This window comes from Eutrigla gurnardus (genome assembly GCF_963514095.1).
Source record: "Eutrigla gurnardus genome assembly, chromosome: 9".
Classification (NCBI taxonomy): Eukaryota; Metazoa; Chordata; class Actinopteri; order Perciformes; family Triglidae; genus Eutrigla; species Eutrigla gurnardus.
The window spans coordinates 18,786,545-18,847,492 of NC_139923.1; the positions used below are offsets into that span (position 1 = coordinate 18,786,545).

At 42.0% G+C, this 60,948-nt stretch overlaps 2 protein-coding genes across 2 annotated transcripts; one reads left to right on the top strand and one right to left on the bottom strand.

Moving 5' to 3' along the window:
- Window positions 1–11,572: 11,572 nt before the first annotated feature.
- LOC311018616 (ras-related and estrogen-regulated growth inhibitor-like protein) lies at window positions 11,573–12,753 on the bottom strand. Its single transcript, XM_084017650.1, has 4 exons — window positions 12,658–12,753; window positions 12,502–12,555; window positions 12,355–12,422; window positions 11,573–12,002 (listed from the first exon to the last, which is right to left on the bottom strand). Exons 1-4 carry the CDS (start codon window positions 12,740–12,742, stop codon window positions 11,577–11,579), a joined length of 633 nt encoding a protein of 210 aa, XP_083873776.1. The 5' UTR covers window positions 12,743–12,753; the 3' UTR covers window positions 11,573–11,576.
- Window positions 12,754–28,015: 15,262 nt separating this feature from the next.
- slco3a1a (solute carrier organic anion transporter family member 3A1a) lies at window positions 28,016–58,758 on the top strand. Its single transcript, XM_084016580.1, has 10 exons — window positions 28,016–28,590; window positions 33,449–33,905; window positions 51,770–51,868; window positions 51,957–52,229; window positions 52,743–52,907; window positions 52,995–53,193; window positions 55,170–55,338; window positions 55,759–55,931; window positions 56,118–56,182; window positions 56,825–58,758. The coding sequence occupies exons 1-10, from the start codon at window positions 28,432–28,434 to the stop codon at window positions 57,175–57,177; spliced, it is 2,112 nt and encodes a 703-aa protein (XP_083872706.1). The 5' UTR covers window positions 28,016–28,431; the 3' UTR covers window positions 57,178–58,758.
- The last annotated feature ends 2,190 nt before the right edge of the window (window positions 58,759–60,948 follow it).

Sequence of the window (60,948 nt, forward strand, 5' to 3'; positions counted from 1 at the left end):
ACGTTTGGCGTTCACCAATGTCAGTAGCCCAAGGGCTTCAACTAATGCTAAGGCGCCTCTGCATGCATTAAAATAAAAAAGTGGTGCGAACACAAAGTAGCCAATTGCGCTGAAAGATAATTAGAAAAGGAAATGTGGGAAGACTAACCCTTCTGAAGCAGCCGTTTGAAAGGTTTTTTTTAAGTCATTTTGAGCAGGCAAATTAACGGTAACCTACTTTGCTGAGATCCATCCACGCCCAGCAGAGCACATGTGCACTTTGAAAGAAATGTGTTTCACTTTTGTATGGCACTTTGTAGGCAGATGTTTTACTGATGTTCTTCAATGATGTGAGGCGAACCTCTGCTGCTGTGCACTGGCTCTTAAATAGAAGTGACTTGGTGCAGGCAGGAGGAGGACCCAAAGAAACAAAAGCTGTTGCATTTAAATATATATGTTTTAAAAAAGGTATACGAACTGAGAATCCAAGATGCAGGCAGGTGACAGGCAAACAAGCCTCCATGCAGCAACGATGACCGGACAAAGAACGATGAAGTGTGCTGGTATGTGCAGTGGATAACTGATTGGAGATGTGAGATTGGTTAACGAGGGAAGTGAATCAGGTCAAAGATCCACAGCAATCACACGCACAAAGGCTGGATAGGTAATAGTGATCTCAACGAGTGGAGAGGTGGGAAACAACACAGGAAGCTAATCAGTCTGTCTTCGGAATTTCATCTGATTTTGTCACCTAATCAGTTAATTGATTTAATGTTAATAGTGTTGTGTTTGCCCACAGCAGGCAGCTCTAAAAACCCATTTACTCACCGAGTGAACACCAAACAGCAGACACACAAAGTTAGTGGCTGAATATGGTCAAAGCATTGAGCTGTTTTGTGTCAGTAGCTGGGTAGAAACCACACACTGAATATATTCATCAGGTTGACACAAACATGACTCCAAATGAATGCTAATGTTGTTCCACAGCTGCTGGATGTATACTTACTGTTTGCTAATCTTAAAAGATGATGATGCTCATCGTCACAATATGATTCTGTTGAAAGTTGACGAGCGCCGTCCGTAGATGATCAAACGCAGAAGCCCTCCAGAATGAAGGCCCAAGTCTGCTCATCCTTTGTCACATTTAGTAAGTAGGTAATGCATCAAGGGCCACCAGAGAGCCACCAGAGCCCCGCCGTCAGCGTGTCATATGGCGTATTTACTGCTAACACCCACCTAGCAACCCAAATGTAGAATGACAGCAACGGAGCTAAAGGCCACATTATATATAGCAATCTAAATCATCTTTCTTTGTGTTGCAGCACACACGATATTAAAATGAATGGGCGGGAATGCATGTGATGACATACACCTCTCCAGCTCTCCTCTTCTGGGGGTCTTAACTACAGAAAACCATCTGTTATCATGAGACCAAAGCTGTAATTCAGCGTGCGTTATTGTGTTTGCAGCCTTATTAACAGAGGAGGGAGCCTCGATGGAGCAGGAATTATTCCTACTTATCAGGGTCACCTCGGTGGTTACCTTCATTATCTCAAACAAGAAATCCCGGTCAGAGTTTATCACGTTTCCCCCGTTTTCTCCACAAATAAAAGACAAATATGCGATGAACAAAATAATGGAAACACCAAAACCAGACTCTCTGAACATACAAGTCCTCGACTGTGAAGCCAGATACGAACCACCTTTTTTGCATGTGTTTATCACCGTCATCCTGGGATATAATGTGGGGTCGTCTTCATCATGCCTCTATTTTATATGTTTGCACCACAGGAAGGCAACAGCACCTATGTAATATATTCATTGGGTGTTGCGTAACCAGGCAGGATGACTACCATACGCTTACCTGCCCACACTCGTATGGATCCCTCGCATGGCAACTAATGCTGTGGGTTGAAGGTGCCATTTGGCTTCAGAGAAATGTAAACACTTCTGTGATGTTGGGAAACAGAATGCATCCTTATACATGGGCACCAACCCAGACCACTGCAGCCCAGGGAATTGGACTCTGCGTTCTGTTCACCAGGTTACGGATCTTTGTTTGTTTTTTCAGTGAAATTCAGTTACTATCATATGAAGTGTCTGGGAGAGGTCATCCATGTTTTGATCTTAGTTCTGTTGTACGTGGTTGGAGTACACGTAATGTAATGTGTTTGGTTAAAGGCTCTGAAAACCTTCCTGGTCTTTAAAACAGAATTGATTTAAAGACCAGTGCGGTCTATTGGTGATTACATAAGTCTCAATTCAAGTTAAAGGTAAGAAAATTGCAGATATTTTTTAGTTTGTCATCAGGGCGACGTGGGTGTAGTTTAATCAGATTTGATTGACAACGCAAGGTTGCAACCAAACAACAACTTCCCGCCCACTTCAAGCCAGTGAGAAAAGTGATGTTCACGGTTTCAAGGCCTTTAAGCTTCTGATGGAAGCAGCTGTTTTTCTGCGCTGATGCAGACTCAACATAAACTTTCATCATTTTAAGAGCCCGTAGTGTTTCCCTTCAATTATTAATGACGAGTTGCTGTGTATTTATGTTATAATGTTGGGTTCTTTCATACCAGAAGGACGGTTCTCATTGGATGTTTTTTGTTTTTTTTTCTAATTAATACATTTCTTGCTGAAGGGTGTATTATATAATTTGCTGTGTAATTCAGTGAAATACATATTACACTGGAGTGCAATTCCTCCGAGACATTGTTTTGTAATTTATTAAAACATTGGTCTCTTTTTCAAAGAGGAGAGGTTATTTATTAAAGGAACTGCTTCATGTAGCTTCCCTTTATCTTTTACAAATAAGTGCAAAGAGACAGCCACAACAATAATTAAAGAACCCAAGAGCCTTTGCCTGTTTATTTCAGATTCATAACCCCTGTCAGAGCCGGGCTCCTTCTGTGTGGAGTTTGCATGTTCTCCCCGTGTAAGCGTGGGTTCTCTCCGGGTTCTCCGGCTTCCTCCCACAGTCCAAAGACATGTAGGATGGGGACAGGTTGATTGGTGACTCTAAATTGCCCGTAGGTGTGAATGTGAGTGTGAATGGTTGTCTGTCTCTACATGTCGGCCCTGTGATAGACTGGCGACCTGTCCAGGGTGTACCCTGCCTTCACCCAATGACAGCTGGGATCGGCTCCAGCCCCCCCGCGACCCTGAGTACAGGATAAGCGGTAGACGATGGATGGATGGATGGAATTACTGTCTCGATTACATCACAGAACCACTTTTGAAAAGACACAATGCTCAATTCGATTTTCTTCTTAATCCCCTCCTGTATAATTATTTCATTTTGAAAGTGTAACCGATGGGCTGCATTCGTCATTCTTCAATGCATTCAATATAAAAAAATACATATTTTCACACATTCATTAAATGTTGAATATTCTGTGACTTTCCTTTTAGATCAGATAGAAATCTCTCAAAGAAATTTTGAAATGCTGTCTTGTGCTCGTCTCCCGTACCAGTGAGACATTTCATGTTTTATTGATTAGAAATGGTGCTGTATTGCTATCCATACAGATTTTGAGAAACCAGACGATCTTATTTGTCCTCATGAATGAAAGCTTATCCTGTATTCAGGGTCGTGGGGGGGCGATCCCAGCTGACATTGGGTGAAGGCGGGGTACACCCTGGACAGGTCGTCAGTCTATCACAGGGCTGACATGTAGAGACAGACAACCATTCATGCTCATATTCACACCTACGGGCAATTTAGAGTCATCAATGAACCTATCCCCATCCTACATGTCTTTAGACTGTGGGAGGAAGCCGGAGAACCCGGAGAGAACCCACACTAACACGTGGAGAACATGCAAACTCCACACAGAAGGAACCCGAAACGGGACCCTCTCGCTGTGAGGCGACAGTGCTACCCACTACCCCACCGTGCAGCCCTGAATGAAAGTAAATACACCTTCAATACATCAAAATAAGCCTAAAACACAAAGTGCGTTGTCCCAGAAGCTCTCTCCAGCTCTCAACGGGTAATGATACATGTTCATCTCCGGTAATGGTTAATGGTGAGAGAGCTTATTACAGCATGAACACCGCAGCACAATACATCATAGTCATATTTATTAACCCTCAGGGATGTGCAACAGATAAGAAGAAATGGATTTCACACTAGTATAGCTCCATTAGGGTGCAGTGTTTGGGCCACAAGCCACACCGGTACTTAAGTGTCTGTGAGAGAAAATACAATAAATGGGGTTTGTTGCGAACCAGAAGTAATTTTTTAATTGGAGTAGAAGTGAAGAGGGACTCATCGCCTCCTCATTGTTGGCCAGCAAAGTAAACAAGACATGGCCAATATAAATTAGTGCAAGGTTTAAAGGATTCACTTCGGGAGCCTGACTCATTTACAGGTGTCTGAGATGCATCACTTAGCTGCAAAGTCAAGTTCAAATGTGTCTAAAGGAAAAGTTATTTTCAATATTAAAATAACCAAGAAGTTTCTTTTAAGCTTCAGAACGTCTAGGCTCCACATTTTTTCCCTTTGCCTCTAATTGCAGTTATCAATGTGGCAGGACAATGAGAGGGAGGAAACATAAAATTTAATTGTCAAACCATAAGAGACAGGTCTGACCGACGAGGTGCAGAGGCATTCCTCAAAAAAAAGCAAGCAAGCAATTGAAATGTGACAGAGAGAGAAACTGTATTTGGCATTTTAATATCCCAGTCTGTCAGTAGGAATGCCCTTCTGTTACCACCAGCTCTCTCAAGACACTGAGAGCTGGTGGTAACAGACTGTGACTGAGTGTGACTGATCTTTGAATGCTGATCTTTGTGAATTGAACAAGGTTTTGCAATGAGGCTCATTTGCATAGAAAGCGGACAGTTTTTGCATCATATGTACGGATATTTCTATTTAAATAGGGACAAATAGCACAGCGCTGAGCCGCTGTTTGCTTGGCATCGCAGTAGGGGTGCAGATTGTGGGTCTTGTTTATGCAAAAGCAGCACAATCCTTTTGGGAATTTGCTGACGTTGAGGAGAATGTCATGAGTTTTGCACATATTTGGTCATAAGCCAAAGTATTGAGCAACCTGATGAAAAGAGAAGCCATCACCAGAGTCATTGGGATTCATCCTGAGGGGGGCATGCATGTGTGTATCAGATTTTTTATTGTTGTTGAGACATTTCACATTCATTTCACTTAAAAACAGAGCCTTTTGTGAACATTATCACAAAAGGATCACAACATGGTTCATCCTCCGGAGACCATAAATGTCATATTATGACAATCCATCCTGCGGTGGTTGGGATATTTCAGTTTCGGACACACAGGGGACCAACCTTCCAACCAACTGGCCAACATTGCCATCTAGAGCCGCACAGTTAGCATGGCTGGGAAAGCCAATGGCATGGAGGCCCAGGCTGGTGGCGTCAAAAGCAGACTTTTTTCAAGATTGTTCCATGCTTTCAGCGGACCTGCCCTTTGTAATGTAAATTGTCATGACCATATAGGCAAATAGAAATGTAAACAGTAGAACAACAATCAAGTTTGATTGCACAAAGAAAATTAAAATAAATAAATCTAAATTTAAAAATGAAGAAGACAGTACATTACATAATATGAAAACATGAGAGAAAGTTGTAACTTTTACATGTCTTAATCTTATTTTTTATTTTTTTTCTGACTCAACAGCACCTTGTGTGAGAATAATGGGCAACTTTTATTTAGAATGCTCACTGAAATTACTCACAGACCTTTAGCACGTTTTCAAATCACCTTATTTGTATTTATTATTTTTATTATAAGACTGAATCTGTATGTATCAGTGTAAACATGAACATCAAAATGAGTTAATCTGTTGTGTAATCCTGAGGTTATTATTCGATACCCCGTCTTATTAATGCACATCCTCTAATCAAGTGTGATGATGGGATGTAGATTGTCAGACATGCCCCACGTCGGATTTTCCTGTCCAACAGTTGAGTGCTCTCCTTCCAAACATCAGATGCTGGCGGGTGAACAGGAGTCTGTGTTGCTGGCTCGCTGCCCGGATCCAGAAGACTTTGGACTCTGGACAGCACTTTGGTCAGTGAGGCTTACAATCAGATGGCTATGAGATTGTAAACACACTAAATTGAATGGAGGGAGGAGGTATTATACCTGTGCCATGAGACAGCATCATTCTGTTGAACATGAATACCTCAGTTAAAGGAACGGTTAGATACTTTGGGAAATATGCATTTGCATATCTGCCTTCTTGCTCAGAGTTAGTTAGGATAGCTGATATACCAATACCATATCTAGGTGCTGACTCTCAACAAGAAAGCAAATATGTGCATTTCCCAAAATATCAAACTATTCTATTAATTACATCTTTGCAAAGCAGAATCTGAATCATCATATTCCTAAATCATATTCCTTCTTCTGTTCTGTGGAGTTTGAGGACAATTAAATCCATCGATAGGATGCCAGTGTTTAACTTAAAAAAGCATCTATTTGAATAATTTGATTAAAAATTTAAATTTCATTACTTTGGCTGATAGCCAAGACCTAAATTGCCCATCTTGCCAACAATTTGATTTATTTACAGCTGTTTTTCTGAACAAATTCCAAAAAATGTGATTAATCATTTCCATGATTCATTCCTCATTTCCACCAGAAGCAGAGGTGACTGGTATTTCCCCAAATCTGTTGGCTCTCTTCCACTTTTGACATTGTTGATCGCGTTCCGCTCATTCGCTCAGAAAATTGTTTTTCGCTCGCTGATAACATCCTGAATGGTATTTAATTGCATCTTACAGGTGTGAATGAAGGTCCATTTAACCTCAGCATGGTGTCCCCGTCGGATCACTCTTGGGTCATGAGTCACCATAAGTCAGTGGTTATCTCCGTTTCAGGGTGGTGGGTTGGAAATCCCAACATATTCTCCTCAATCCTGTCAGTATGTGGGCTTCCTTCAGCTGCTCTGCTTTTCCAAAGATATGCAGCATATCCACTGAAGGATTCATTACATGTGAACACATATATATGGACCTTACTATTGCTATTACAGAATACTTGACCCACCACCCACCACTGGGCGTCCTGCTGTGTGACCCTGGCCTGGATGTAGCTCTCAGAGAAATGCTTGTCAAATGTGAGCAACGGCATTCTTCACATTCAGTTCACATTCCCTTCAACCCCCCTTTACTCAGCGTAACTCGGAGGATGGACATCAGACAAAGGAGCCGATACAAACAAGCTAAAACAACATTTACATTCTGCATGTCATTAATCTGACTTCAGGAAGAGACTCAACCATGTTCATTTCCATCAAATTAACACCAATATGAATCTGTTTGAAAATGATAATTGCTTATCATCAGAGAAACACATGAAATGTTTTTCCCTCTACCTTTGATGTGTAATTATTTTTTTAAATGCCCTGAAAACCTTTTATCAGAGTGGGAAATGTGGTCCTTCATGATCACGGCATTTTCTGTTGCATGCTCAGAGTTTAGCAACACCTGAATTATAATTGAAGGACAGTTATTTCTGTCACAGTCACTCTGATCTGATTAAACCTGGTCAACCTCCAAACAGCCATTACAGTGAGATGAGCCACTCATCACCCCCGCCTGATTTAATTTACTGGCTCACGTGTGAAACTCACACATTGCCCCTCCATGTGAACCTCTGATGTGAGATTAAACCTTTCCCCAACTCAATCGCCCGTCTTATATCAGATCACCAGAGCGTTATCAGCTCTGCCCTCCAGACGTGACCAACCGGCACTCAGTGGTGCGTCCGGTTATTAAAAGCTCCAACAATCTCTATGTCTGCCGGATCATCTTAGTTATGATGCATACAAATAATATACAAATTGCTCATTTTATCATTCATTTGTCGTTGATGGAAAAATAATTCTATTCAATCATGTGTGAATGAAAAGCCTTGTAGCTGGAGGGTGGTGATCCCACGACGGAAACAGTCTGACAAGTGTCTGTATGATAAATGTCTGAACTGCTTTCTGCAATATTCACACATTAACATTCAGACAGATACAGTTTCTCTCCATGTTCTTCACAATGTGTCAAAATAATCATCACCCTTGCTGCCCCTTTGAAAGAGAAATAGAATATGGAAGAATGGAAAAAATGGATGGATCTGGCACCAGTTTGCATGAGGTATACATAAGGTGTTTGAGTTCAAAAGGTTTTAGACCTCCCTGCTGTACGAAGCACAGAAAATAGGATAAGTCATTAAAAGTACCAAGCGCTACTGACCTTTGAACCTTCACAACTTTCTGTGCCGGGAGTTGAATCATGGTGACTGTGTGTGTGTGTGTGTGTGTGTGTGTGTGTGTGTGTGTGTGTACACTAGGACCTTATTTGGAAAACTGTTGAGCTGTGGAGCGCTGCAGGGGGTCCTTAAGTCTTTGCAGGGGAGCTTAACGAAAGGTAAAAGGGCATAAGCAAAGGGATACTTGGCATTCTTGAACAGTTAACACGTTTCTCATTAAATATGGTGAACAAAAAGGCTCATAGAGGACCTTAGTTTGTTTTACAGTCCGCACATTCCAGACACCCGATGTAAATCCCCTATTAGGAAATTGAAAGTCATTGCCAGGTTGACAAAGCCTGTAAAGAGTCCAGGTGTGAGTCTGCCTTTAAACACATTCCACGGTGTTTGTTGTATGACGACGTTCTGAGCATCCAGTAGCTAAAACACGGTAACTACATATTGTTCAAACTTGAGTTTAGTTTAGACTCTGTCAAGTGGTTTACTTAAAGGAATATGCTTAATTGCTTTCTTGCCAATAATAATAATAATAATTAATAAATAAATAAAAGACCAGTGCAGACTCCAGCAGGAAGTCAATTCTCCAGACCAAGAAATAATCCAGCACTTAATTGATCAGGTATTGTGAAGGTGTTGCCTTGGGACAGGGTCAGACGTGAGAGTGCCATAGACCACTTCAGCTAACTCTCAACTAGAAAGCAAGCATATTTCCCACGTTGTCAAACTATTCCTTTAAAACATATTATGAAACATTGTTACGTCCTCGTATGTCTACTTCAATAAGAATATCACATGTATTAGTTGAATAGATAAAGTATGCATTAGAAATGAAGTTAATTTTAGCTTCACTGTGTGTCCTCTGTAGAGCAGCCCAACAATGATGACTGATTCATCAGTGTTTTGATTCATTTTGTATGTCTTTGTTTAGCAGGTCTCTGAACTGGCTGACCTCCTTGCTCATGAATCCTATTGAAGTTTCTTACCCAGTGATGAAAGAAGTCTTGCTTGTATTTAATAAGGGTGCATTGATCCGTAGCTCTCTTGAAAGCAGCAACGCAGGAAGCAGCGTTCGGTTGATCTCTAACACGGTACCTGAAGCTATGAGATATTGATGTTTTCTGTGACTTGTTTCTCCAAAATGAATGATGTCAGATTTTTGAAGAGAATCTTTGCATGCCGTCCTGTCCAGGGTGTACCCTGCCTTCGCTCAATGTCAGCTGGGATCGGCTCCAGCCCCCCCGCGACCCTGAATACAGGATAAGCGGTGGACGATGGATGGATGGATGGATCTTTGCATGCTGTTTGTATGAAGTTTGCTGTCATGTCAGTTTTGTTGTTGCCACAGCGACAGAGAAGCCCTGATTACTTGCAGGCAGAGCTGTGGGCTGTTTCCTGTCATATAGGTAGAAATCGGTTGCTACTACATCATAGTTTTGTTTTACAGGAAGAAAAGATGATTGGATTTTTTATTTATTTTTTTATGTTTTTTAGGTTGTGAGATATATGTGCACAATATGATCTCGACTCATTTTAGTGACAAGCCACTCCTCGGAGTGTTGCTCAGCTTTTTTAATACATTTCTTTCAACTATTTCTTTTAAAATTAATTTTGTTGGTTAATTATTAACATCCCAGCTCTGTCTGCAGGTTCAAACTGTGTGATAAACATTAACCCACAGACAGTAACACAGGTGGGAGCAGTGTTGTGACGTGAGGACTGGTTTCTTCTTGCCCCCTGGCTTGTTTGAAAGCAGGTTGTGAACATTGATGCTGACCTCGATTTTTCCAATAAGTAAATGAGGGAAATGTCATGAAGCACTTTGTATCTCCAGTTGATTTCAGAAACACGATATTAAGGATTGATCTGCTCCGGAGTATGACTCAACAGCAAATTCAGCATTGGGCAAACCCCAAAAAGGCAGACGAACATATAAGAAGTGTTTCAGAGAAAATGTGACTCATAGTAACATTTCTGCCACCTGTAGTCCATGGATGAAATCTGCGACTGCCCCAGACTTACTTTGTTAAGCCGTGCCTTGTTCCTGTCAGATTCCTGTTACACAAGAATAGAAAAGGGGGGAGCCGGCACCAGCTTACCTGCCATTTGCCCTCCCTTGCTGCGACCTTAATAGTCAGATTGACATCCTCCCGACACGAAGAGGTCGGAGGGAGGAAAGGAAGAATAGACATGTCTGCCGCCTAATGTTGGGGGTCACACCAAATCTAATGAAGTACAAGCCACAAATTAGAGGAATCTTTCATGGAGGAAAGGTCTAATTCAGAGAGAAATTCCTCCCAGAAGAGAGTGTTTATTTTGTTTTGTCATATTTGAAATGATGTGCCTGTTTAAGCAATAGGACTTGGAGTTTTTTAATTTTCTGCTTCAAAGCACTGAGAAAGCCCTTTAACTGATTTTCTGTCATGTCTTCATCTTCAACGATGTATCGGGATGTTTTCAGCAATACAACTTTAATTTTCCATGTAGTACCTCTGTGCGTGTTGATGCTAATCAGTAAAGAAACCATCCTCCAGCCAGTTAATTAGCATCCAAGTGCCCACTGAGTTTCTACCAAAACCAGCCTTATAGACCTGAAGTTGACCCACACTGATACCAGGTATTAATATTTCCTCATTGGCATCAATAAGCAAACCAATGTTTGAATTTAAGAATCAACACAAATGAAAATAACATTGTATGCTTTATTGAAATCCTTGTAAGACATAAAACAAGGTGTGAACATACATTTCAGTTCATGAGCCATAATGAATGAATTCAACATGAGAGCTGATAAATATAGAAAACACTCACTTTGATATTTTGTTTTACAGTGTTTGAATAAATATAAACATGGATGTATTACTTGAATATTTAATGACATGATTGAGCAGGACACTTTACAGTCATTTCTTACAGCGCTACAAAAGTTTCACTTGAGGAATTTAGTCTTTGGTCATCATGAGTAAAGGCACATTTTGTGCAAAGGATTTCTAACATATTGCATACCTCGTTGCACAGAATGATAAAGTACATGTCAAGTATCTGCATAATGAATGAGACAGTAGTGTAATCCGTCTTGTGTAGCTTGAAGTGCAGTTTGCCTCAAAACCACCACCAAAAAAACATCGGTGACATAGTTTTGTCTTTCTGAAGCTTTCTGGCTTTTTTTCCTTTTGAATGAAAAGCAGCTCACATCCCTGGAGTGTCTCTGCCTCAGGAGCTCCCAGTGTGACCTTTGGCACAGTAACAAGGTAATATTTCACTGAAAGGCTGACATTCATTCAGTCAAATACACATCAGGTGCGTTTGCTCTTATGCAGAGTTGTAGAAATCTCCTTCCTCTTCTGTCAAGGCCTCACTAAAAAGAGTCTATCCGTCTCCTGGCGAACACCGCAGACATGCTCTTGACTATGCCCCTGAACCCCAGAGGCCTCTTCGCCGTCAGCTTGGCGTCCTTCATCCTGTCCACCAGCCCGTGAAACACCATGAGCACACTGTGGTAGTTCTCGGCCGCCGACACCTCGTAGAAGTGACAGTCCGTGTCGAGAGCCAGCAGCCGGCCCTCCTCGCTCAGCACTGTCCGCCTGTGGTGCAGGTCCCTCTTGTTCCCCACAATCACTATGGGCACTTTGTCTGCGTGCAGGTCGTCTTTAGTCGACCTGATTGTGTGAATGAGCCTGCTGACAGCGTTGAAACTGGCCCTGTCACAGATGCTGTAGACGAGAACGTAGCCGTCTGCCCACTGGACCTTCTTCTCAAAGAGCGACGTCTCCACAGACAAATCCTGCAAAACACAATACTTTAGATTCAAGGTGACAATAACAAAATACTTTTACCCCCCAAAAAAAGAGTTTTTGATTCTACGCCATGTTTCAGACAGAAATACTGTACATTGAAGATTTACGCAAAACATTTAACCATCTTCTAAAATATTAAACATTAGTATTGATGAAAACATCCAACAGTATAGTAAAATATAATGAAAATGACACATTTTGTGGAACTTTTACATACATTAGTCATTTTTACACTGGAGTATTTCTACTTGTACTTAATTTGAGGATTTGAGGAGTACTTAGTTACAGCTCAGCAGAATAAACCACTACATCAGATGGTTATTTAATATATCTCCTCACCTCGGAATAAGGTGAATCCCAGATATTAAGAGTGATTTCCCTCCCAAAACGGTGACTGTAGATGGATTCTGCAAGACAAAATGTTAAGTTAATGGAAAGGTAGATGAAGCTAAACGGCTAGATTGCACCGTTGTTAGTAAAACTTACCTATATCTCCATACTCTCCGATGAATCTCCGAGTTAAGAGACGCACAGTCAGCGCTGGAGAAAGAAAAAAAACATGTTTAACACGTGGGCAACACAAAAACAAACATAAATAAATATGTATATATAACTGTTTCTTCTCTGCATACATGCATTTACCTGATTTCCCGACGCTCTCTGTGCCCAGAACAACAATGTTGGCATCCATGTTCAGTGAGACAGCTGTGGAGCCGCTGAACTCCATGTGAGCTCCTATTATAGGAGACACAGGTGGGCGGGGTAAATAAATCCATTCATCCATAGCAACAACAGCAGCCGCAATCATTCTCCTCGTGTGGTGTCGCACGCGCGCCCGTGACTGTGGCACGAACCCGTCGCAGGTAAATGAAAAACATGGCTTTGTTTATGCCTTTAATAGATTTGTTTTCTCACGTGTACTTTACAGGCTTATTTTAGTCACGTTTTATGGTAATAATTCAACTTACATTTACATTTACATTTACATTTAGGTCATTTAGCAGACGCTTTTGTCCAAAGCGACTTACAATAAGTACATTTGTCAAAAGAAGGAAACAAAGAAACCACGACGTATCATTGCCGATGCAGTAAGAGCTAAAAATAGAACAAGTGTTAGGTCCTCATCTGAGTAAAGTAATACTTCAAGAGTAACAGTGCTACGATCCGAGTTTTTTTTTTTTTTGCGGGGGGGGGGGGGGGGGGGGTGTCGAGGGAGGGTGTTAGTGGGTCATGCTATGTAGAGTTGAGGTGAAGTCTGAACAGGTGAGTCTTGAGCCTTTTTCGGAAGATGGCAAATGACTCTGCTGTCCTGACATTGGTCGGGAGTTCGTTCCACCACTGAGGCGCCAGAACAGAGAAGAGTCTGGACTTTGCTGAGCGACATTTGTTTGATTTCAGCGATGGTGGTACCAGCCGGCCAGCTGAAGTAGAGGAGCGGAGTGCTCGCTTCGGGGCATGAGGTTTGACCAGTGTTTGAAGGTAGGCAGGTGCCGTTCCATTGATGGCCCTGAAGGCCAGTGTCATCGTCTTGAATTGGATGCGTGCTGCAACAGGGAGCCAGTGGAGGTCACGGAGGAGGGGGGTCACGTGGGAGAATTTGGGTAGATTGAAGATAAGGCGTGCTGCAGCGTTCTGGATACGCTGCAGTGGTTTAATCGCATAGGCCGGGAGTCCGGCCAGGAGAGAGTTGCAGTAGTCAAGGCGGGAGATGACCAGTGCTTGGACCAAGAGCTGCGTTGCATCCTTTGTGAGGAAGGTCCGAATCCTGCGGATATTGTAGAGGGCAAATCTGCAGGATCGGGCCACAGCAGTGATGTTGGGGGTGCAGGATAGTTGGTCATCGAGGATTACACCCAGGTTCCTCGCAGTTGAGGAAGGAAATACTGTGATGCCCTCAACAGTGACCGACAGGTCCATGTGAGGGCAGTCTTTCCCTGGGATGAAGAGGAGTTCGGTTTTATTCAGGTTAAGCTTGAGGTGATGTGCAGTTGTCCAGACAGAGATGTCAGCCAGACAGTCCGAGATGCGAGTTGCAATGTGAGCGTCAGAGGACGGGGGAAAAGAGAGGAACAGCTGGGTGTCATCAGCGTAGCAATGGTAGGAGAATCCATGCGATGTGATAACAGAACCTAGTGATCTGGTGTATAGTGAGAACAGAAGCGGTCCTAATACTGAGCCTTGAGGGACACCCGTGTCCAGAGAGCAGGGTTTGGACATAGAGCCATTCCATGTGACCTGAAAGGTGCGGTTTGTCAGGTATGATGTAAACCAGGTGAGAGCAGAGTCGGTTATGCCAAGTTCAGCCAGAGTGGAGAGGAGAATTTGGTGGTTGACTGTGTCGAATGCAGCAGATAGGTCAAGGAGAATGAGAAGGGAGGAGTTGGATGATGTTTTGGCGTCTCGCAGGGACTCGGTCACAGTGAGGAGGGCCGTCTCAGTGGAGTGGGCAGTCCTGAATCCTGATTGGTTAGGGTCTAGGAGGTTCTTCCGCAAGAGATAGGATGACAGTTGGTTGTAGGCAGCACGTTCCAAGGTTTTAGAGAGGAATGAAAGAAGAGATACAGGTCTGTAGCTTTGGATGTCAGTAGCGTCAAGGGTGGGTTTTTTCAGGAGAGGCTTCACGATAGCGGTCTTAAAATCCGCTGGAATGACACCTGAGGTGAGGGAGGAGTTGATCAGGGTGGTGAGGAATGGCAAGATGTCGTGTGAGATGTCCTGGAGAAGAGAGGAGGGAATCGGGTCAAGGGAGCAGGTGGTGGCACGGTTAGATGTAACAAGTGCGTGAATGTCTTCAGAGGTGAGGGGGCTAAAGCTGGTAAGACCATCCGAGTTGAGAGTTGGGGGAGATGTCTTCTGGGAGGGAATAGGCGTGAATGAGGAGCTGATGTCATTTACTTTCTTGGTAAAGTAAGTTGCAAAGTCATCGGCAGTAAGGAAGGAAGGGGGCGGAGGGGTAGGAGGGGTGAGGAGGGAAGAGAACATGGAGAAGAGTTTCCTGGGGTTGGAGGCAGAAGAGTTGATCTTTGCCAGGTAGAAGGCAGATTTAGCTGCCGAAACAGTTGAGGTGAAGTCAGAGAGAAGGAGGTGGTAGTGAGCAAGGTCCTCGTGCTGTCCCGATTTCTTCCATTTTCTCTCTGACGCTCGCAACAATGATCTGTTGGTTCTTCATTGCATTGCATTTAGCCAGCTACTTTGCACATTATGATTTCACACATAAACATATAATCATCTTATAATAAACCCGACAGTATTTGGAAATAGCACCACCTCATTAAACTCAAATATTAAAGTGTTGCTTACACCTGAATGCATCGATAATATTAATCTAAAGATATAATATAATAACACTCAAATGTGTCTTTTTTTGCTTATAGACCAATATGTTTAATGCAGGAATTTTACCTTTAATAGAGTATTTTTACACTATTGTAGTAAAAAGCCTGAATACTTCCTCCACCTGGAGAAAATCAGTAAACACAAGTTGCTCATAAACTAAAGGTCAAAGTGCATCCATCTGTTAAATGTAGTTTAAAGGGTTTTGACTATTTTGATTACAAGTCTCTTCACATATTTAACGAGTTTGTGTTATAGATGAAAAAACACCTTTTGTGTTTCTTAATTTAAAGTAATTGTAATATAGGTCTGGATTAAAGCTGGTTTACTTTATCAGTAAAGTGGCACAATAAAGCCAAAGTGAACTGAATAGAACTGTATTTATTTATTGATGTAAAGAAACGTTTAACACCACCAGCAAATATGAATAACTATAGTCCAAGTGTTAGTCTGTGTAAAAGTATCTTTGAGACTTACAGGTTTTTGTTGTACCTTCAACCCAGTCTAATAAATGAATGCTTTCAATCTGTTGCTGCAATACCAACAGCAACCACAAGGGGGAACTAGAATATCTTCCAGAACTAGATTACTTTATTTTCCTTCCTGGAGAAAAGGCAGAGCATGCAGGCTGGGCACTGATTGGATGAACAGAAACCGTGTGTGTGTGTGTGTGTGTGTGTGTGTGTGTGTGTGTGTGTGTGTGTGTGTGTGTGTGTGTGTGAGAGAGAGAGAGAGAGAGAGAGAGAGAGAGAGAGAGAGAGAGAGAGAGAGAGAGAGAGAGAGAGAGAGAGAGAGAGCTTGACTTACTCCTCTGTTGGTGACACTTTGCTGTTTTAATCTGATTTCTCCCAGTAACATAGTTTCTGGTGTGCATGTAAAGATGAGTGATGGCAATACTACTGTATATCAATCACACGGGATCAAGTTAGATATCATTTTAAGTTTTTTTCATTTATATGTTATTTATTCCACATTTTTATACTTTTTCATAATGTTGTAGGAAGAAAAACTCATCTGTCTCAACAGTAGCTGATTATTTAAACTGCAGCAGTAAAACCAGATCACAGAAACCCTTTATATCATCTCTGATATAATTTCCTCCCTGTTATCTCATGGAAATAACATTATTCTGAGACTGGAAACTCCAAGAACATTCAAAGACGTGGTTGTTTCAGTTATAGTTATAATGATGATGACTCATTTTTGGGCCTACATCTTGCACATATTATGTGGCAAAGTAGGGAAAACTTGAGCTTTACCCTGAGAGGTTTGCAAACATTGTAACATTTAGTGTGTCGTACTATCAATGTGCTCTTAATTTAGCATGTGTGTTAATTTGAATATATAAATGCATCATAATTCATACAATGTTCTTAAAAAAAACATGATATACGGAACCCTGATAACTAACGTGTAAAACTATTCACCGCTGAGAGTATGGATGTTTATCTTCAACTCAAACCCGTTTGTAATGATTGAATAAACCATCTTCACATTTCCAGCATCAATTACCTTTTTCATCATGACATGTCTTTGTGAAATTCTTCAAAGACATCAGTAGCACTTCATGAAAATTCATATTGTAAAGATACTAGAGCAGTAAGAAAGGTAAAATAAATGTATTTGCAACCAAAATAATTCATTTATCTATAAGTACTATATTTGGGTTATTTTTAAGGAGAACGTTGTGCCTCATAAGAGCCTGCATAAGAACTTAAGTGTCTCCAATAAAACCTGATGTTTCTTTATGGATACATAACAACACAAAGGAGTTTTAGCCTTTAGCTGTCCTGTGGGGATACTGCCGGAAACTGGGGTTGTTGTTACGACTGAGGTCGTTGCTTTTATAACAAAAGTGAGAGTTGTGTCCAGTAGGCGTTGGCTTCTGCCAGGGTCGTCCCTCGTCACCGATTGTGTTTGTGATTTTCATGGGCAGGATCTCAAGGCCGGGGGAGGAGAGTGTCCGGTTTGGGGACCTCAGAATTGCATCTTTGCAGATGATGTGGTTCTGTTGGCTCCTTCAGAAAGTGATCTTCAGAACAAACTGGGCAGTTTGATGAGACTCAGTACAATTCTGAAGCCATGGTTCCAAGAAAATGGTGTCTTGCACCCTCTGGGTTGGGAGTGAGTTGCCAGTCAAATAACTTGTGTAAATGTGCCTCAGTGCTGATGAGAGTGCTCATATGTTACAGTTAAGAGTGTGTAAGGAGACTGAATGTTAGCTTCATCAAACTATATGAGCATTTCCAGTAAGTGATGTGTACATGAATTTGCAGTGAATGATTTAACATCAGAGGTATTTTTAAAAAGGGAATTTTAGGGAGAAGCAAAACATATTTATCTTGCATGTTCCATAATTCATTTACATCAGTGACTTTGAAAAGAGAGACATTTTGGGGTTTAATCGTTTGAAAGACTCAGGTATTACTGTAGGTATTTAGGTTACCTAACACATTTATTAGTACATTAAAATTCATGTTTTTTTTTATAATAGATTAGCAGAATAAAGACACAAACCTCTACAAAACTCAGAGCTACAGTAGTTATATACTCCCAACAAGGTCTTTTAATCAAAAGCCGTTTCACAGGAAGCTGCTTCAGCCATGTGTGCTTATGAAAATAAATCTTCTTACGGACTTAACTAACACTCACTGTATGTGCTAATTCCACTCTCTCCTGTTTCAGGGCAGTGATAAGGAAATAAACTGAAAACTATCCCCTTGATAAAGGACGTCAGATGGCAGGCCTTATTTAAATTTACACTTGATTTGCAATTCCGTTTGAAATGTTCCATGAGCTTGTCAGAGACGGCATACATTTAATTTACATTCATGTTCAGCTCATTTTAAAACTATTATACGTGTGTTATACTGTAGGATGCCAGTGTAGAAGACTGATTCAGATTCCTCGTGTGCCTGTATTGGTTTAGTTTCATCTAGAATATGGCTGTATGACTTTTTTTGCAGTGTTGTGGAGCCAACACATGATTGTCATCAAGTGTCATCAACACTGGTGTACATACAGGCAGATGTTGAACGTGTTGGTGTGTTCATCGTGCTCTGTTTGACTTTAAGGTGTATTATTTGAGCAGCAGCAAAACAAGCTGTTTGAACAAGAACATGAACCTACTGTCACTTTATAAAGTTGTAGAATTTGTCAGCGTTCAGTTGCCTACTTACGCATCCAACAGGAAAAAAACATCTTTCTATTTGGAGTCATGTTTCTGGTCACCTGACAAATGTAAGTCAAGGATTCAACCTGCTTTTTGCTCTGCTTTGGTCTCCACCAACTCCGGATAGACATATTTGACCCCTAAAGTGCTAAATGCTTGGCTAGGTTCACCAGCTAGTTGCTCAATGTGTCTGACTGCGGTTTGGCACTAACAGATAGTAGCCTATACTGTGGGTTTATCAGATTTATTGCTGAAAACATCTGTCTGCCAGACCATACAATTGCAGGCTATAAACCAAAACAAGAAGTTGAAAGACCTGAAATGGTTTGGAGGGGAACTTCAGCGTTGGATGATATGGGTCCATCAAGACAAGTGACCCCTTTTCACAAAGTCAATGAATCCGTTGAAAACAAAACAAGACGAAGAATTTACAGCCACGTTTGAAAGTGCATTTTGGGTGTGCATTTTGTTCAACAATGAGATTTTGATGAGAATATTTCTACCACTAAAGGATGCGGAACAGAAATCTATATTTAGACATCTGTAGACAAAGACAGATTGAGATTTCAGTCCTAAGCAAAAGGATAATTTCTCAGAACTAATCAGTTGCTTGCAGCTGATAAAACTGAAGTCCCCCATTATGAGCAGCCACTTATACATTGATGCTCTCATTAGACAGCTGTGATCCAAGACTAGAGAAGAGGGGAGAGCAGGCCATTAGCATGTCATTTCCCAGACAGGAAGGAAGCTTTCAGACTTGCACTGTCAGAATTACAGGATGAGGAAAAAGACCAGGGCACACAAGCCTTTATATACAGAGACTGAAATACTCCCTCCTCTCCTCCTGCCAGTATTGGCAGCGACAGAGGCGGAAAGAGGCCTCTCCAAACAAAACCTAGCAATATACATAAGAGTGGTTATTAAACAACTTCAGCAGAACCCTTTACAACTTCTCAACTCTGTTTTAGCTTCCATCCGAGTGAAACTATAGGACGTTTGAGTTGTCGTCCCTACAGATATCACATTCAATCCCTCTACATCGTATAAAAGATATGATTTAATGGCACACACATGACACCACTTTGCCAACGTCCTCAATGGAAAAATGTCCCACTGCGGCTGAGTTTGTCAAGCGACCATATGTTGCTTTTAGTTTGGTTGCATTTGACTTCACGAATGGTTTGTGTGCTTACTGGGAAAAGTGCTGCCTGAATATTTCATGGTATAAATATGGTAAGTGGTTTGTAATGGTCCCCCGAGGCTCTTCAGAATGCCACATAATGTCCCCGCCATCTCTCCCATGTGTTCCTCTCCGTTTGTGCCCCAGGGCAAGAGAGCTGCTGAATGTTTTCCACACCTAAACCACTTTTTGTTTGAAATAATCATAGATAGAATAGCATGCCTATAGCGAAACATTCACTACTTTAACATAAGTGTACCTAAAAGCATAAAGGATGAACAAGGAGTTAAGGGGAACCAAAAGGTCTGTTACAATACATCATTAATTGTATAACTTTAATGCTACACTGATCAATATGTTTTGTAGTAGCAATGGGAAATTAATCGTGAAAGGGGTTGCTTGCAGTGATGTACTCACATGTAATGATCTACAGTCCCCATAAGTGTGTATCCATACACCCATGAGTGCTTTAGCATCTTCTAATTCATTGTTTCAGTTTTAAAGCCAGCATCTTTACCATTTTGATTCACTGTCACAGCCCCTCATTTCTCGCAGCGGGCAGCTGTTTTTAGTGGAAAGGCTCTGTCAGACCTCCATACACTACCTGCTCAACACCAAACAGCAGAAATAGCAACTAGCTGGTGCTCATAGTTGAGTGTTTAGCAGCTAAAGAGGTTGGTGGAGACCAATACGGAGCTAAAAGGAGAGAGAAAATGGGGCATTCAAAAGCTCGACTCCAAATTAATGATTATGTTGCATAGGTTAAAAAGTGTCCCAAGTTTGATCACAGCACTGTTGTTCTTAAGGTATGTTTGCTGAACAACTTTATTGGCAATGATATGTTGTGGTTTCTTTCTTTCGACAAATTTACTTATTGTAAGTCGCTTTGGAAAAAAGCGTCTGCTAAATGCCCTAAATGTAAATGTAAGTTAAAAATATAGTATATAGTGTGTAGTTTGTTGAGTTTTTCAAAAATCAGCAAGACAGAGGGACAAGGTGCCAAAAAAACAGATAGGATGCCATTTACCATTTTGTGGTGAAACTGTTTTCTGTAGTTCTAGATTTTTCTTTTTACTAAATCCATAGATCAGTAGAGAATCACATCACTCCTGTGATGCTGCAGACTGTGGGAGGAAGGGTCATGCACACAGAGTGGCTGTTTACTTACATACATTTACTATATACAAAAAACTCTGGGTCTCCTTTTGACCATGTAAAAATAATCTTAAAAGGCTGTGCTGAGTAGTTATAACGGCAATATCGAATGTTAAAATGTGGTATTAAACTTGTGAAACTGATACTACACTGACACTGGGAGTATGAGGCCAAGAAAGTCACATGGATATCTTGTGCTGTGCTGAGCAAAAATGTGCAAGTGAATTATCTCTTCAGTTGCATGAAATCATCTTAACTCTGGACAGCCTCCAGTGACAGAGAGCCTTTTGGACGCGGTGCCCAATTAGTCAGCTTTTCAACATGAATTATCTGCCCACCACATGCCAAACATTGACAATCAAAATGTCAGCGACTAAAATACCTCCCTTGCAAAAGGAGCGATGAAATCTGCTGAGTGAAGGGATGAAGCCCGCGAAACTGCTTCACTGTTACTACGGATGTGTTTCACGCTTTAAAAAAACATACTGCAGAGGTATGTGCAGCTCACTGTTTCTCATAGGGGTGGCTGTCAAATCCCAACATGCGGATAAGCCCACAAATCTTAAACAAAGTTTTGTTTTAACTTCCCCTCAAAGTCCAGAATGGCAACGTGATTTATGAGCCTGTTTCTCCGTGGTTGCCAGTTGTAGCAGAGCCACAGAAAGAAGGCTTTAATTAAAGGGATTATAGGTCTGTGGTAATTCACGTTTTAAAAGGAGTCCCATGACAAAAACATATACTTCTTACGCTAAAAGCATTTTACCCATAACCCACTACTCTTAAACAGCTGGTGACAGCTGTGTGCTCTATATTTCTGTTTTAGGAGTCAGGTAACTTTAAACCTGCGCCGAAAACAAGTTGTTGTTCTCTTAGGTTGAACTTCTTGGAAATCTGGGTTATTTACACAAACTTTACACAAAACATATTGACAAAATGAGTTTGGGCTCAACTGTAGCACATGTGACTGCAGCTTACGCTTGTGTACGTGTTTCTTTCGCCCTTAAACATCTTAACACAAGATATACAGTATACACATAACTCTTGTGATAAGCTGTTTAACTACATCTGAATGTTAATCTTGCGTCGTGTTGCCTTCCGCATTGTGACACTTCAATTTGTATCGCAGACATAGGATTATAAAAAAGCACTTTTGGGTATATTTCTGGTTCACAACCAGAAACAACACAAGATATGAAACGAGGCTGAAAAGGTCATTAAAGCTTGATGGTGAGTCAGCAAAGTCCCAGTGCAGTCGCTCCCAGGTTGTACATGTTGATGACATCAGTGGCTAAGCGCTGTGGTTTCTCGCTTTGGGAGCAAGTTGTTCCTGTTTGCAAATATTGTTTTGACAGGCAAATAGAGGCCGATGTGAAAAAAAAAAGAACCTGACAGGTCAAAGTCTGAACGGAACGTCCTCTTGACGGCTCCCCGGGGCCATCTATTCAGTCTACTATTGTTTCCATCTCACCCACTTGTAACTCTAAACTTTTTATGTGCTTCCATATGCTCAGACCACAGTGCTTCTTCTTCACTCGCTCTTTGTTTGTCTGCCATCGGACTCCTCTTTCTTGTTTTTGCAGCTTTGCATTTTTCCTCCCCATGAATGCTGCGTGTCACTCCCATAAAGCAGGTTAGGCTGGTGTCCTGCACAGCAAAATATGTGCTTTTGAAAATGTTACCTCTGCTGGGTGGAGAAACGCCTCTGGGAATTGAATGTGTTTTTAATATGATATGTTCCAGGAAACATTGGGATGATTGGCCGAGTGAATAGCAGTTTCGTGGGGCAAGGTTGAATGTGGAAAAAAGCATGAGCACCCCATGGCTTTATTTATCCGGTGGAGGAAACTGGACCACGTTTCTTTTTACGTTTGAAACCCTCTCCCCAGCAGCAGAAGGTATTACTCTATTTTAAAACCACAAGCTGCCCCTACTATCAATTTAAGTGTAAAAATAGACAGCAAAGCAGCGGCACAAAATGGTTTAAAATGTAGAAGAGACGGCAGCAAGCTATATTTATCCAGGACACAATTGAAAAGAGTGCAGCGTGACATTTCAGTATCTCCCGATTGAAACTGCAAATGCCATTTCACTGTCCTTACATTCATGCAGTATTTATGTGCCCTGGAGATCTCTGCAGATGTCTGAGGAGAACATTGACTTTGAGGTGTTACTTCACTTCTGGTCACTCTGAGTTACTGCAAGTTAAATGGACTATAGCAACAGCTATTGGTCGGCATATCTGCAGGGGTTGTAAAGTACAATATGAACCCAGTTAAATGTGAATCGTCATCATTCCAGTAGCTGAACACTACAGTTTTTGTTGTGTTGATTGGCACATGATGACACTGAATATTGATCAGTGTTCCCGTAAATTATCTGGAAGGAGACTTGATAACAGGAAACATGTTGGGATCCCTCCACCAAATATTTCTGTAAGTTTACAGTAAGTTCTGTCCTCTGCAGAGGCCGCTCCCTCCAGGTGAAATTCCAGCACAGCAGCACTGAATGGCTTAAGGCTGACTGGAAAGGTATTGGTCTGACAGCGATAGCTTTGGGCTAAGAACTAAAGAGGACACTCCGACTGTCTGAACATGCAGTGGAATTCATAGAGAACTGGTTTCAGCCTGAATATAACACTGTTAACACTTCAGCAATTATAATGTTATATATTTAGGTTACATAACAATAAAAGTATTGGTGGTGATTGATATCATTTTCTCTGAGAATTAGTTTGGCAGAAGTTAAAGCTAAGGTTGGTCATTTTCTTCAACATCCTTTTTTAAAATATATTTGCTGTAATTCTCATCACGTCCTGAAAGCGACCAATAAGAGTCTTCCACAAGCTGCTAACATGACAACAGCCATGTTCGTTATTTACGTTCAAAATTATAATTTTATGGGGCTGGTTTTGGAGGGAGGCCTGAAGGGACGGCCATTATTCTCACTAGATTTAGTGGATTAATGCTTTTGGATTAATCAAAATCAAAATAATTGAGCTCAGTTTGTCACTTGGACCATTTCTAAAATCTATAAAAGTTTAATCTTGGTAGTTTCTCAAGATTACCAATTCTAGTTTTAATGCAAGAAACATCTAGTGTAGGTAGAAATAGACTAGTGCTTTGGAGCCAGGGGGCAATTAGCATGCTTATCATTAAGAAACAATTTCAGGCTTTCTTTGCAACCTCACATTGCTGACAACACTGTTATTCTTAATGCCTGTCACCTCTGATTCCCAGTGATATCAGACAAAACGATCTCGTCTGTGGCCCTGCAGCGTCCCTTATGTCCCCCCCCCCCCCCCTATGTTTACAACTCTCCCATCTGTGTGTTGCATGGGCGTGACTCCCTTCCTGGCAATCTGCCCGCTCCCTGGAATGATTACGACTCATTCCCCTCACCTGTCCAGCCTGCACAGCGGCCTTCCATCTACTCATCAACTGAACAGCATATCTACTCCGGTTCTCCAGCCTCTCGTCACCTGATCATTAGCTCTGCTACAGCGGCTTGGTTTACGCTGCTTGACTTGAGCATGCAAGTTTATTTCAAGTTATCTTCTATGTTTTTTTATTCTGGCTATGGCAGCTACTGGGCGGGATCAGCAAAGAGTCCAAAGAGAAAAACACGATCACTTTTGTCTAAATCTAAATTTGTTTTGAGACTATTTTATGACTTTCTGTGTGTCATCACTTTGCAAAGCCTGACTGGAGTCAACATGAAGGAACCTGAAACCTACAGTATATTATCAATAACATTTTAAGTTATAATTGGATTACGGCATGACAGAAAAGTATTCACCAAGGCAGCCGAATAGCATCTTAACGGTGCAGATGCAGCATCAGCATTTGTTGACGAGTTCGCAACTCTGACAAAAAGTCCCTCTCCGCTGTTCCCGCTGCCCATGGCCTCCACATTCTCAGTGAGTCCATTAAAGACACAACCGGAGATGTAAACATTGCACGTCAAGTTTGGATTTGTGTTTGAGGTTAGCGACAGAGACGAAAACACGACTTGACAGATGCAGATACACAGAGACTGTCCTGAGCCTCTTACAGGAGGTGAAACCCTGTGTAGCACCAAAAGGTGCACTGAACCAAGAAAAGTCAGCCAGTGTTGGTTTGTGAAAGCAATGGTTTATGGCTCTTGTCAAACACCGGAATTGTGAAGAAGAAAAAAACACTTCATAGAGGAAATCATTTCACAGAAAAGAGTCCAGTCTTCACAATCACTCTACAGTTTTTGCTGCAAAAAAAGACACATTCAGGCCCCCAACATGTGAAATATCATAAGACCAAGAAAACTCCCCTGAAATGTGCTTTTTAATGAAGCGGGTTTGGGTTCAGAGCATTATGATAGCAGCAAACCACTACTTGTGATCCCACAAGCTGCAACAGGAATAGTAATTTTGCTGGGAAAAATACCGCTATATATCTTGAGCAGAGTTAAACTTGTCCTTGGTAACTGTGAAATAACAGTATAGGCATGGTTTCCTCAAGAGTTTAAGCAGGAAAAGTTGCCTTAACAGAAGCATTATTTTTACTCCCAGTTAACTCCCAGTGTCTCCCAATAGACGGGCAGGGCTTCTTTTCCACAGTCTGATCTTATAAATAGCAGCTGTTCCAGAGGGCAGAACAATAGTCTGCAGGCTTTTCCATTCATACATTCCTGGCAGTGGTCCGAGGCGTCTCCACCCACTGCCTGTTATTACCTGACTCATGTCCCTGCACGTCTACTGTATATAAACAGTGCTACACACACACACACACACACACACACACACTGACGATGATCAAACACACATTTTGCTGCATTGTGTTTACTTTTATTAAGAATGAGCACATGGTTCATACTCACGTGTAGCACTGAGCATAATGTGCATCTGTATATTGTTCTAAAACTGATTACGGACTGATTTTCACAACACACACAATGCGTGAATGAACTGAATCTCCGTGGTTACAAGCTGATTAAGGGATAAACATTTCTCTTGAAAGTCATTGTTGCATTGTTGCAGTGATGCAGCAGTAAATATACAGACAGGAAACATGAGTAAGGAGAAGTATGAAATGCACTAGACTGGAATTAAACAAGGGTGCTGGCAGTGGTAGTATGTCTCTCAACCACGAGGCCACTAGAAATGATTTCTTTTTGACCAAAAAATGTATTTATTTACTTTTTTTAAACAACCTCTAAATGATCTTTGATGATGAATCAGAGGAGGGCAAACACAACATGGTCATTAAACTGCTCAAAACATAAGGCCATTAGCATGTGATGTGGACTCATGTTGCACTGATTAATTTTAGAGCTCCTACCTGTATTATACTGTTGTGTCCATTTACCATATTTGACCTTGATTCTCTCAGCACTATGGCTGCATCCTGACTGTGTTTGATTCAAGTCTCCCTGAACTTCCTCACTTTGTTTTTGTTGCGCCTGTTAAGAGCCAGTCACACCAGAAAGTGGCAAAGGTCATCCCCGTGAGAATACCAGTGCTAGAAAACAAATAGCTAACGGGATACTTTACCAACTATAAGAATGCAACTCTAAGAAAGTTTCTGACTCTGAGAACTGTAGGCTCAACGTTTCACTACACCCTGCAGGCTTGACATATGAAGCAATGAGCAGAGGATTTCTGCGTGTGACTTCAATTGATAACCATTTTGTATTGGAAAAATGCCAAAAACCCAGAATGAAGTGAGTCACATTCTGTAAAATCATGCAGAGAACATTTATAGTTTTTATTGCGGCTTCATCTGATGTTCTGGGGATGTGAAACAGAGTCAGTTTCAGGTCTTAAATATAAAAAGTAGTGGTTGAAATGGACAAATTGAATAATCTATAATTATATTTAACCAACACAGGATCATCTTGATCATCTTTTTACGACAGTTATCTCTGTCACATGGGTTAAATCCGAGTTCATTCTGTTGACTCAAAATGTTGTTTTGTAATTTACTAAAGGAAAATGTTACGAAGGGAAATTACCTCATGGGTTTAAGATATCAAAATGTAGCTTAATGATCTGTCAATTGACTAAGTGATTAATCAGATAATTCATTCAGCTCTCATGTCATTGATTTAAAATATCTAATAAGCCATCTTGCATGTCACTGTGTTGTTTTGACCATTTTTGTCATTAAATGTCAGTTTGGTTTAAAAACACATTTCACACTTCATCACTTACCAGCTCATCTCGTTGACCTTTACGTGTCCTCGTGCTGCTGCTGCTGCTGCTGCTGCTGCTGCTGCTATTTCCAAAACTGAGCAAACAAGCTATGCATAAAACCCAGGCAGCCTTTACACAAGATTTGTTTATCATCCTCTGCAGTTCCACCACGTCATCGTCACAACATTATGTGGTTACATTACAGCATATCCGCCTCATCCCAGACATGATAATCCAGTAAATAACACTGGAAACATACTGTGCAAACATTAAAGCCTCTGCTAACTGCTACAACCTTAGTCAATGGATCGATTAGTTGAGCAACAGATATAATCGACAACGTTTTGAGAATTGATTGATTGTTCAAAGGAGTTGACCTTTCGCTAAATCCTGCCCCTTGAAAGCAGAATGCTAATAGCATCGCCCAGCCAATCAACCAGCTGTGCTCCATTGACTCTCATTCAATTATTACTGATTTTCTTCATTTTCAGGCTGATTTTGTGGATTTTAAGCTAGTTGTTTATAGCTACATTGGTAGCGAGAGGCTTTCTAAAACGTTCCATTTTAATATCCTGTGGAGCTTACGTTGGCGGAGCATGTTAGCACTTCTCTGCTACTGAAGCTATACTGAATGTAGACACATGCTGGACATGCCTAACAAGACCAAGTTTGCTATATTCCTTGATAAATTACTTAACCAATAAACTGGTTGACAAAACAGTTGTCTAATAACTTTTAGACTTAGCGATTTAGCGCTACAGCCTCAGCTAGTACTAGCTAACATATTCAGATACAACCCCTGTGGATTTACAGAGGGGGGGGATGATACCGTGTTGTGTACAGTCCCCACGGGACAACTGTAGTGATTTTTTTTTTTTCCAAGTGAGAGGCAAGTTGAGCACACTAGTGATGCTGCTGCACACAGCGCCTCTAGGGCCGTGCATGCGCTGACAGAGGGGAGAGGGAGGCGGGAGCGCGGAGACGGAGAGCAGTCATTGTGCGCGAAGAACCATGAGAGTCCGGAGCGGTCGGAGTTAGAAGAGGTGAAAGAAGAAGAAGAAGAAACCGAAACCTAGGAGACCCCGCGACGGGAAACATGCGATTTGACAGATTTGCGCGCGCGAGCGTCACTTGTGCCTTCGCGAACACCTTCGGGGAGCTCGCGCGACCCCGCGCGTCGTCGAGGTAACGTTTAGGCGCAGACTGCCGGCAGAGCCCCGCGGAGTTTGGACGCGTCGCGTTTCGTAGCTTGTCAAAAAGTGTACGAAGACGAATTTGGCGACGAGGAGCACCCGCGAATGTAGTGTTCGGGTGGGGAAAACGAAACCTGCCCGTGTCTGCCCCCCCTCCAGCAGCTGTGTGTGTTTCAGTTACTCGCAGTGCTCTGTGGGTATAAACTAAAGGCGAAGGATGCAGGTGAATAAGCACCGGGACTCGGACCGGAGCGGCGGGGACATGCTGGAAGGAGACGGCCTCCGTAAAAACTCCTCATGCTTCTCAAATATCAAGATATTCCTGATATCGGAATGCGCGCTCATGTTGGCGCAGGGAACCGTCGGAGCATACCTGGTGAGTGCAACACAAGACCCCCCCCCCCCCCCTGCTACCGTAGGTCACATTCAGATTGTGTTATCCGGGTACGGGCTTTACATTCGGGCTGTTTGTGCTGCTCTGCGGGACTAGACGGGAGCAGAGCGGTGACAGGACGAGCAAACCTCTGTCCTGTGCGGTGAAGTGCAGCCTGCTGCAGGACAGCTTCCATGCGGCTCAACTCTGTCATAGTTGTGCGAAAACGTAACGCTGCTGCTGCTGCTTGAGTGCCACGACATCAGATTTAAACACGGTTCAAACTGAGGCATTTTTTTTCATTCAGCCACGCAAAGGTAGCTAAAGGGAGCAGCCTGAAAGCTTACTTGCTAGCTTAGCATAGGTAATGATAGTCTAATCGTGTTAAGGAAGGTAATAATTGGCTGATTTGAACCAAAATGACAGTCAAGGTCAAGGACCTCCCTCCCATCCCTCTTATTTCCTGTTTCACGTTTACTATTATTCACACTGATAACACATGGTGGTGTAACAAATATGGTGTTGAATAAGTGGTGTGTATTTTTATTATAAACGTTTGAAATGAAAACATTAAAACAGTACAAATCTGAACTCATAATTTAGATTTTTAATTTTTTTTAACAAAGCTCCTAGAAGTGCTCCATAAAATATTCCTTTCAAGCTTTCAGACTTTTGACATGTTTAGTCCCGGAGAATCACACTTTCCTGAGATTGCTCACAATTAATAGAAACCCCCCGAAATGCCTTGGCCATATTAGGAGTGGAACATCTTATCTTCTCTGTTAGACCTGCTGAGCCTCAAGCATCCCGCAGCTCAGAGTGGCGACAGCACAGTGAAACCAGTTAGGATGATGTCCTAAAGTGGGACTTCCTCTTTACATATTTCAAAACAAGCATTGCCGTTGTTCTGCTTTTTCACGTGGTCGTTCTGGACACCTGTTTGAACAGTAATTAATTACTAATTATTATTACTCATACTCATAAAAACATGACATGATGATTTACGGCTCCCTTTTGTTCGTCAACACAACGGAGATGATTCACACAGAACTTTATTTACATGCTGCGGGCAGGACATTAGGTAACTGGTTCGGTGACAATCTGGTGAACTCGTGTCGACCTAGATGGACTACTGTGGTTTCTCTGATTGGATGATGGGACTTAAAGAGTGCTCGATGGCAGCGGAGAGACAACTCAACTATCATGGCCCCCTTTTGCTTTCTGTGAGCTGCTTACTGTACGAGACACTTAGCAGCATGCTGGCTTGCCTGATTTAGATGCCTGACTGCAGGTGAACACACAGCCGACCTGCACGGGCAAACGCTACAAAAGATTTAAGTGTCATTCCTGTTTCACTCTGTTCTCAGGAATTCACTTTGCTATGTTTGTGTAAGTGATACTGAATTAATGGCATCTAGTGATCTGGTGATATGACTTGGTCTAATGGACTCTAGGGCTTCTAACAGCACTTTTCACTGTTGATTGTTCTGACGATTATTTTTGATTGATTTATCATTTTGTCTATACAAATGACGTGACAAAATGATGCATCAAGTAGCTATCCAATACCAGTGTTTAATTGATAAATTGTGTGCCTCACTGTGTGGATCATTATTTTTTGTACATTGGAAGAAGAAAAAATCCAGTATAAAATGTATATAAACTAACATTAAATGGAATTTAATGGAGCTGATATCTGATCCAGCTATTTGAGTCAGCATCGGTCCCACATCCGTATCAGTGCACCCCTACTCACCTTTCTGCCGTAACTCAATGAGATTTGAATTGCAGGAGTACGAGAATGCGCTGGGAAGCTCTCTTTTGTGTGACTTAACGTGTATGCAGCACCTGAGGTTTACGTAACACCTCCCTGATAGGAACCAGGTCTGACACCTCGAGCCACGAAGTGCAGCTACCAACTGAACCTGAACCTGTGTTCGTCTCAGCTGAGCAAACCTGTCACACTGCGGTCGCCCTGGATCTGCTGAGTGTTGAGAGGGAGAGAGAGAGGCCCAAATTGGTTAATAGAACATTATTGTCATTGTCAAAACCATATGAAATATCAGGATTAATAGCTACTTTGTTAAAGTGAAGCAGATGCCTTTGTTCATATATTTCTTATTTAGTGACTTCCTTTCATTTATGCTAAAATGTCAAATAATTCGGGTTCATATACAGGCATTAATGAAAACATACACATACAACGACATTAACAATCACCAAGGTAATTTATTATTGCTGTGTCAGCCTCGGGCCTTTTTTGTCGACTACTACACATCCTGCCAGTACCTGGCATCAGGTGCCCATGAGGATTCGGTAGAGGTTTAAAAAAAAAAAAAAAAAAAAATAGAGGAGTGTTTTTTAAATACAGTCAGAATAATTTGGGTGTTAAGGATCAATTAATACAGTTAACCCAAAATCTACTGTACCCCTGTGAGACATTTTTTGGCATGCTGAACTGAAGAAAAAAGGATGGGAGGTAAAGAAACCAAAAAAAAAATTTAAAAATATACACTTCGTGCACATGACTAACACTACAGATGAAGTTGTTTGAGACAATCATTTAAAATAGCCTATTCAGAGCAATTAAAGCACATTTAGCTAACCTTCAGTAGGTTACGCCTCATAAAACCGAATGCAAATGACCCTAAATATCTGAGGCTCTAGTTATAAACAGCTTCTGTGCTTTCACAAATAGCACCAAATCAGCACTTTCCCGTCGGTGCTAAACCTTAATGTGCTGAAGTGAATGTCAGCATTTAGCTGCCTTTTTAAGGCTTGCCGGTAATACAGAGCCTGTCCGTACATCCTGAGAGAAAAGTCTGTGGAAGCTGGGATTCCTCGTGCTCAGACGAGATACGTTCTTCTGTTAAGTGATGGGGTGTCGCATAACACCGTCAAGGTTTGTTTTGTTGCCGTGCAACAGATTAAACATTTCCACAGTTTGATTTATTGGGAGAAAACGTAGACGTGACCAGTGGCCAGTATGCAATCCACTCGACTTTTCCTATGCAATTTATTCTGGAGGTAATCCTCTTGGAAAGGTTGTCTGTTTGAGTCGGTGGAAGTGCGTAAACATGTTGAACCTGGAGACGAGGTCTTAACTCATTCAGAGTGTTTCCATTGCCGAGCTGAGAGAAGAAGCCTTCGGTCAACGGGCTCTCTTAGGCCTCCTGTAACAGGATGGGATGTTATTGTATTCGATGATGGCTTCGCTCGCTCTGCCGTACCGTCGTTGCAGTGTTGCTCTCTGTTTTGGAGCCTTAGCTCCAGCATCAACAGGTTGTTAGCTCTTGGCATCGTTTCTAAGGGCTGAATGATCAGATCCCAGCCGGGCGGAGCCAGTCGGGCATGAATACGGCCTGTCCAGTGTGTTTGCATGTAGTGAGGGAGAGCCACCCGATGGGTAGAGACGTCATGACTCATCCTGAAGTTTTCTATCAACTCAAACTCACCAAAAGGACTCCAGCACGAAGCGCTCTCAACAATCATCCTCCCCGTGCTTTGATGTGTAGTGAGGGAGTGACTGCAGCTGTGTCCAGAGCAGCTGCAAGAATGACCCGCTGTCATTTCTGCTTCATGAAAGTCACAGAAGACGACTTTCTAAACTCTGCTGATAAAGCGGACAACAATGGCATCTCCTCAGCTACTCGCCTGTTGTGTGTTAAATATTGTCTCAAAGGGGGAAGATGTTTTATTAGATATCATCAGGCACCAAAGAGTACTGTGTTTGTGCTCCGCCTCAGGACAGATTGTAGTATCAGAGTATAAAGTCAATTAGCAAAAGCTTAGTGTTTGGCTGAAACGCACAGAAAACTGTCTCTGATGTCAAAAGTGGATGACACTTGCTGAAAGCAACAAGGTGGGAGGGGGGGAATATGTTTAATATGCTAGTATGATTATGACTTGTAGTGTAGTCCCACGAAGGAAAAGAGGTCATTTGATCAGTCACTACCACATTTGGCCTCCTTGAAGGTTATTTCATTTTTGCATCTGATGGGAACATTTACCCACAGCAAAACCACAAGTAGATTCATCACTGAAGTCACATTTTTTTTTCTCCAGAGGGGGATGTTTGTGTTGGTGGGATCTTTTTTTTTTCTTTTTTTCTAGAGCTCAGTCAAACTCTTTAACTGAGCCAGTGGGGAGATGGAAAATTGTGATGCCCTTTCAAGGGCAGTTTGGGACATATCTGAAAATAGCTTCATAACTGTTTAAATGTGACGCTGCGGTTCACATGGCACAGAGAGACTGTTCCCACATATCACACGCACAACACAGCCCTGCCCTGCTTTACAACAGATTCAGATAGAACCATGATAAACTTTGTGTTCACGTACAGCATTAACTAATATTGTCTTACGTTATTTAAACGGTGACGACTACAGTTAACAAACAAGTGGGCTAAACAACCATTTTGCTGCGTTCGCTTCAGCTGGGAGTTGCTGGGAGGCTTGAGATCTTGTGTCTGCCCATGACAGCTGGTGAAAGAGAGAGAAGCTTGTGATGAGCTGTTCTCGGTAAAGCTAAATGTTGCTGTGCCCAGCTAATCAAAAACAAAGGCCGGTTTCCAGGGAGGGGCCGCAGTGTGAAACATCTGAACAGCATGTTATTCATAATATTCCAATGGAAAGGCGCAGCATATAACGATTGATGATAACGCGCATGGGTTCTCCAAGAATATAGGCCCCTTCTACACCTGGTATTAATGTGTGATCTGTATCTGGATAATGACATCTAACCCACAAGCCTTTGCATTCACACCTGGTTTAGATTTGATCAAATATGAACCGGCCTCTGATACATCTGTGACATTAGATTCCCACATCCTTGGTCTGATTCTGTGTTGTGTTGTTTTCAGGTGAGCGTGCTGACCACCCTGGAGCGGCGGTTCAACCTGCAAAGTGCCGACGTAGGAGTGATAGCCAGCAGCTTCGAGATCGGCAACTTGGCCCTGATCCTGTTCGTCAGCTACTTTGGGGCCAAAGCGCATCGTCCCCGTCTGATCGGATGCGGGGGCATCGTCATGGCGCTGGGCGCCCTACTCTCAGCTCTGCCTGAGTTCCTCACAAAACAGTATGAGATCGGGGAAATGAGGAGGACTAACATGGGTCGGGACGTTTGCTCCAACACCAGCAGCGCGGACGCTCAGCTGGCTGAGGACGTGGTGTGCGACAACAGGGCCAACACCAACATGATGTACCTGCTGCTGATTGGAGCCCAGGTCCTGTTGGGGATCGGAGCCACACCAGTGCAGCCCCTGGGGGTGTCCTACATCGATGATCACGTGAAGAAGAAAGACTCTTCACTCTATATAGGTGAGCCACATTCATGAAACTGAACAACATGTTACAAATACAGATCCGATTTAATCTTTTGGAAAAAGGGAAATATCATGTCGGATAGCCAAAGGCCACTGCTGACGGAGGGTTTAAGAATCTTTAGCTAAAATGAAAATTAGAAATCTATTTGCTGCAGCACATTGATTTCCCAGGGCAACTAAAACTGGTACAGCAGAGAGATGAACGAGCCGCGAATGTGTTTGTTCATCAGGAGCAATGTTTGCTCACTTTGTGTCAACACAGTATATATATGTGTGCTCTTCTGCTGCAAAACATATCCCTTTGTTCCAAGCACGCACAGGCCTGTTCACGTGAGTGCCAGGTGAGCAGATCTTGGAGCTTTTTAATCTCCATTACAGCCATTTCGAGGCCAGATGCGGGTTAAATGTCTCTGCTTCACTCAATCCCGTCTCAAAGGCGAGATGCTGCTGATGTGGCTTCTTTGAGGTTTAAAGGTGCATTGAAAGTGCTTTCTGTGCAAAGCTCTGAATACACAATCGCTGTTTAGGGAAACGTATTTGCTGTGATATGTATATTTTGCCATTTCAGTGTGCCGAAGGTTAGCTGTAATACTTGGCTCATTAAGCCATGGAGGGTTTTCACCTCTCTGTAAGATATTTCACAGGAACAACCAACCAGTTTAATATGTTGGTGCTAGTAATATACTTTCTGCAAAGAGAAGAGCAACACATGTGAAAGGAAGTTTAACGTTTTGGGAAATGCACTTATTGACTTTCTTGCCGAGGGTTGGATAACAACATCGATACCACTCTTCAGACGTGAGAGGGTATGAATCCCCCCCGCATGGCGAGAAAAAGAGAAGCTAGCTGCGAAAGCACGGCCACAAATCCATATAATAAATGGTATGTGTCCTTGTTTTGAAGGGGACCTGCCTGTTTGTTTTCCCAGACTGCCACATCAGCTTTTAAAGGAGTAGATGAGATGTTTCTGCAAATTGTGTGCTGTTCGTTATCATCTCGCATATTTACACGACGAAGCGAAGTTGCTGTGCATCATAAACATGTGGATGCGAATAACGGCGGCCTCGTACGAACAACTACCGCCGTTTTATCTTCTTCGGATCTACATTTTGAGCTTGTTAAATCCGCCGGCGGCATGTCGCCCTGGTAACACGTATTGACTACGTCACGTCTTTTCCACCTCAGGCGCTCGGAGCGTTTAGATAGAACGCCGTATCGCCTCGTCTCGCCTCTGATGAGCGGCTCTGTGGTGACCTCCGTTGCCGTCTCAGAGGCGTAATATTCTGTTACGTCTTTCCACCTCGGCGAGCATTTAGACTGACGACTGGGGTGGAATAACGCCGGAATACTCCCGCAACGAAGAGACAGTCTAAAAGGGGCTTAAAGAGGCTGAATGGAGGATGAGTTCGGCCTGGCACTCACCCCTTTCCTGATACATTCACACAGCAGCATGCTGTGTGGCTGCCTTTTGTCACTCACATACAGATGTGACCTGCTAACAAAGACAGCAGTGTGTTCTGTAATCTCAAGCCCAAAGCTCATTTTCTTAATTGCCATTCATTGGGTTTATTTGTCCAGAACATGAGCTGTTTTTTTTGTTTTTGTTTGTTTTTTTTTTACAAAAAAAAGCACCTCAAGCTTTGTTTGAAAGAACAAAGAGGCTGAAAACTGTGCCACAAAGTGCTTTGACATTTATGCACCACCGGAGTGGCTTGTAAGCAGTTTACAGTGGGAAGTAGACTGCGAGTGATTAAAGTTTGGCAGGCGTGAGGGAGGCGAGATTTGGTTCTGTCGTCCTCTGATAAGCTGCAAGGAGAGTTGGAGGAAAAACAAGCGGTGAGCAGCGAGTAACAATGTGGTATTGAGTCGTGCTCAGCTGATCGTCCTAATCCTTCTGCTGCATGCATGTCATGTGCCCCCAGCTGCATGAATGGAGTAGATTGTCCGAAATTCTGTGAGATTTCCTTTCACATACTGATAATATATTTGGAAATTCGTCAGTTTACGTCAACAAGTCCGCATTGTTACAGCGCCGATTTCAAAACACTACGTCTTGGTCAAATATTTGCTTATTTCCTGTAAGATTTGCTCAAGTTCTGTTGGATTGGTTTCATTCTTACTGTAAATACATGATGATACATGATTATTGAATATAATCATCGAATTTAAAATACAATACATGTGGTTTGATTATAAGATGTTCAAAACATGACAGTGAACTTATCCACCATTTAAGTTGTGATCTCTTGTCTCTGTGGACAGGTAATGCAGAAGGTTAGAGAGGGGATTTTTGGAGTGCTTTGAAGAAGCCATTAGAGAGGAAAACACTTTTTTTTTAAATCTGAGAGCAGAAACTTTAACCCGACCCGTGTCTCAACAGCTAGTTGTGCTGTATGAGCATGTAAAGTCAAACGTCCTCAAGGCTCTAATTTTCATACTGCTATCATTTGTATGCAAAGTACATATCTACAGGCTGTTTGGCCTGTATCGAAACTTTTTCACACACTCAATGGGAGACAGTATTACACTTGAATTCAGTTTAACCATCTGATATCACATAATTGTAACTTCAGTGCGAGGTGACGTGGTGATCAACCCTGATACACGACACCAAGTGTAATCAAAACTGCTATTTTTCCCGCCGTAGCTGCTGTGTGCTACTGTTGTCTGTGCACATTTCTGCCTGGTGATGTGTTATTGTTAAAATTAGAGCCTGAGCCAAATGGCCAGGTGGAAAGTGTGTGTCTTCGGCAGAGGAAAACCCCGCCCTTTAAGAGTATGGCGGTGCGGGGAGAGCACAGCCGAGAGGCCTGGAGAAGAGCCATAATTACAGAGTGAGGCAGGAATGCCAACCAGCCAGCCATGAGGTGGGTCTGAGTGGGCCGGGCCGCACATGCATACCACACAGGCCTGTGAAAAACAACTCCTCCAGAGGCTCTGACTGCTTGCTTTTACTGTGTATACTGCAGCAGACACAGCTTGCTGCTGTTTAAACAGCTGTAAAATACATTCAAGCAGAGTCGGCTTTGACACTTTAGGGAGCCTTTTGTCTATGTTTGGTTATGATATGCTCACTGTCATTGTTACGATTTTTCTGAGGAGCTTGTTCTGTTCTGTGGAACTTGTTCTTCTTAAAAGGAAGTACTTCAGTGTTCTTAAGAAACCGGTAATGCCACCACCAAGCCGAGGCAAACATGACAAATGTACTTTTGTGGCATTGTGTTGCTTTGGTTTGTTTCCAGAGTCTAGACTTAAGCCCTCGTCTCTGGCCAAAGGAAATAAATATGATTGGACAGATTGCATCAACAGGATCTCTATTCCCACTGCTCTTTGACCTTTCACTATCCTCTGCTAATTCTGGCTCTTCCCACAGGACCCCTGCATAAATATACTGTACTGAACACGCAGAGATTGGTTTAGAGCTGGCGTCGTATAGCACAGACTACTCCCCGATGCCTCTCAAGGTTTCAGAAGCTTTTAAACAGCCTGGGATTTCTTCATGAAATTATAATGTACAGTATGTAGGGGAGGGGGGGCAGAAAGGATGACATTAATTAAGTCATCAATGTCATGTCTTTTTATGTGGCGACGCTTGTTCTATAAGAAATGTATGATCACATTTAAAAGAGGCTTAAATTGCAATTGTGTAATGCATTACTGACATACAGTCTGGCTGATGTTGTAATCAAGAAGTTTAAAGCCTAAATAGCATTTTCCTTTTATTCTGCTAAAGCATCATATGTACACTTTGTACTGCAAGTGTCCTGTTCTCACTACAATCATGCTAGCAGCTCTAAATGAATCGACAGATTCAAATTGGAGAACTATTCTAATTTAAAAACTTACAAAACATACACACTGTTCCCAACAATCATCAACACTAGTTTGGTCCAAAATAATAACTTCAACCATCAGACATGTTTAGATGTGTTCACACCGAATGCTAAGCACACGTTTATATTCAAAGACTCAACTTGATGCTTTGACACAAAAGCCTTGGAGATTTTTCTCCTTTCATCACGGAATCAGAAAAGTTGACCAAAAAATAACAAGTTGTGTTTGAGTTGTAGCAGTTTGTTAACATTGTGTCCCATGTTGTGTCTCTGCATAGCTGTCAAACTCAAGTGGACACCAGTCAGAGGCTAATTACTAAAGAAGCATTTATGATATTTCCCCAAATACATTTTATCTTGATTGATATAATAAATACATGTTAACAGTAGAAACCACATGCACATGATTTCTGACTGGAAAAGGGGGATGACTAACTGTGATTCCACTTGACTTCATGCACCAATGTCGGACAGTAGTCACAGTTTGCAGCAGCGCAACAGCCGAGGGTATGAAGTGCTCTCTCTGTCTCTTTCCCTCTCAAACTAGGAATGACGAGACTAGCTGTAGGGAAATACAAAGACCCTTTTTTCAGTTGTGGCCTAAGACAAGACAACTGCCTCTACCTGGAGAGTGAAAGCATAATAAAATCTTTCCTTTCATATCTGTACTTTGCTGCAAACCACTGGTTTGTATTTTACTTTACCTTAGTTCTGTATTTCACCACAGCTATTGTGTACATTTTTTTTTTACATATTCCAGCAATTTTCTAATGGTATATTTCAAAATGTTGTGTTCACTTCAACTCTTCAGGGATAAATTTGGCTTCTGGTTTGTTCGGAAAAACCAATTGCAGTCATTGCAGTGACAAAGGTCTCGGAGGGATCCTCGAGAGACTTGTCAACATTCCTGCTAAAATGCTCCGACTCCAAACAGTTGCTGCAGTAGGGCGTTTATATAAGCTACTTAAACTCGGCGCATGTTAATGTCATCTTGAAGGATTAGATTCTAAATGGGTTTTTCCGTCCCTGCCATAAGCTGCATGCTGCGTTTGCCTAGCAACACCAGTTTGCTTTATCTCAAGATGATAAACGGCGTTGCGGTTAATGTTCATCAGCCAGCCGCTGCTCCTCTGCATGACTGCGTTGAACTGTGTCTTTCCACCATGTGTGACAGGACGCTCAACAGCCTGCTTTGCTGTGAGCTGAAGGCCTCAGAGACGTTCTGCTGCAGGTGCTGCGATTGCCCCCCTGCCTGGTTCCCTCGGGTCGGTCCTACAGGGTAAATGGGGCACTAAACATGAGATAATCTTGTATCCAACTGGTCAACACCACGCTGCTGCTGTCCCCGAGCTAATCAGTAATTATCCCCATAGTCTGAGGTATCATGTAAAGGAGTCAGAAGGGAACGGAGCATATATAGTGCTGAGCAGAGGGAGACTGCAACGTTTCACAGTGCTCCTGTTTTGTTAAATGGCAAGTCATTTTGATTGATTAGTGGCTGCGGAGTTTACATTTCATTAAATCTGAGCAGAGGGAAGTTATTTGATTTAATTAACTGTCCTTCCTTGAATCAAATGCGGTAACCTCTCAGTCCTGCCTGATGATGAAGCAAACATACAAAGCAAATTTGTCCACTGTTAATAATTTAACATTTTAACGTTCTGATATAAATGGGATGGGGCGGGATTGGAAAGCTATCTGATAGTGTTTACCTTTTAGAAGGGTGTGGACTAGGTTGATTATTACATTCCCACATTTCTGCTGTGCGTCAGGCCGTGTAGTAACCTCATAAGGACTCGTCATCTGGCTGCGGGTCTGAAGTGAATTACCTCCCCCGGTCAATCTGCTGTTGTAATTATGCCAGTGTATGTTTTGCTACAGACTGTACAGTGCTGTCTGTTGCATGTCTGGCTGGTCAGATCAGATCAGATAAACATCCAAAGGTTTTACAAAATCCCCCACTTTGCATTGTTTTTGACAGCTTAAACACAAAATAGAGGGAAGCAGCTGAACATATGTGAACCAATTTCCGCAAATATGTACTTGAAGAGTTAGCCTGGGGGTAGGGTGGATAACGTATTAGGCTTAAAATAAGTCTTTATTTTTGTGAACGTGTCAAACTTGCGTTAGACCAATCTAAGAGCAGAAATGTGGACTGGTCTAACAAACAGTCAGGGTGAAAATATCTGGCCTCGGCATGGCACATCTGGAATCCCTTTAAAGATGATTTTAAAGTTCCACTGATGATGGGCCAACTTTTCAGGCTTGATGAACCTTTCATCCCTCAGCTGGACCAGGAGGGAACTGAGAAAGTGTCAGTTTGGAAGCCAGTAAATAGGTCAGACCTCTGCAGGAAATGGATCAGCGTTGGATAACAGATATGAAACCCTCAGGTCATCTCACCAGAGCCTGCAGAGCCGTATGTTGAAGCTTCTTGCTATTGCCGTGAGCATGTTCTAGCAGTGGAGTCGAAGGTTGGCAGCCTGAGAAAGTGCCTCATGTGGCAGCCTGCTGCATCGTGGCTAGTATTTTGGCCTAAATGTGCTTGTGGCACCTTCTCCTCCCCATCATGAATCCCCGTGGCTTCAGTAAACCTCACCATGCCACCCTGCAGCCATCTCGAGGCAATCTGGGTCAGGCTTTGTCGCTGCTGATTAAAAAGGCGATTTTTGGTCATCCATGGGGGGAGGAGCATGGGGATAAGAGGTGGGTGGAGACCGATCATAAACACAGCAGCATCAGCAGGCCGTTGCCACAGAAACGGCCTGTTGTGTTTTTGTTTTTTTGTTGTTTTTTTACTATTGGATTGAGATGCTCAGTCCTGCTGTGGAGGATGCAGCTGTCACTCTGCTCTGCCTGATCTTTAAACCACACCAGGTTTACAAATGATACCAGTGGCTGCTGGTCTGCTGTTTGGAAAAAATGAGCAATTTTAAGTGTACGACAAGACCTGACCTTGGACAAGGACTCTGCTCAGGAAATACAGATTCAGGCTGTGCTTGTAGCTTTAGCACAAATCCCAAGCTTCATTGATTGAGTGGTGTGTAAGTGGTTGCTCTCTGGGCTCCTAGGATTACTCAGAAGCATGTTCAGCACTTAATCCCTATATCACTGATGGCGAAGGGTGAGCGATAACGGTGCCTAATTAAATGGACTTTGATCAATAGGTGGGCAGTAATTATAATTACTTTTTTGATTCAGTCAGCTTTTAGTTAGTAATATTTTCTGGCCTCACCACATTCTCTTGCTACATGATAACAGTTGTCCTGCAAAAAAACATTTCTCCATTCACATATTCCATATTATTTCCATATTATGGAAATTCTGAAGCATCACATGAGAAAAGCTGTGTGGAAATGGCAAAATTCGATAAAACATCCTCATTTGGGCACAACACAAAGATGTTTTTTGCCTTTGTAGAAAAAAAGAGTCGATACTACAAAAGGATTATGGCGATGCTAAGTCACATGACTGATCAGCTGTTTCTGCTGTCAGCATCTTAAAACTTGCCCAATTGAAACAAAGAAGACCTCTCTCCATTGTTGTCTCGTAGATGGTTAGATGGCCCAGGTGACTTGTTTTGTTTACGCTACTGGCCTCGACTTATCATGGCTACTCATTATAGCCATGAGTAGCCTATAGCACCAACTTCTGTCCAAACTACGCTATAAAGTTAATTTGCAACAAAGCAGTTGATGAAAATGCACCTGAATCAAATTTCTTTGAATTAAGGGATCTGAAAGGAATATGATGAGTAGATTTGATTCTGGGTTCAGATTAGATAAATTGCTGTTGAACCCCATCCCTAACCTTAGTTGGGTAATGATTTTGCCTACTTGACATGTGACAAAAAAATGTTGAACTTAATATCTTGATTCTGTTTTTAACCTTATCTCACAGTCCTATGGCTCTTCTCAACTTTAATATTGCACAAAACACCTCCCACGTCTCCTTCCCCATCAATTCTCCTCGTCCTCAGGATGCAGCGTGATGAGTGCCCCATTATAATTGGCGGCAGACGTGGTGTTGTACAATCATGCATATATTGTGTGCCTGCTCCTCACATGTTCCTGGAGAACGGGAGGAAACGGGCTGTTGGCATGTCTACCCTGGTAATTAGGCCAAGCCACCTGCTGAAGAAGCTGTTAGCAGCTGCTGCTAAAGAGTCCCGGACCTCTCTGTGCTCCTCGTCTTCAATAGAGCAGCTGCAACTCTCCATCTGAGAGACTTGTACGCTCTGGCCTATGCCCTTTCTCGTCCATGCCTTCATCCTACCACCCAATTGCCGAACAATGGAGACTGTGGGTAGCTCCGTCTCGACTCCAAACAAACATCTGAGACAGGGTTACAATCAGATCACTGTAGCAGGGCAACGACAAGCCTTTGCTCTTTCACATTAACTCCTACCCCCCATTTATCCATTCTTCTCTCGCTCCCTCCTCTGTGGACCTGGCAGTCTACTTCCAGCATCGCATCACTGCCTTGTTGAAAACATGCCCAGTCTGTTTACGTAATCTAATGGCAGATGACATGATAATTATTATTATTATTATTATTATTGTTGTTTTCATTGTAACAGCAGTCAAAGCAGAAATTACTGTAACATTTAGAAAATGACGAGTCTTGCACAGAAAAGACCTGGAAGGATGCACATTAAAAGGTTAATCATTGGCGTGCAGGTGGCGGAGTGGTTAGAGTGATGCCATGTACGCATACGCAGCCGACCACGGTTCAAATCCCGGCCGGAGGTCCTTTGCTGCATGTCACCCCCCCCCCCCCTCTCTCTCCTGTCTTTCCTAACTGTCCACTGCTAATAAAAGGCGTCTATGCCTGAAGAAAAAAAAAAAAAAGGCTTTAAATCTGTAGGACATTAAACAAAAACAAACGGATTTTCAGGTAGAGCAAATTAATACTGATGCCATTTCAGGTTAATGAGGGCTTTCACTATTTCCTGGAATGGTTCAAGTGGGATGACACAAGGTTAATTGGACTCAAAGCTTAAGTTACTGCATGTCAGGTTAAAGTAGCATAATGCCGCTGACCCACAAGGTAGGAGGAGAACCTGCGTACGAGCAGACTGAGCCCTCTGATTTGCCCGTTCAAACAGGTGTCCCAATTCTTGTTGTGATAGAGGGCTGGAGTGAACAGGGAGGGCTATATGAGGCACACCCCAAAGTGAGTGTTATGAAAGTAAGCAAGTATTCTCTTCCCTTAAAGGTTTACAAATTATGATAACATTTCAATGTCTTAGTTTCATGCAGTGCATGAATTATAGAGCTTTTCTGTATAAGAAGCAATAAAAAAATTGCTAGTATGCAGTGTTGTATCTTTAGATGGATGGCTAGCTACCTAAAGTTACAGCTTTGTTTTCAGGCAGATTTTCACATGACCGCTCAGTCAGGACAGTGGACAGTCCACATGATTCCTTGACCAGCGGCGAGGTTGCTGCACACGTCACGTCTGTTTGCATAAACGGCATCAACTACGTCATATCAGGGTCTGGAAGGGTCGTCCCGTTTCACAGGGGAAGATTTCAACCACTACCCATTGAGCTCTGCAGCGGGGGGGGGGGGGGGGGGGGGGACTCGAAAACAAGCTCTAGCAATAAAAATAATAAACGGGATTGGCCCTTTGACTTTTGAAAGCACAGATGTTACTAATAACATTGACAATGGCTCTGTTATGTGATATTGAGCATGCTGACAGTGAGTCTGCATGCTCAATATCAACAGCCTGAAATTATAGCCGCTAAATGCAATCTAGCCACCATTAATTAGGCTATTCACTTGTGCTTTTTACTGTGACATGTCAAAATGTCCAAAAACACCCATTAGACCTTTCCTCAGGACTGTGTGGGCGTGTACAGACTGCTCTATTAACATCTCCCTGACTCTCCTGTCCGACAGATGACCCGTTTATCATCCTACGGACTCTGCTGGTAACATCAAAGAATGTCAGGCAGGACGACCTTTGTATTTCCAAAACGTTTTATTTCCCTCACTTCTGTTTGTTGACCTTCCTCCCTTTTTATTATGAAGATTTAAGTGTAACCCTCCAATATGATACATACACACACATACAGAGTTTGTTCTTTTCCCAAAGTTTAATGTGATGGATTCAGTCGTTCTTATAATGTAAAAGGGCCGGATGATGATTTAGATTTCTAGTTCTAGATTTAAAAAAAAACATGTCATTCCCATGACGGGGCTTCACTGCCGTGCATCTCACTCGATAAAAACCTTTTTCCTTTCCCGTCCTGCTGCAGTGTGTTTTGCTTAAGTGATTTTTCTCTGTATTGTCATCCAAAGAGTCATGGGATGTGGCAGCTTAGTTGTCGCAGCCCCTGAATTATAAAAGAGGACAGAGATCTGCAGATCTTCAGTCAGCATTTACTGTTGTTTTTTTCTTACCTGAAACAGCTAGTATGAATGTAATAGAACAATGCAAAATACAAATGGTTTTTGCCTTATCAATAAATAATTGACTCTATGGAAAAGGTTTAAGGTTAGTTCTTCAAATGTGTATTTTTGTCTGACAAACAGTCCCAAAGATCCCCAAATATATTACATTTAAATTTACATGAAACGGATAAAAGCACCAAATCCTAACATGTGAAGCAGGAAACATAAAATTACTTAACAATTCATTGCTTATCTATGACTTTCTGTTGATCAACTAATTAATCCATTCAAATAATCATTTCATCTTTAATACACAGATATTTGTATGACTAAAACTACTTTTATTGAACATTTTTTTTTTTTTTTAATCCATGGAAATTCAGAATTTCTACCATTTTTAAGAAAATAAACATTAAGACCGATAAAACAATATTGTATATCTATAATGAGCTGTTTCAGGGTTTCATTGTATTCTGATCTGTTGAAGTGACATTTCCCAAACAATATTTATAGTCACAACGAGTCTCGTGTATCTGACATTAGGAAGTGAAAGAGCGACGGCGCTGGCGTCTGCTCAAAACAATGGTGCGCTTGTGTGTTAAATTACAGATGATGCTGCACCAGTAACATCACTCTTTCTGTACAGGAGGCTCAGTGACGTCAGTAGATTGTCCTGCTACCTTGAAATAATGTGGTAATCAGCAGTCTAGACTCATATCAGGAGTCTAAATATGAAGTAGTGAAGTCTTCAGCGAGGCCTAGTGTTGACCTCCCATTCTGGGCCGTGACCCCTCGGAGGCTTAGGTTGAGCCGGAGCTCAGCTGAGAAGCCGGCGTGTCGGCCAGCCGCCGCCGGGTCGTTGCTCTGTGGTAAACCCGACTGCTTCATCCTCCAGGTCAAAATGCTAATAGTTTTAAATGTGCCCTTAAGCTGCACTTTTTTATATAGCATCCATTTGGCATCGGTGACAACATCGTCTGCTCCGGTGCAAGTTGAGAAGACGCTTTTTTGATGTGAGATTGCAGCCGGATGTGTGCGACGTGTGCCGGTTTCAAATTTTTGGTGGTTTGACATGAGCGTAAGTTAAATCAGGATGATCCTGATGTAATGGCATTTGAATGTCAGTTGAGAGCCTACTTTAAGCTTTGGCTTGTTATTTAGGTCATTGCTGTGTGGAGCCGACAGGGTTATTATAGGGTACAGCTCAACAAACCCAACTTTTTTTCCCTCTCTGTAACAATAAACTGATAATTATATATATATATATATATATATATATAGACAAAATAATTTCTGAAAATAATCTACAGACTCATCAATAATCAACAAATAAAGCATTAAAAACCTATTGGATTAGTTGAAATGTATCCCAAAGCTGCACATTGTTTTGGTAGACGGATAAGCCATATTAATTTAGCATTAATTTCATTAAATGGACAGTGGTACGAAACATTTCTTATTCTTAAGATATTTTTTTAAACACCCAGTAAGACCTCCTGGCCTCAGCGTGAATGATGTTGACGTTGATACTAAAAGCTATTCAGGTGGGCCGAGGCTCCACTTCCTGTGGTGAAAGCTGTTGTCTAATGCTGTTAGTCCTTATCACCGAAGATCTGGTAGCCGTTAATATCCCCTGTACCTCATCAAAATAGACCTCACCTTGGAGGGACTTTGCATGACTTTTACCTGTTTATTGTTAATCCTGCAAGCTTGAGAGTTTACATAACTGCAATCTGCAGAAACCAATGTCACACTCTGATCACGTCTGACAGATTTAAATGTGTCGAGAATTTCAAGTCGAGCCGTTCACATCATCAGGGAGTCGCTGTGTCTGCAGCATTAGGGTGTTTGTACCATAGTCCAAAGATAGAGAAAAAGGAAGTGGTGCTTCAGTTCAATATTGTTTGAGAAATGTAAGATAAGAATTTCGGCAGTTCCCCGAAGAGTGCCTAAAGACAAATTACTTTGAGATTGAGATCACATGTGACAGCAGGAAAAGTTAAAAAAAATCTAATAAAAAATGGGACAAAGCTTTGTTTACAAAGACTGCACAGCCAGTTCATTATGTATTTCATGAAATATTTATTATATCGGTCATTATGATATCAAAGCTAGAAGCAGTCTGACTGGGGAAAACAAACGATGCTGATACTATAACTGTGTCCTCCTCCTTAACTACAGAGCGCTGATTAACAAGTTGACGACCACCAATCACTCTGATTGCATGTGGAAATTGACAAAACTGTCCGACTGAGTTAGAGTTAAGAACTGCCTGTCATCAGTTGTTGGCTAAAGTGGAGGAGCTATGAAAGGTGGGGCTAAAGTGCACGCAGTTATTAGGGCCCTATGAAATCTTTTTTTTTTCTTACGTTCCTTGATTTCCATTACGACATTTATGATATTTTTTGTATTTTTTTTTTTACAATTCTCGCAATTTTCCACGGAAAAACTGCCTAATCACGTAATGGATGAATACACTTTCAACGATTCATGAGAAAATGAATCAATGAATTTGATTGTTTTTTATATCAAATAATGTGGTTCAATGGTTAAAATAAAACATTCCATCCTTTTGTAAAACAAAGTGCTCTAAATTTAGTTGGTAGTGTCTAATACCTGTTTTTTTGGATGACTAGCAGGCGGCCCCTCCCCCAAATGTTCCCGTCAACATGTGTCTTACACTCTCATTGGCTGTAGCTCCCGGCAGGTCAGATAATAAACCTGCTCGGTGATGCATTGCTGAGTGTCTTTGATCTGCAATAGTTGAGAAAATGCCACTTTGCCTGTGATCAGGGGCTTTTGTTGGGTGTGTGTTTGCATAGCACAGGAAAGATAAGCTGCATGCCTGTAAATGAAACCAAAACATAGTGCATAGTTGTTGTTGTTTTTCTGCTCATTCAGCTCAGTTGCTATGAAAAGAATGCTTATTATGGCAGGGATTCACATTTTGGCCAATTCCACAATATTCTTCGTTTTACAGCTGATCCATTGTTTTCCCTGGCAACATGCGGCCGAACCACCAAGCAAGCAACCTTCTCCAGCTATCTCTCCTTTAGCAAGCAACAAAGCACACCCATCAACCAACTAGTAACATCTACCAACCTAGGATGTATCATAAGAGCTGAATACTATTTAACTAACCATGGCAACCTTCATTTAAAATGTCATAAACCCTCATTTTAAACATTCATTCACAATAATTTGCAGAGCAAATGGCTTTTAAACCACAAATAAGAAGCTGTGATGCTTGTGCTTTCCCTTGGTTAAAAAAAAACAACCTTTAACTTATTAAACCCTGTCCAAAAAACATTTGGATGTTATCGTGCATACCTGGGTGGCATGATGTTGTTGTGTAGTTCACAAGAGGAGAGGAAGCAGACGGATGCTTGTTGGGTGTGGTATGTGAAGTTGAGGTGTGTCTGAATGTTTTTTGTTACTGTCGGTGTGTGCGATGCTAGTCTGACATCTCTGGCCTGTTGAAGCATTTTCAGTCTCTTCAATCTTTAAAAGGTCTTTACGCATTGACACGGAGGAAGTTCTGTGGCAGACGAGGAAGACGGGGGGTTTTTTGTTTGAAAGCTCTTTAAATCGTGTCCTCTTAAAAGTTTATACTCACTTTAAATGTAACCTTGAAATCCGGCGTCTGCTTTATGCACTTCTTACGTCCCATCACTCTTCTTGTTCCTGCCCTCAGCTGACCTTCAGACATAAACTCATGCTTAGGCCCCGGATATGGAGAGCTTGGCTTAGTGATCATTTAGCTCACTCTCCGTTTCAGTCTGGCCCCCTCGCGCAATTGGCACAAGCTGTTGTTCGGTCCCCAAGGCTGGCACCGTCCCTCTGCTATTACTCAGCTCAGGGGATTACTGTGCTAACTTGTGCAGGATTAACAGAGGAGAACGAATTCCCTTTGTACAGTGAGACAATGAAATGAACTGAGGACGGTACGGGCGTAATGCGTCTGACGGTCTGACATTCAACTACCATTAGCTTCGCTGTTTGACCTCACACTGTGTTGGCATCCTCAGCCCCTTGGTCTGGATGGTGTACTCTAAAGAAAGTAAACTTTTTTTAAATGCCACTTATCTTTTGTGTAGGACCTTGTGTCTAATGGCATCAAATGGGCCTCTCGCTGGGTTTCACCTGGCTGCACATGAATCTCAGGACAGATTTTTGATTTTTTGTTTTTTTGGGTGCAGCCCGGACTGTCACAGGTGTCATTTCCTCTATTAGGGCTTACTCATTGCATACTGTTTTCTGGCTGAGCCATTATGAAAGTCCATAAGATGGAAGTGCTCGTACACACTGCTATTTAAACAGCATGACGTCAAGGACCTTCCACTTTTGGTAAACCACAGGTGCTACGTGTGAAATCCTCCCTTCAGGCAAGATACTTAAACATCCCTCCGTGTTCTTTGAAGAGAATGTGTTTGAATATGAAACATTTACATTCATTCAACTTTCCAAATAGTTTGGATATGGGATGCATCTGTGGATTGATTAATATCCGGAAAAGGACAAGCCTCATGGGCGATTGCTTCAGCCTTTTCTATTGCTCTCTAAACAAATTAGAGGAAACAAAAACAATAGAGCCGAGCTTAGTTATTGAATTACATCTGACATGCTCCCCTGAGAGTATAATTCACAGGATACTAAAAGGCTCGGGCGAACGACAACATGAACAAATTAGTTTGTTTGGTACTTATCTTGTAACAGAACCGCTGGAAGGGAAAAGGGATTTTGAAGCATTTTAGAAAAGTAGAGTGTTACCAAGATTACCCACTGCTGTGGTAGTGTATTGTCCTTCATGGAGATTTAATGTGCTTAACTTTTGTTTGTTTTTTTCTTCAGCTTAATCCTGTCATGACAAACATGAAAAGCGTCCCTTTCCAGCATGTAAAGGCAGGCACAGTTGTCTTTATATCTATGACCTCACAGGGGCAAAGGTCAGTTATTTAAAATAAGATCCAGAGACAGAATAACTGCAGCACAGAGGTGGATGGGAAAGAGAAGTCTCTAATGCACTGCCTCTTTCTGTATGCAGAAGAATTTACCTTAAAGGAGGATTTGGACATTTTGGAAATATGTTCTTATGTATTCACTTTTTTTGCTTAGAGTTAGATGTGAAGATTGATACCGCTCTGAGAGAGGTATAGAGAGAAAGGTACAAACATATTTCCCAAAATGTTGAACTAAACCTTCAAACTAAACTGGAGAATATAATACAGACAGTACAAGTAGCAGCTCCTCAGACATAAACAACATTTTTATGTGAAGCACCTCCATATAAAGTAAATATGCCTCCAGTTGGTGGAGGAGAAATACTGACTGTATATTGGAGCAATGGTAGCTTGATACTTTGTCAGATCCAGTTTGTGTTAATTCCAGCTTAATCCCTCTGTGAGAGACTCAACGTGCTGCATGCTTTTCCTCTGCATGCTTTGACCTTAAGAAAAAAAAAATAGTTTAATCTTTCATGTGAATATTATCACCAACTTGAAAAATCATGTTGCCCTTGTTTCTGGTGCAGAAGTAGCAGATTGATAAGCGAGCATGGTCCGACATAGATTAGTGATCTTTTCCACATGCGAGCCTCTTGCTGTGGCGCAATGTTATCATCAAGGAGACAGCGCTTCTTAAAGCAGCCGGGTGGTTGGCACGGATCTCAGTGGAAACATTTATCCTCTCGGTGGTCGTGGCCCTGTGGGCTAGCTGAGCCGTGGTCTCCTGCAAGGTGATTTCACTAACTGAATTTCCTCTCGACGGTTTCATGTGGTGAGGGAAATTGTGATGTTGTTGCTATGAGAAGAACACACTCGGTTTCTAAGGAAACACTCAAAACAGAGAGTACACAGGCCTCATTTGCAGCGCCACAGGCAAATCTGCTAGTCACATAGGGACACGCAGCCTTCCTTTTGCGAAAGTGCTGCTAAACTGCGCTGCTTCATTGGCTTCATCTAGTAAACACTCCCCCATGCGCCACAACAGCTCTGTTCCCGTGTGTTTGTGGGGGTGAATCCCACTGTCTGTCTGCATATAGAGGTGGTTAAACACTATTGTTTGAGCTTAATTGTTTTAAACTTTGATTTCAGATATTTAGACTGTCAGCAGAGGAAATCCGTTTCATATTACAAAACCTGTAGGACACGCTCTGGCACCTCATGGACACACATCTGTAACTTTGCTCATTTCCGTTCTGGTCTGATTGTCAACGACAAAGATGTCTGCTTATGACATAAAAAAAGTCCCTTTTGTTTTGCATAAACCACGTTATAAGTAGGGAGCTGCACCTAACGAACCTGTGAGCCATTTCTTTTATGTGAAGAATAAACTACGCTGTGAATGAGGCTACAATTATGTGAATGTGTTTACTCCCATCCTATGTGGGTGGTCAAGGCGGGAAGCAGACCATGCTTTCACTCTCAGCACTAGCAGAGACGAAACAGAGCTTAGTCACAGTTTCCATGCTTGTTCATTACGTGGCTGCTCCTGGCATCGGAACAACATCTAACTGGAGGCCCCGTTGCCGATAGCGGCAGCGTTCAGGCCGAGCTGCAGCCAGCAAAAGAGGATGTTTCAGTGCTGCAAGGCCGGAGGAGGAAGTGGAGTAGCGGAGGGATGATTTTATTTGAGTTTTTGATGCATGAGTGCAAAGCAGTGTCGCCATGTGGCATGTACAGTCCAACAGTCTAATATTACCATAGATCACAGGACATCCCGTCAGGGAGAGTGGCTCTTCCAATTTGGGCTTTGAGTCTTCATTATCAGCCTGCAGTCTGAGTCACAGTGCCAGACTCTCACCCCCCCTGACAGCGCTCTAATGAGGATTTTTGGATCAAGCTCCACATTTTATCTCCAGCTGCCCACTGGAGCAGATTGGGACAAAACAGCTGGTTTCTGTTGTCAGGTGTCGTCCTCACAGTGTTTGTGTCTGTTTGTTCAGTGAGTTACCCTGCAAGTGTGAGAAGGCTAAGCCATTTGATCACGAGTACACTCACTGTGTGTTGCGGCTGCTGCTGCCTCTGCACTAGCCTTGTGGTTTTAACTGGCTGATTTGATCTTTCACGAGAGCTTAGATGTTTTTCGCTGTATTGCTTCACACTGTAGCTCCTGGAAAAGAAGGCCATCGCTTCTCAAACATGAAGATTCACAGTTTCTCTGCGTTTTATATCATTTTAGATAGAATATCATGTTAGATTTTACATTTTATGGGCTAAACGATGTTAGACTTTAAAAAAAAAGGTTTGTAAAATGTCCGTGTTGCTCTTGCTTCACAATAAAATGTTGATTGATATTAACATTGTTGTAGGCCATTTAGGGTTTGGAAATAAATAATAAAACTTGTCCCACCAGAGCAGGAAAGTTCCAGCTTTGTCTCGCTGGTGAACAGGACAAAGCACAATACAGAAAACCAACACAATCAGCATTACAGTTCATCAGCAATATACAGTATGTGCAAACGTTGATGCAGCTTATTGAACACTCCCTACAGGGGGATATTGATTGCACTTGTGGCACAGTACAATATTCACGTCATTTCTAATAAAACAGTGTTTTGGGGCTTATTTTTGTCACTATAAATGTATTTCTGAATTTCTGAAAAGTTGATGTTTGTTCCCGTGTAGGAATCCTCTTTTCTACACTGGTGTTCGGGCCTGCCTGTGGCTTCATCCTCGGCTCCGTCTGCACAAAATTCTACGTTGATGCTATCTTCATCGACACCGGTGAGTTTAGCATTTCTCCAGTGCTGCTTTAATTTAGCGTGTTTCTCTGTGTTGGTGGTTTATGGACCTCTGCTTTGCCTCTCCACAGAAAAGCTGGGCATCACTCCGGAGGACCCGCGGTGGATCGGGGCCTGGTGGGCAGGCTTCCTCCTCTGTGGTGCCTTACTCTTTTGCTCCGCTCTCTTTATGTTCGGCTTCCCTCAGTCCCTGCCCAACAGTGAGAGAGAGGAGGAGGCCGACAGTGAGCAGGTTATGCTTCCTCCCTCTCTGAATGCAGACTATGAGACTCCAAAGCCCAGCAACGGGGTTGTACGCAACCACGAGCCTGCCAACAGCCCCACCTGCTGTCAGCAGCTCAAGGGTGAGTGTTCCAGTGTAGCACTGAAGGGCTACCAGACACAGAGATTACACACTCTTTTAAAATACATACACATGTTAATTCATTTATATTCTATATTTGATAAATGTAAATAACAATATATGTTCCTACTGCTCAAATTGGTTGAAAATAGTTACTACTTCTTGCTCAGTGGTGGAAGAAGGTATTCGACTCGATTTATTGATTTAGTGAGGTTGTCATACCATAATGAAAAATACTCCAACAAGTAAAGTGCTGGAAACGTTACTCAAGTAAATGTTCTATCAGCAAAATTAACATAAACCATAAAAGGTAAATGTACTCAGTATGCAAAAAAAAAAAGAGCCTGGAAAATATTAAAAGCCTGCATTTTATCCAATGAGTGTCCATCAAGTAATTGGTTTATTTAATTATTATATGTTTTAATGCTGTTTGATTAGATCAGAGCAGGTGCGTCAAGAGACAACAACATGCTAGGATATTAATGATGATCCTCCCTTATTTCTTTATGAATAGTAATCCCCAAGGTGACCAAGCACCTGCTGTCCAACCCGGTGTTCACCTGCATCATCCTGGCAGCCTGCATGGAGATCGCCGTCGTGGCTGGCTTTGCAGCCTTTCTGGGGAAATACCTCGAGCAGCAGTTCAACCTCACCACCACCTCGGCGAACCAGCTGTTAGGTCTGTGTTCAGAGCAAACGCTCACGAGCGCACGCATACCATACGCAGATTACCAGTATCATCATTGTGGTCAACTTTATTTTGAAGGTATGACAGCCATTCCGTGCGCATGTCTGGGGATCTTCATGGGCGGTTTGCTGGTGAAGAAGCTGAACCTGTCGGCTTTGGGAGCCATCCGCATGGCCATGCTGGTCAACCTGATCTCCACCGCCTGCTACGTCTCCTTCCTGTTCCTGGGCTGCGACACCGGCCCCGTCGCAGGAGTGACGGTCACATACAGCAACGAGTAAGAGACAAGCTGGATGGATGGCAGCCATTAGCAGTATTGAACTTATTGATTTGTTTATTTAAAGCTACTGCACCATATGGCCCCCATCCGTTATGGGCTTACAAGACACTGGACGACGACAACCATGTGACCAGTCGTAACCTAAAGCTCCACAAATTCAAAGAAAGAAAAATGCCATTACAGGGGAGCACATTTCAGAGCAACGCATTTCAAGTAAATTATCTTGAACGCTTTCCAAAATGAAACAGTAGCAAGGCTGGCATAGTCCGAATAAATGATATATCCTCAAAGCTAACGTGAGTAGGAGGATTGGTCACAAAATGCTCATTTTTTTTGGTGTGCAAATAGTCCTCATTTGTAGCTAGTCACTTCACATCCTCCATCCTTAAAACCCCATACTCTTGCAGCATGAAATAAAATTTGACCAAACATTGAATCATGCATCTTTTTGAAAATGTTTAAAAAACTGACCGTTTCTTAAAGTTATATTTCGTTTTAAACATTTATTTCTTAAATTTTAATGAATCATCTGACTTATTCAGGACTTTAGGAAAATTATTCCATTTCCTCCATTTCTTCATTTTACCAAGGATGATACTTTGGGCTGCAGCAAAGGCACGCCATCTTAATCTTATCTGTTTAACTTCCTGGATAACTGGTCTTGTCACCTCTCTTCACCCTAGATTTTCTAGTTTGGCAAAGAGTCCATTTTCATGACAAAGCTGGTTTTGGAACAACTATCCAATCAGAGTATTGTATATAAAAAGGGATTTAACTGTTTGCCCCCAGTCTAGTCTCAGCAGAGAAAGCTAGACTATCAATTATAAACACTAGTATTGATTATAGTTTTTATATTACTATATACTTTTGGCAGTTTTATATCCGGTATTGTGAATTTGTGTTGTATCATCAGAACCCAGTTATTCTAATAAATAACCATGAGCAGTTATAGAAGTGAAACGTTACCCCTCTGCCAAGGTTAGACCACTTTATTGGAGGTGAACTGCAGAAGGTCTAATGTGTAAATAAGAATTCTTATCACTGCTGGTCATTTGGGCACCGTTGGCTTACTTTTTATTCAAACAACTTTGTTTCATCTCATCGACTCCGTAGAAAAGATTTTCTATTCAGAAATTGCCTTCGTGTTCCTCTGCGCCGCACTGACTGAATATAAATGCAACAGCCTTCACTGAATCAGTCACCGGCCCCAAGATAGTGCTAGATTATTATGCAGCGGGACATTTCATTCACTTATATTGATGATTCACGATGAAATACACTCTTTTGTCACTATCTGTTTATGTATTGTAGCCTGTTTATGCCTAGAGCTGGAAATAGTTTGAAATGTTCCAATATTATTATATTAGTGGTGATACCTGATGCCACCAAAAACCATAATGCAATTCGTCAAGGAAAGATGGCAGTGTTCCCCGTCACCTATAGATTACATCACTGGACAAGTGATTAATCAGAGGCTCATTTAGATCCATAAGGCTGCTCTCTGTTTGTCCATTTGGAAAAAGCCAATCTATCCGTTGTGGTAGTAGGAGGTCAACGTGGATCCACATTGAATATTATGCATTTACTTTCTAGAAAGACATTTCTCCAGTAAGATATACAGAAGTCAAAGTAACAAACTTAAAAACAAACTTTTGTGCTACAGACTCATTTTACTCCAAATATGACAAGTATTATATCTTGTCTTTTCAATATGAAATCAGTATTTGTGTATACGTGTGGTGGTCCTGCAGAGATACTGACTTTAGGGCTTCACTACTGTTTTGATTGTGTAGCCTGAACCCAGCCCTCTCCAGAGCAGGTTATCTGTGCAGTGTAGTTTCCATGGAGATGCTAAAAGCGAGTCACTACTATCACCGATAAAGAGTGCTTCTTTGATTGTGTTTCCAAACACAGATGTTTATTCTTCCTTACAGTAGAGGATGCTCAGGTTTTCTCTCCGTGTCTCCGTTCAGGACTCTGCGGGTGGGCGAGAAACCAGAAGCTCAGTGCATCAGTCACTGCAACTGCTTCACCTCGTCCATCAGCCCTGTGTGCGGCTCCAATGGGGTCACCTACCTGTCCGCCTGCTTGGCCGGCTGCACCCGGGGCAACATCGATCGGACCAGGTCGAGCATTTCTCAGGTCTTTACCCTTTAAGTCACTAGGTAGCGATTAGTAACAGTAATCTTCTGTTTTTACCGCAGGGGGGGGAAATGGATTACAGATGATGCAAATGTTTCTTTGAACTTCATAAAATGTTCTTCATACTTTGATATTAAAGTAAAAAAGCTGCTAGTATTACACATTCCTGTCGTCAGCTGAGGTGCCGTGGTTGTTACCAGATCAGATGCTGAATGCAGATTGGTGTCTTTTTATATTCAAATCACAGAGAGAGAATTTCTCTCAGCACAGCAGCACTTCATGTACCTATTACTTACCTAAGTGCAGATTTAAAGGACAAATCACTCCGTTCCACCGTGTTCATACCAGGCTCGGTGCAGCGGTTATGACATATTTTTTTCCTGGGATTTGATTCACTTCTTGGTCTTCTTCTCTTCACAGAACCTGACGGGATGCGCTTGCGTGTCCTCTGACAGTGAACTCGCCACAGCGATTCCAGGGAAGTGTCCGATGCCGGGCTGCCAGGAGTCCTTCCTCATCTTCCTGTGTGTGATCTGTGCCTGCAGCCTGGTCGGGGCCATGGCCCAGACACCCTCTGTGATCATCCTGATCAGGTGTGTGTGATATAAACACATCATGTGTGTGTGTGTGTGTGTGTGTGTGTGTGTGTGTGTGTGTGTGTGTGTGTGTGTGTGTGTGTGTGTGTGTGTGTGTGTGTGTGTGTGTGTGTGTGTGTGTGTGTGTGTGTGTGTGTTAAGGACAACAAAACAATAATCTCTATCTATCTGCTTCCCTTGAAGGACTGTGAGCCCTGAGCTGAAGTCATATGCACTTGGACTGTTGTTTCTTTTGCTGCGACTCCTCGGTAAGAATCTTTATCAGGTGCTCCGGTTCTGTGTCAGTAGGACTCGAGGCATTTGCCACAGTACGCGTTAAGTGTGTGTAGGTTAAACAGAACTCACGGGGACATGCGTAGATTATCTCGTCACTCACGCCAATACAGGCTTCGATCGACCTGATATGCTTTTTGGGTTTTTTTAATCTCCACACAGAGAAATCAAATCAACCAAACAGCATTATGGTTGATGACACTGGGAGGAAACAGAATATTCAGGAGGTGGGAGGAGTAATGGCATTAAGTCTAAATCGAGTTATCTAGAAGCACACAGGTCTTCTTGTACAGGTCATAAAAGAGATATTATATATATATATAGATTTTTAATTATCTCTGGAAGGAACGTGCTTCTCATATAATTGCCGGGAGTTGGAGGAGATTTACTTTCAGACAGAGCCAGATTCTGTTTCCAGACTTTCAGTTAAGTTAATCAGCTGCACAAACATGAGTGGTACCGATCTTATCATCGAGCTCACTCAAGGCGAATAAGCATATTTCCCAAAATGCAGCAATATTTCTTCAACACTGATTTGAACATTGAAACATCCTGAAGGGGGAACAAAAAGGCCTAAAGTGCACTTTGAGCTCAGTCAATGTTTCTGTTCTTTGCAGGATTCATCCCCCCTCCTCTGATCTTTGGTGCTGGGATCGACTCTACTTGCCTGTTCTGGAGTTCAGACTGCGGCGATAAGGGCGCCTGCCTTCTGTACGACAACGTAGCTTACAGGCATCTGTACGTGAGCCTCGCCATCATTCTGAAGGGCGTTGCCTTCCTCCTCTACACCACCACGTGGTATTGCTTACGCCGAAACTACAAGAAGTACATCAAAAGTCACGAGGGCTACATGACACCGACTGAGTTTTACCCCTCTCTCACAGAAGGCCCCAAACCCGTGGACAGGACAAAGTTCATATATAACCTAGAGAACCATGAGTTTTGTGAAAATATGGAGTCAGTTTTATAATTTGTTATGCAAGAAAAGGACAATATGGACGTTCATATTCTCTCACAGGAATATTTTATTCTTCTTTTCTTGAAAGGATAAAATAGTGTTTTTGATAAAGGCAATCTATTTAAAGGCCCGTTCAGGTCACAGGTGACGTTGCTCTCCTCTCTAAACTTTTCAAGGGTCCATGTTAGTCGTTTACGTATCAGCGAGGTGTTGTCCAGTGTTGCCGGTGAATTCCCGTACTGACTCGGTGTTAGAAGGCAGAGTCGGTACTGTCTGGCTCGGCCCTAGCAGGTTATTTGTGAGTGGACATGATGCTATTACAACTAGTTGCCATATTGTTTTAGGTCTGTCATGATTCCAGAGATGCGTGTGGAGAAATGACCGTTTGATTTCAGTCAGTGCACTGTGTGTTCTGTCTGTCACTCACGATTTTTACGTTTAAAAAAAGAAGAAGAAGAAAAAAAAGAAACATTCGGGTGGTTCTTCAGTTATTCTTATTTAAAAGTTGCCAAGTGTTTACAGACTAATAGTTCATCAGTTAATGCATTTTATTCCAGTGTGGGGTTTCTTATAAGAAAGAGAACAGAAACAATATTGTAGTGGCTTATTAGATGTTTTAACTGTCAAAGAAATAAGTCTAATAACTTAAAACCAGGTGGTGTTTTCATGTCACTGCTCAGTTTCTCGTTCTCTTGCTGGATCACAGGCACTGTTTTTGATACTGTTTAGACTAGACTGTGAAGTCTTGTCTCATAGGTGCAAATGTGCAATTCATGTCTGACACATCCACGTTTATTACTAGTTTGGTGTCAGACTGCAGGTTTGTTTTTTCATGATAGCAGTTTGTTTTATTTCCATGTTTGTTTTTATGCCTGCAGAGTTTCTCCAGCCTAACACGTCTTAATAAGGGATTATTCAAATAAGAATGTTAATTATATTTTTCTTTGGACTTTCGCATCTAGTGAAGAGCAATATTCCTGAACGTTAAGTAAAAGAGATGAGGATTAATATATTAGTTTTATTAGGCCCACAATGTTTGTTTTAGATTGTTTTTGAAAAGACCATATACTTTAAATATAATCTAATTGTCTGAGGTGTGTGTGTGTGTGTGCGCGCGCGTGTGTGTGTGTGTGTGTGCATGTGTGTGTGTGTGTGTGTGTGTGTGTGTGATGTCACAGAATATTTGGGACGATTCATAGCGATGAAAGTAGTATGTTGCATTATCGGGGCAAACAAAAAAGAGCAGAAGTAATTCTAATATAAATCATATCACAATTGCAATATTGGTTAGAATAATTCCAATTAGATTTGTTTTTCAAACTCATGCAGCCCTTATCTGGGATAAAAGTTAAGAACCGCTACAGGGGTTTGTGTGTGCAAAGGTCAAACGAAGTGAAGAACACAAAGAACACCCGATTTATTCCTGGACGTGTATTTGAAGAACTCTTTAACGCGACTCGGCACATACTGTACAACCTGTTACTCTACTGATCTCTCTGCATTTACAGTTTTGACATTGTCCCCTTTCTTACACTTTTGTATGGCAACATATCATTTATTTTACTCTGGAAATAAATTATTTTTCAGAAAATACATTTCAGATTTGAGTGTTTTTGCATTCTTTTTGATAGACTTTTCCATTTCAGAGAGCTGCAGCGTTTGGTTTGGGTTTATTCTGTCATGATTGACAATGACTCAGTTGAACTCACTCGATAAGATAAAGTGTCAACCTGAAAAATTGATATGTGATTCAATGCTACTATCTTAGCGTACATGTTGTCAAGTAAACAAATGTCCCTGTCATCCACCAATCTGGACTGTGAGGATGTTTTTCAGATTGCTACTCCATTGTTTATTGTGTTAAAAAAAAGCTGCAGCCTCCAAAGTAGATTAGCATGGTAATTTATGTGGATATAAATTCATATTTATTGATATGGCCCAGATCTCTAACATCAAACTGCTGAGGGACAAAAGAAAGTGTATTTGTGCTGCACCTTTCAACAACAAGCAATTCACACATAGGAAATGCAAAGGCATTCAAACAAAAGGCAACATAAAAATACACATAATGATGCCCTAAAACATTCAGTGCTATACAAACCAATTTTAAAATCTATTTGTGACACACAGGAAATGGTGTAAAGATTTGATTTGATCCACTGGTCTAAGAATATGAATTAAAGTGTTTTTTAGTTGTTCAGCTATGACATAACTTGATGAAAACTGTGTGGCAGGAATTTAAAACTCATTATTTTGGTAGCAGCTGCTTTATTTGCACCTGATATCAAGCTGTGGCAAACATGCACATGAACTTATCAACTGCTACACTGACACATACCGGAAGTTTGAGCTTTGACTAACATTTTGGCCACGAAATAAGAGATGACCGTTCTTTTCTAGCCAACATCCACATTCCCAAAATATTTCAAAAGGTCACGCTTTTGACAAAGGATGTGTCACACCTGTGCACAGCCAATTAGAGGCCGTCTGTCACCACTGCAGCGGGTTAGAGGGCTTTGGTTTGTTGTGTGCACTTACGTTGCTTTCACACAGTGCACATCTTAAGTGCTGTCTATCTGACGACTGAAAAGAGAAGCTTGTACTTCAACTGAGCCAAAGTGCCAAACATTCATCAAGGCCTTTTTTTTTTTTTCGTGGACATCTTAAAAACTGATCAAATACAACACAGTCTGCTGGACTGGAATGAATCATATAGTTTCATTAAGTCAAAGATCGTACGGGGATTAAATAAATAATTGATATTGTGTAAACAATAAATAATAAATTACAACTTTATTCAAAATGTTAATGTTTGGCTCATGTGCTGAAGCAGCCTCTTGTGAATGCAAATACAGCGCGCGTTAAAAAGTCCAGCATGTTTCCCTGTATGTGTGAGGTTGTAAAGTCTAATAATAACAGCATCAGCAGCGTCTGCCTCAGTTCACAATGAAACACGTACCTCGCTCCTGACGCCCGTCACATCAAAGGCACACGGAGAAATCCGACGACGACGCTCCGGAGAAGGTGTCTTCGTTGAGAGTCAGAACACACACAGAAATCAAGCAACCTCTAAATAGAAGCTGCTGAAGGGGAGCATTTTCTCTTTTAATCAAGCTGCGCCAATTAGCCTAATGGGTGCTTTAGACGAACTGTTGCACGACCCCGGGCAGAAACAAACACAGCAATAAATCCTCCAAGCAGAACTTTGATTTATGTCTTTCTCACGCTGTTGATATGTTTCAGGGAATGATAATCTAGTGGAGTGGGTGAGTGAGTGAGTGAGTGAGTGAGTGAGTGAGTGAGTGAGTGAGTGAGTGAGTGAGTTCACACATCACTTACGTGTAGGCTTTATAAATGCCGAATATGAATCAGCATTAGTAATAGATATTATAAGCAGAGTGAATCTGATCCGAGCACTCTCAAGGCTCCAGCTGCACTTTTCACTTCATGTGAATGAGCCCTTCATCCCTGTATATGAAACTCCATTGTGCAGCTAATGGATGCATGCTATTTGAAAACAGCTAACCCTTCACACTTGCTTTGACTGATTAATGCTTGATTTCAAATGAAACACAAGCCCAACCATGTGGTCAGCGATCATATATACTTCAGGTCGTAGTCGGCAAGTAGATCATAGCAAACGGTGATTCAGCCGAAGGTGTGAGTTTATTTAAGGCAACTGTGAATCTTTTGTCGTTGGATGAGCAGGACGAAGGTCCTGAGGGAGGATGATGATGAGGAATAAATGTCCACTGTTAGTCCCTTTATTTATGACATACTATA

Bases quoted from the DNA above. Each gene is read 5' to 3' on its own strand.
- LOC311018616 (XM_084017650.1), bottom strand. From the start codon at position 12,742: ATGGAGTTCAGCGGCTCCACAGCTGTCTCACTGAACATGGATGCCAAC. The intron at 12,556-12,657 runs GTAAATGCATGT...TTCTTTCTCCAG, and splicing joins AGAGAGCGTCGGGAAATCAG to CGCTGACTGTGCGTCTCTTA. The intron at 12,003-12,354 runs GTGAGGAGATAT...TGTGTTTTGCAG, and splicing joins GGGATTCACCTTATTCCGAG to GATTTGTCTGTGGAGACGTC.
- slco3a1a (XM_084016580.1), top strand. From the start codon at position 28,432: ATGCAGGTGAATAAGCACCGGGACTCGGACCGGAGCGGCGGGGACATG. The intron at 51,869-51,956 runs GTGAGTTTAGCA...GCCTCTCCACAG, and splicing joins TGCTATCTTCATCGACACCG to AAAAGCTGGGCATCACTCCG. The intron at 56,183-56,824 runs GTAAGAATCTTT...TGTTCTTTGCAG, and splicing joins TCTTTTGCTGCGACTCCTCG to GATTCATCCCCCCTCCTCTG.